The 72,089-nt window shown below is 44.3% G+C and overlaps 1 long non-coding RNA gene across 1 annotated transcript; it reads left to right on the top strand.

Moving 5' to 3' along the window:
* The first annotated feature begins 26,573 nt into the window (after window positions 1–26,573).
* LOC128351344 (uncharacterized) lies at window positions 26,574–48,235 on the top strand. Its single transcript, XR_008319723.1, has 4 exons — window positions 26,574–26,879; window positions 36,308–36,526; window positions 44,525–44,801; window positions 47,822–48,235. It is a non-coding gene; the product is annotated as an uncharacterized LOC128351344 (long non-coding RNA).
* Window positions 48,236–72,089: the final 23,854 nt, after the last annotated feature.

Genomic DNA, 72,089 nt, shown 5'->3' with positions numbered 1-72,089 from the left:
GGTATGTGCACAAAACCAGATAGGGATGTGGACAAAACCAGAAAAGCCAGTTTGGCTCAAATCCGAACTGGATTCGTGGTGACCCAAGCCAGTCTGGTTCCATGCACACTCGAGCTGGGGGCAGGGGGGCTTCCATAAAAGTAGAGTGGGTGGAAGAGAAGTAAAAATGTACCTTAGAAATGCTGGTGACAGCCACAGGGGAGGGGGTGGCGGGCAGTGGCAGAGGCTCCCCTTTACCCCACCCCCGTGTAGCTCAGGCTCGTTCAGGCCTGCTTCAGGACTCTGCACAGGCTTGGAGGCCACTAAAATGGCCTCCATGCATGTCCAGAGGCCATTTAGTGACCTCCATGCCTGTGCAGAGGCCCAAAATGGACCCATACTGGCCTAGGCTACTGGGGAATCCCCCAGTGCATTGTGCTTGAGAGACCCAGAGAGTGGGATAACGAATCCTAGCCTCAGAGCGATCTGTCCTGCTCCATGCCTCATGGAGCAGCGGGGGTCATGTGGGAACGCGGAACCCACTTCCACTAGGCTCAGAATGCTTGTCTGGGGAGAAGACCATTTGGCAAAGCCTTTGCCCCATCTGTCTGATAGTTGTGTAAATAAGGTAAAGTGTGCTCTCGAGTCGGTGTCAACTCCTAGTGACCACAGAGCCCTGTGGTTGTCTTTGTTGGAATACAGGAGGGATTTACCATTGCCTCCTCCTGCACAGTGTGAGATGAAGCCTTTCAGCATCTTCCTATATCACTGCTGCCTGATATAAGTGTTTCCCATAATAATCCATAACCCATAACCCATAATAACCCATAATCTGGGAAACATACCAGCGGGGATTTGAACCGGCAACCTCTGGCTTGCTACTCAAGTCATTTCCCATGGCTCCATTAGGTGGCTTAGTTGTGTGAATAGCCCCATATTATTTTTATCCTCACAACAATCCTGAGAAGTAGGTTACTATACTTCTGGGTGGTATATACTTTAAATATGCTAAATAAATAAATAAAAATAATAAATATAAATAATAAATATAAAGGCCAGTTGGGAAGGTACCTGGGACATCTCAGCAGGCTCAGTAATTACTTGGTCAAGCCATGATTTCAAAAAAACTGGGGCTAACATCATCCTGGAATGTTGATTAAGATACGTTGCTTCTGGATTAAAACAGGTTAATAAATTGGAGCTCTTGGAGAACTGTGAGCATCTGATGCAACTTGTCAACATCTCAACATTCAGCTTGTTGAGATGATGGCTGCATCAAAACTGACTCCGCTTCAGTTATTAAACATGCCTCACAACAGTTTTGGTTATAGACATAGACTGAAAAATTTGTTGTAGTTGACACCTTTACCTAAACATATGATGGATATTAGAACATTGTGGAATGTCAAATCATTCAGATTGTGCAAACAAATAATATTTTGTGATTTGAAGCAAATTAATGGACACCCCCTCAGTGGGTGAGTATTTTTTTCATGAACATATTCCCCTCCCCTTTACCTTTATGCAAATCCATTTCCTTCTTCTTGCTAACAGGAATGATCCTTTCTTGGGCCATTCCTCTTTCATGTGCTCATACTTCTAAGGTGAAAAGATGTTAGCTAAGGAGAACAAATTCACTGCTTCCAGACAAGCTTTAGAAATGTGTTGTGGTTTCCTAAAAATCAATTAAATGGTGAACATTAGCTAAACTTATGAAGAGAAACATCCATTTCACCTTTCTCTTGCAATCAACACAGTTTAGAACCAGTGTAGTGCAGTGATAATGTGCAGACTAGGATTGGGGAACTTGCATTCCCCAATCAGTCATGAAACCCGCTGCGGGACTTTAGGTCTCTCTCCTCCAGACCTGCCTCACAGGATTGCTGTGAGGTTAAAAGTGGGGAGGAAGAAAGTGTACATTACCCTGAACTCTTTGGAGGAAGAACAGGATATATATCATAATAAAATATATGTGTCTGTAACATATAAATAGTTATGTTGACTTTTAGCCACAGGCACTGTTATCCTCAACATGTAAACTCAGAAGCAAATTCAAATAGCATTTTTACACCTTTCATAGTAGCAAGCAGCCCAGTTTGATCTACAGGTATGAACCACATTTCATTTAAGAAAAAAATGTATGAAACTATAGTGTATGTCCACACACTACAGTGTATATAAAAGGTATAGTGTGTATCTATACACTACCAAAGGAAAAGCCACCAATTTGATTTCAAACAGGACAGCAGAATATCATATATGGAGTTACGCCATTTTTTTAGGATTTAAAGACAACCAAGAATTTCATGGGCAAAATGAATTTTTTCAAAATGAATTTATTGTGATCTGATTTGCAAAGCCCGATTTTGAAACAAGGAAGATTAAAATAGACCTTTTGTGGGGGAGGGGAAATGCTTAATTTTCATTTTATCACTTTGTGAAGCTGTACTTTCAAGAAGTTGGGGTATTTTAGTCCCTTACAAGCTTATTAAAAAGACAATATGTCAGTTATTTTTATATGAGCTACTGTTACGAATACAAAGCAAAATAAAATAGTTATTATTATAAGGGGAAACATATTTAGAAAGAACAATTTCTCATATTTTTCTTTTTAAGCCATTTTGAGAACTTTGTTGCTAAAAAAGCAGCATATAAATATTTATAATGGGGAGGGGGGGAGGGCTGGATAGAGAGAGAAACCCCCACACAAAGACCAGATTAGAGCTATAAGCAATTTAATATCTTCAGGGGGGAAAGGCAGGAAGAAGAGCAAAACCAAAAACAGATCCATTTTGTTAGAGCATTTCTTCTCATTCTTTTAAAAGCTTTTAATACTTTTTAACTGACTAATTTCCTAATTTCCTGTCTAAGGTATATTGTTGGGATGGAAAAGGTTTTTCCTACAAGTTTGTATTAGAACAGTTTTGGCTTATAATTTGAAAATGATTTTTTTTTTTAATGTAAAATTCTCTGAGGCTATTCTCACGAGCATGCAAAACTGGGCTAAGGGAGCCCAGACCAGTTTTGCATGCTCGTGAGAACCACCAGCCTTGAGGTCAAGCCCTGTAGCTCCACAGCTGCAAACCCACCTAAATAGCTACCCTCTTAAATGGGGATAAGGGAGCGGGTGCTCCCTTACCCTCATTTTTTTGATAATGTGTTTGTCACACTTGGGGGGTGGAGGGGGCTCCAAATAATGACTCATGTGTTGCATTATTGGGGCTCGGGGGTGTGTGAGGTGCCACATGGAAGTGCTTCCTTGAGCCCGAGCCCGGAGCCGCCGAGCAAGATTCGGGTGGCCCACAGGAAGGCTGCCACTCGTCTGGGCGGGTGATCCACCCGCCCTGAGAACCACTTCTAATCATCTCCTTCCCTGCAGATAGCCCACTAGCTCTTCACATGAATTATGTGAAGAGCTCCCCCCAACAAACACACAGGGGAAGAAAAACATGCAGACAAATTGAGGTTACTTATCACACATGTGTGTATATACACATACACATGGTTCATGGGGGTGGGTTTGGAAGAGAAACACAGTGGCTTAAGCAAGGGGAACACATTACACACACACACACACACACACACACACACACACACACACAGATACACACACAGAGGCGTAACTGTAGGGGGGCAGAGGGGCACATGCCCCGGGCGCCATATTTTCTGGTCACATGGGGGGCGCCGCCATGACAAATTTTTTTTTATTATTTTTTTAAAATTTTGTTAATACAAATGTTTCCTGCTCAGTGCAGCAGCGCTGCAGCAGTCAAGGGAGCGCATCGACGCCCCCTCCCCCACGAGCGGTCCCTTCCGCGCTGCCCGCGCGCCCCCCCCCATTGCTTTGCTGGCGCCTGGCAGCCAGTCAGTGGCCTGGCTTGGCGGCGGCGGGCGCTTGTGAGGAAAAACCTAAGTATAATGTAATATGTTGGGGGGGCAGGGGGCGCCATTTCAGTGCTTGCCCCTGGTGCTGTTTTCCCTAGTTACGCCTCTGTACACACACAGAGACACACATGTAAAAGGGTTGGATTTCCCCCCTCTGTTTAAATATTTATTGATTTTAACAATATCTTAACATTCACATCACATTAAACAAATACTGACTTCCCGCTCACACCTCCTCGTGAATCACCAACTATAGAATTAACTCTTGCTATAATAATAATTCAAAACATATATCTTAAACCTTACAAACTCAATTTTGATCTACCCAACCTGCTAATATTACTAAATTTCAAACCCTGTTGTAAAATCAGTATTAGGAAAATAGTTCTTTAAGTATAATAAGAATGGTTTCCAATCTTCTTTAAATAGCAATAGCAATAGCAATAGCACTTAAATTTATATACCGCTCTATAGCCGGAGCTCTCTAAGCAGTTTACAATGATTTAGCATATTGCCCCCAACATTCTGGGTACTCATTCCAAATTTTGGTCTCTTATCAGTACTGTAAGTTTTGCCATCTCCGCATATTCCAAAATTTTTATCAGCCAATCTTCTTTTGAGGGCAGTTCATTACTCTTCCATTTCTGTGCATATATTATTCTGGCCACCGTGGTAGCGTACATAAAAAATGTTAAGTTGGTTGTAGAAAACACTCCTTGCGTTATTCCCGGCAGGAAGGATTCTGGCTTCTTAGGAAATGTCATTTTGAAATTTTTCTTTAACTCATTATATATCATGTCCCAAAAGGCCTTAGCCCTCCTACAAGACCACCACATATGAAAAAAAGTTCCTTCAGAGTGTCCACATTTCCAACATTTGTTTGAAACATTTTTATACATTAATGCCAGTTTTTTAGGTGTCAAATACCACCTATACATCATTTTATAATAATTTTCTTTTAAAACATAACATGCAGTGAACTTTAAGTCAGTTTTCCATAATTTTTCCCAGGCTGCCATTTCTATATTATACCCCACATCTTGAGCCCATTTTACCATAGTCGTTTTAACCACTTCATCTCTTGTCTCCTCCAAAAGCAAGAGCTTATACATTTTAGAAACTAATTTTTCATCATTTTCACACAGCTCCTTCTCAAATCTCGACATCTGATCCTCAAATTCAACTTTAAGATCCTTCTTATAAAATTCATTTAACTGATGGTACTGAAACCAATTACTAACCAAATTTTGTACTTCAATTAAACTTTTTAACTTACAGTCCTTTTCTTGAAAACATAACAAATCCCTATAGGTACCCCGTTGCAATTGCATATTTACCTCTTTACATACTAGAGCTTCAATCGGGGATAACCATAGCGGAGTTTTAGGTTCCAACCATTTTTTATATTTTACCCACACTCTCATTAAACTCCTTCTTATATAGTGGTTAAGAAAATCTTTATGTACTTTACTTTTGTCATACCACAAATAAGAGTGCCAACCGAACCTTCTGTCAAATCCCTCCAGATCAAGTATTCTAGAATTTCTTAATATTATCCATTCTTTTAGCCACGTCAAACAAACAGCATTAAAATACAACCTTAAGTCTGGTAGGGTAAGACCACCTCTTTCTTTTGCATCTGTTAAATTTTTTAAATTAATTCTTGGTCTTTTCCCTTGCCAAACAAATTTGGTTATGTCCTTCTGCCATTGCTTAAAACAAGTTAAAGTATTAATTATAGGAATAGTCTGAAAAAGAAACAACATTTTGGGTAAGACATTCATTTTCACCACTGAAATTCTTCCCATTAAAGATAAGTTCATATTAGACCATCTTTGTAAGTCAGTTTTTACTGTATTCCATATTTTAATATAATTATTTGAAAACAACAAAGAATTGTTATTTGTCAGCCAAACACCCAGATATTTAATTTTCTTCTCCACTTTCAGTTCACTTATTTCAAAAAATCTATCCTTAGATTTCTGATCCATATTTTTAGTCAACACCTTCATTTTAGTCTTGTTTATATAAAACCCAGCCAATTGGCCAAATTGTTGCATTTTTTCCAAGAGTCTTCCAATCTTGTCCAATGGATTTTCTAAAAAACACACGACATCATCCACAAAGGCTCTTAGTTTATACTCTTGTTTCCCAATTTTCGGGCCATGTATTTGATCATCTTCTCTAATATTTCTACAGACCACTTCTAATACTAATATAAAAAGTAATGGGGAATGTGGACATCCTTGTCTAGTTCCTTTTTGTATTTTACAATTATCTGATAATTCCCCATTTACAATAATATTAGCATATTGCTCCAAATAAATTGTCTTGATAGCCCTAGTAAAATTATTACCAATGCCCATTGCATCTAATAACCTCCACATGAACTGCCAGGAAAGATTATCAAAAGCTTTCTCTGCGTCCAGAAAAATCATAGCCATCTGTTTGTCATTGCGTTTTTCATAATACTCCAGTACATTCAAAACTGTTCTCACATTATCTCTTAATTGTCTCTTTGGCAAGAAGCCAGCTTGATCCTCATGAATAAAGAGTCTTGGTATAGCCTTCATTCTTCTTGTCAAAATGGCGGCAAAAAGTTTATAACCATTATTTAAAAGTGAGATTGGCCTGTAGTTTTTGATTTGGGATTACTGCAATATTAGCATACTTCCATAATCCCTCTTTGCAAAAAAAGGGTTGGATTTTTAAAAAAAATTTTTTTTTACTTTTTTAATTATTATTTTTTAAAGGGTTGGATTTTTTTAAAAAATATTTTACTTTCCTGAGGGGTAGACAAGCCCAACAGCGACTCCATCATCCTCGTGGCAAATTGCAGTCATTCAAAGGCCGGCCAGAGCAGGGGAAAGAGCACAAAACCCTAGGAGAACAAATCTGGCTGCTACTGCTGCTACTGCTCCTGCTGGAAGAGGGCAGGATTAACCCCCTTTTTTGACTCTGCTGCTGCTGAGGTATTGCCAATCTGGATCCAAATTCACAGGGGGTGCTACTGCGACCTTGCACCCCCTTCTGGATCCACCCCTGACACGGTTCATCACAGAGAAGGTGCTCTGTTAAGTACTCTGGGCCCAAGCCATTAAGGATTTTATAGGTAATAACCAGCACTTTGTTTTTTTGCTCAGAAACATAGCAGTAGCCAGTGCCATTCTTTGGCACAGATTGGTGTTACATGGTCTTTGCAGTCTGCCTGCTGCACTCTGCACCAGTTGCCATTTCCAGACTATGTTCAAAGCAGAGGCGTAACTAGGGAAAACGGCGCCCGGGGCAAGCACTGAAATGGCGCCCCCCCCACGTGCCCCCCGCCACCCCCCCCCAACATACTACATTATACTTAGGTTTTTCCTCACAAGCGCCCGCCGCCGCCGCTGCCAAGCCAGGCCACTGACTGGCTGCCAGGCGCCAGCAAAGCAATGGGGGGGGGGCGGAGGCAGTGCGGAAGGGACCGCTCGTGGGGAAGGGGGCACTGACGCGCTCCCTTGACTGCTGCAGCGCTGCTGCACTGAGCAGGAAACATTTGTATTAACAAAAATTTTTTAAAAAAATTTAAAAAATTGGTCATTGCGGCGCCCCCCACGTGACCAGAAAAGATGGCGCCCGGGGCATGTGCCCCCCCTGCCCCCCCTATAGTTACGCCTCTGGTTCAAAGGCAGCCTCACGTATAGTAGATTGCAGAAGTCTGACCTGGAGGTTGCCACCATATGTTCTACTGTTTTAAGGTGTTTACTTCTAGAAATGGCCATAGCTGATGTATCAGCAGAAGCTGATAGAAAGCACTCATGGGCATTGCCTCCGTATGAGAAACCAGTGAGAGCTTGGGGTGCAAGAGTACTCCTAAGCGATGTACTTGTTCTTTCTGGGGGAGTGTAACATATGTAGATTACTTCTGGCTAGAATGGATGAGATACAGAATCAAAAGAATGTTTAAGTTGAAAAGTGTTTAAATACAGGCTTGCAAAGAATACAAAGCAAAGGACAAGAAAATGTTTCAAACATTTTCTGTGACTCAGTGGATAAATATCTCAGTGTTGTATAATCCAAATTGAACTGGAATGATTTTGTTTGAAGTTCTACCATTACTACTTAAACCCATTAGCTGTCTCTGAAGTTGTGTCTGTGAAATCACAAGTACAGGGACTCTTTTTATAATTGAAATTATAATACTTCCAAAACATGGATGACTAAAAGAACCTTTCAACACTTGTTAAAAGCAACAGAATAATTGTGTTGCGAGTCAGATGCAAATGAGAAAAATGCATTTGCAAATTTGTGTTCAGTTAATACATAGATTGTTAAGAAGAAATGATTACCCAAAAAAATTATCTCCTCATAAAGTTATCATCCCATAAGGCATCTGAAAGATCACTGAAGCACCCACAGTGGCTAAATACCATTACAAAGTCACTTTGAGTTTAAAAAATATTTGTTAGGTTTCATTGTCAATACTGCAAACAATGATTATGGATAACCTTGAACAATAGCATAACTTTTCAATTTAATGAGTTTTCTAATTGACTGTTTTGTACAGTTAATTTAATAATTAGCTAGAGTTATAGGGCATATTGACAGGAGCCAACATGATAAATCACTTCATGTGTATTTCAGCCAAATTTCACTTCAGCCACAAATCTCCACAAACCATCAATATCCATAAGTGGCTAAACATGGAACATATATCTCTTACTTAGTTATCCCACACATATTTTTTTGTTATACAATGTTTCTTACAATTAAAATACATATATGATAGTAAATAATACACAAACCCAAATCAGACATTTTTCAACATTATAGACTTAGAAGGAAGTTAACTCCACTGCAACATCATTGTCCTCATCAGAAGTAAAATTGTTTGGGTCAGGTGCGTGGATGTGGGCATTCTGGTATCATATGTGGTGATCCTAAGACATCCTCAATCCTCTCAAAAGCAAGGACAGAATCCCGAGGCAAAAGGAAGTGGGTATGGGTGCCTACATAACGTTTTACAGGCCGGGGGGGGGGCGCACCCAGCAATCCAATACCCTCTGCTGGAGTCCCTGGGATTATGCTCTATTGAATTCAATGGGAACTGGCTCAATCCAGAGACATGGTCTGTCAGACAAACAAGAAACATGGTCTGTCAGGTCAATGTCTTACATACTGTGCCAGTTGCATGATGCACCACCAATTGAAAAGAATGGGTGGTGTGTTGCACAAGTCTGTGCATGGAGCCCATACCACCAAGTACTGCTGCCCTGCAGTACAGCCTCCTTGCAGCTGTTTACATGCACATAGGGGTGTGAGTGGTGCTGAAGTTGCCTGCATACTTTGTGCAGTGTGTCGGACAGTGTTTCCAGGTGCCTGAGAGCAGGCCCACTGTGGCTGCTAAAAGTAATCCAAATGCTGCAAAATCACCCAAGCACATGAAGCAAAAGGAATTTAATGGAATTCAAGAAAAAAAACAGAGAACACCTGTTTACCACCCAGTTACCATTTCTGACTAGGTACAGGTTACTGCCAATTATTAATATTATATTCTATATTAAAGTATGCAGAAAGCATTAATAATTTTCATTACTTTCACTTTGTATTATTTGATCCAGGAAATTATTAACTCTTCCAGCTTCTCTTTAAATATATTTATTTGCCTGCTGTCAATCAATTTCACAGTGCTTATAATTTGAGCCATACCTTGCTTTTCACCACTCAAGATGGCCACTCTTTCATAACTGGAGTGATACCGCCCCCCCGCCCCCCCAGATAAGAACATTTACTGTTTTGGGCAGTTTATACCTGTACATTCATTTGTTTTTCAAGCTTCCTTTGAACTCATTGACCTGATCTATGGAGATATTGGTGCAGCTTCTCATTGTTCCCAGCATGACACTGGGAACACATTTATAAGGAGTCATTTCATGTCAAATATTCAATTTGAGCCAATGGCCAACATCCAGACTAATACTGTGCTTGCACAAACATGTTGCACTAGACCAGGCCTGCTCAACTCCGGCCCTCCTACAGATGTTGGCCTAGAACTCCCATAATCCTGGCTATTGGCTACTGTGTCTGGGGATTATGGGGACTGTAGTCCAAAAACAACTGGGAGGGCCTTACTTTGAGCAGGCCTGCTCTAGACCAAGGATATTGCACTAGCCGGATGTGCTAAGTCAGGCACTTGCATTCCAGACAAGTGTTACACTAGTGCAAACATGTTTGCACATTTGCAACAAGGTGGTATGTCTCTGGCTGGCTGTAAAACCTCTTCCTCATATTTTTGCAGGGAACCTTTCTGCAACTTCAAGCATCCCTGGGACTTGGTGCAACTATGTGATGTTCTTGCACTAGTATGACTTACCAACCATTAGTGTGGATGCTGGCCACTAATTCTTGGATCAAGGGATTCCTATTTGCTTTTTCTTTCTCAGGAACCTTTTGGGAAATGGAGTATAAACTGGATAAATTCATGTTAGCAACCTTTTTGTAAGGCCATGGTTATTAATACATGAGGCCAACTTTACCATTTGCTGTTCTCATTATGTTCCAGATGTTCTAATTTGGAGTCCTTTGGGGAGTATTATATGGAAATTGTGGACTGAATGGGATGAGATTTTTAACTGTGCTGAGTAAACAAAGTGTGCAATGACACGCTTATACTGGCACAGGGATTGTAATGAGATGCAGTATAGGGAAACTGAATTAAAATCTCAAAAGTGCACTTAAGGTTATTCCCATAATGATTTGTGATGTAACAGTGTGGAGTTTTCTCCCCAAATATTATAATTACACCATTAAACTATGATGACATAGTGAGTAGAAAGCAATAGAAGACAAAGCCCCAAGATGCATCAACAGTGCCCACTGAAGCATTTTGTTGAGCTTTTAAATCCTCAAATATGTGTTTTTAAGCTATATTTCTAATGTAAATTTCAGTCTTCTGTTGGTCTTTCTGGGTTTTAGACAGCAGAATAATTTAGTTTTTAAAAACAAAACAAAAAGGCAAATACAGTATTCTTGACTAAGAACAATAAAAGTCAGGGCTAGTTCAAAGAGGCAAAGAGTCTCCAGGCAATCCCTCCCACCTACCACAGAGTACAAGGATCACACAGAGAACTGCATTGTACAAATCATCTTTTTATGGATACAATCCCACTTCAGTTGCTGTGAGTGGGCATGGTCATGTGGGACTATGTAGAAGCTATTGACTTTTCACTTGTGTGAACTGGCCTTCAGAGTTAGCCGAGTTAATATGGAAGCTAAGCAAGTGAAAGCTTAAGGGGATCTAGCCAAAACTAAATATAATCATCAAAGCAATGTTGACCATAAGGAGAGGCCATCACATTCAAAGCCATTATGACTAAATGTATAGAGGAAACATGGCATTTTGCACTGTGGTGTTGTTAGGGCATTGCATCCACAGGTCCCAATGAACACAGGGCACAATTAGTTGGAGAAAATGAGGGCCACTTTATTAGTGCACAGCACATAACAAACTTGCAACAAGGTCCTTAACTAATCAGAGTGTGGGTACTCCTCCCGTGTGATGGCCACCGCTTAGTGAGGGCCCTCCCACACCAGGGCGAAGGACCAGGTACTAATTTGGTCAGGCTCCATGTCCTGACCTCCTCTCACTGTAAGGCTTCACCCCGCTGAGGGGGGGAGGGCCCAACCCACCCCAAACCCAAGCCGCCAAAGCTCTGAGCTGGTGAGTCATGCCACCACCACCACCACCACCACCACCACCACCCCCGAATTCCTAACCCTCTTGGATCATGTCAGGAAGGAATCCAATACATTGCTGTAATATCCTGCAAATATTTCATTTCACCTACCAGGAGAATAAGCCTTCAAAAGGGAGCTCCATGCTAAACATGCAAGGACAGTCAGCTAATTATAGTTATGTTTGAACCAGAAAGAAAAGATTGCAGTTCACAGCTACAAACCTGAATGACCAGAAGGTCTATGTGTGAAAAAAGATTACAATTCGTCATTGATGGGTACTCCTCTAGTTCATTGTGGGGGAGGGGAGGAACTTCCTGATTGTATTCTTCTGTAAAGTTAAATCAGATACCCTCTGCTTGCCTTCACTTTGGAAATTTCTAGTGCTTCCGTGAGATTCAGAGTCTCCTGCAAAGTGCCACATGTGCTTTTTTGCTAATGGCAGTAATCCATAAAGAGTATAAGATGTTTGGGGAAACTGGGAAATTTCACATCGTCAATGCATTTGTGCAGCTATGCATAAAATCATCAATGGATTTTCACATGGAAACAGGATGCACATTTCTAGATGCACATTGAACATTGCCTATAATTCTACACTAGTCAAATATCCATTGACTATGAATATTTATATTTGCTTTTCAATACAATTCTCAAAGCCATTTCTAAATAAATACATAAAACAGAATAAGATGGTTTCCTGTCCCAAAAGCTCACACTCTAAAACGAAACACAAGGTAGACACCAGAAACAACCACTGAAAGGATGGTGATCAGATAGGGACACTTGCTCTCCCCCTGCTAAACATAAAAAACCACCACTTTAAAAGATGCCTCTTTGCTCAATTGGCAGGATTTTTCTGCATTTCCCCTTGGAGAAATTTCACTTACAAATCAGTTGCTCTGATTGTCACATTTTCAAATTCCTGGCACTATCCCTATCCACACAATATGATAAGCATTTCTATTTTGCTAGACAAAGAACAAGAACAAGAAGAGGAGGAGCTGCACTACAAGGCACAATCATTTCTTAGCATTTAAATAATGAGAGTGTCAAAGGCAGACTGCTCTTCACATTCTTTGTATGTTAACTATTTTGTCTACATATACTATGCCATAGGCAGAATACAAATGCACTGTAATAATTTGTTTCCAGGGTGTTTTGTAATGAGAGAGAGAGAGAAAACAGAGGAGGATTTATGAGGCAAAGAGCAACTATTTCATATTATGATGTGTCTAACACGGCCTTGTCATTTAAAAATAGCTTTTAACTCGTTTTACTCCAGTGGCAATGGGAAGATTTTCACTATTCTTCATCCATTCATTTTTAATGTGCTTGTTTTATCCTCTTCTTTTTCAGTCTTTGAATATGACTCTTTGTGACCCTGGTTTCCGAGGACTTTTCTAGGATGAATGGCTTCTTTGGTCAAAACTCAGCTCATTAGTTGCACTTAAGTTATGTTACATGAGAAAAAAGTCATTAATTTTTATAACCTATAGCTCTGTGTTTCTTGGGACAATTGAGAAAAGGAACGTTGTTAGAGAATATAATATTTAACCGTAATTCACATAATTCCCATAGTATTCAAGTGTCAATGGTAATTTTCCTTCTAATAATAACCTAGAGTAATCCTAAACTGAACAGCAATTATGAAGCATGGGGCAACTTTAGCTCTTGAATTTCTTCAGTGGCTTTACATCAGGCATTAAAAAAGGCCTAGGTTATACGTAATTAATATATCTAAAGTGTTCCCTCTAGCCAAAAGGTAGCTTTAATAAAAATGGGGCAGTGCGGGGGTGGGGGAGAAAATACACAAAGTTTAAAATGGAATAACTTGTATAAAATTAAATTAGGGTGTGTAGTATGATAAGGCACTGAACTTAAACAGAAGCAGAACTCCCTGATATGCTGTGCAGTGAGCCACAAATCCAAGAGCAATGCATGCTCGTTGCTTCTGAGACAACCAAGAGCCCAGCCATGCAGCTTCTGGATGTAGAGGCTTCATCACTGCTGCACTGCTACCACTTATGAGGCATGAAGCAGCTTCTGCCTTCAGAAGCTCTGTATGTTGCCTCTTGGCTGGTTTGGAAGCAGCTAGCATGCATTCATCTTGGGTGGGCAGTTCACTGCACAGTATGCTAGTCACTTCATTTTATTTATTCATTCATTCATTCATTCATTCATTCATTCATTCATTTATTATATCAAGTCAGCTTAAGTGGCACAGCAGGGAAATGCTTGACTAGCATGCAGAAGGTTGCCAGTTCGAATCCCCACTGCTACTATATTGGGCAGCAGCGATATAGGAAGATGCTGAAAGGCATCATCTCATCCTGCGCAGGAGGAGGCAATGGTAAACCCCTCCTATATTCCACCAAAGAACCAAAGAAAACTATAGGGCTCTGTGGGCGCCAGGAGTTGAAATCGACTTGACGGCACACTTTACCTTTATAACGCCCCAAACTTCCATTTCTGGGAGATTTACAACAACATAAAATAAATTAAAACAGAAACGAAAACCTTAAAACAATTTAAAACCACAAGTCTAGTTACAAAGCTGGAGTGAATAAATGTGTCTTTAGAGTCTTTTAAAAAGTTGTCAGAGATGAGGAGACTGTAATTTCATCAGGGAGCACATTCCAGCATCTCAGGGAGGCAACAGAGAAGGCCCGTTACTGTGTAGCCACCACATGAGCTAGTGGCAACTGCAGATGAACCTCTCCAGATGAGCTCAGTGGGCAATGGGGCTCATGGCAATGAAGATGTTCTCTTAAATCCATGGGCCTAAGCTGTTTAGGGCTTTATAGGTTATAACCAGCACCTTGTATTTTGCCCAGAAACTTATTGGTAGCCAGTGCTGTTCTTTTAATATAGGAGTAATGTGGTCTCTTCAAGATGACCCGGAGACCAACCTGGCTGCTGCATTCTGTACCAACTGCAGTTTCTGGACTATGTGCAAAGGCAGCCTCACATAGAGTGCACTGCAGTAGTCAAGTTGGAAAGGTTACCAGCATATGTACTATTGTTCTGAGGTCGTTTATCTTAAGAAACGGACATAGCGGGCATATAGCGAAAGCTCATAGAAAGCACCTCTGGCCCCTGCCTCAACCTGAGACACCAGAGGGAGGTTGTGGTCTAAAAACACTCTTAGAATGCATCTTCACTTTTCTGCAGAAGTGTGACCCTATCCAGAACTGACAGGTCAAAATTGTCTCCTGAGTTCCAAACCCCCACAAAAAATACCTTTGTCTTACCTGGATTCAGTCTCAGCTTGTTATTCCTCATCCAGCCCATCACTGCCTCCAGGCAGACATTTAGAGAGGTTATGCCTTCTGATGATGTTGACATGATTGTTGACATGGGGAAATAGATTTGGGTGTCTTCAGCATATTGATATCACCCTGCACTAAATCTCCTGATGATGTCTCCTAGTGGTTTCATGTAGATATTAACAAGCATTGTATCGACAAATCTATTAGGTAAATGCACAAAACTGATTTTGCATTTTGTTTTGGGCTCCAAACAAAAATGCAAGATAGCCAAAACGTTGCATTGAAAGAGTGGTCGAACTGGGACACCAAAGTGGGTTGGTTGGTAGGGAATGATGGGTACTACCTTCCACGCAACCCACAAAAGAATGGGCAAGCAGGAAATTCTCAACACATTTTTAAGCTTTTCTCAAAACTCTCATAGGATACTAATGGGGGTTGGGGGGGTTGGGGGAAAGGTTAAATTTGGTTAAAAATCACTGACTTTCCCATTTCTTTCCGTGGGCTGGGTGGTAGGTAGCACCCATCTTACTCTCTCACACACAGTTATGTCTCCTTACATCACTTCCTAGCATTGCAACAGCTGTCATAGCAGCACCCTTAGCAGCAAGCATAGTCATAAACTCAAATAGAACAACTTCCTCCTTTGAGATCCCCTCCTCTCCCCCCAGCAAATGGGAGCATAGTTGTCCATGACAACACTTGATTTAAGAACCTAAGAACATAAGAACAGCCCTGCTGGATCAGGCCCAAGGCCTATCTAGTCCAGTATCCTGTTTCACACAGTGGCCCACCAGATGTCTCTGGGAAGTCCACAGACAAAAGCTGAGGGCATGCCCTCTCTCCTACTGCTACTCCTCTGCAACTGGTTTTTAGAGGCATCTTGTCTCTGAGGATGGAGGTGGCCTTAAAGCCATCCAGGCTGTTGGCTGTCACCACAACTTGTGGCAGAGAATTCCATAGGTTTTCATTTGTATGATAACATGCCAACCAAGAAGCAAGGCGATATCAAGCCAAGGTTTTGCACATCAGTAATATCTATCCCTGAAGCTTCCAAAACAATGGACATGATACAGCCAGTACTTTTAGTCCCTTTGATTTAAGTGGGATAGTCAACCACGTAAGTCCTTAACTTTAGCTGGATAGCTCTCACTTGCTCCAAATGTTCTAGTGGACATACACCCATCTATAGCTTCTGTGTCATTATTCCTAAATGGACAAAGCAATATATCTACAAAAGAGTGCTGCTTGCACAGTTCTCTCCCCCTGCCCCTTTGCCCAACTGCCTATCAGCAGTTGGATTAGGATGGGAAATGGAGGGTGGGGGGAGCTTGATTTGTCTCTTTACTTCGTCCTCACTTCTTAATACTGCTACTACTACCATTTATACGCTGTGATTCCTACAGCTGGCTGGATCAGGGCCACTTAAAAAAAGTCTATAGAATCTTTTGAGAATACAAATATAAAATCAATATACTGCTATGAGACTGAGTGGGCCTATCACTATGGTTTTGCCTGAAGGCAATTCTTGGTCAGATTCTGGGACTGTACATAAGAGCTAAAGTCCCCTAATGGTTCACTGATGTTTTCTTAATGGGAGAGTTGTGGAGTGTGGAAAACCAGCACAGCATGTAACGTGACTCATTCTTTCCCTCCACAGCTGGGTTTTGTGAGTTAACATTAGCTGGAAGAGATATAAGGCATCTTTAGGGACATAAGGGTAACTCTCTGGGAATTGTCTTTTATCTGTCGCCAGCTTGGAAGAATCAGTATGCCACTTGCCTCCATGTGATGCTCAACTTATATATTTCTAAATAAAGGAAATATCCTCCAAAGGAAGCTAAACCCAGGTGATGCTTCTCCTGGAACTTCTTATCATTCAGGCAAAAGGGGGGCATTCTTAACAATAAGAATGCTTACACTAAGACACTAATTAGTTGCCCATCCAAACAAAATGTGTTTCATTGCTACTAAAGGATCCACAGGTGTCTTTATTGGCAACATTCTAAAGGAAGATGATGGCAAAAGCAGAAAGCATTCAGTTCAGTTTAGACTTTATTGCAGTCATCAACCAGCAAAAGGAAAGGACACTAATACCTGTTTACATAGCTATGACAATTAAGCAGGAAGCATTTATCAGCAATGATTCTCTGCTTTCTCTCTTTCCTCCCAAAATATCCTAGACAGCACAATACCTGGTGGTCTATTGCTTCCCACTACTCCAATTGTTCGGGGCCATTAACGATACTCCAAAGTCTTTTCTTTCAGTCCTCATGCCTTTTTATTAGAAGCATAAGCACCCATGGCAGCTTAAGGAAACTAAATCCAGGTACTGTATTATAGTTAAAAAGAAACAGATTTCATTGAATGGAAACCATAGGTTACATGGTATGTACAAGAAAAGTAGGTAGCTTAAAATATGTCTTAAAAGTGTACTTTCCATGTGTAAAGATGGTAAAAAATAAGGTATGTAATTATCGCATAATTACACGGTCCAACAAATCTAAAGTAAACTGTGTGGGACAGCGAACCATCTTCTTAATACTTTTCTTTTTTGATGTAAAGCACTTTGAAAACTTGTTTATTGAAAAGTGGTATATACATAATAGGAATAAGTAATGGCACAGCGGGGAAATAACTTGCCTAGCAAGCAAGAGGTTGCAGGTTCGAATCCCCGCTGGTATGTTTCCCAGAATATGTTTCCCATACTATAGGAAACACATGGTAAACCCCTCCTGTATTCTACCAAAGAAAACCAAATGGTTCTTTGGTCGCCAGGAGTCGACACCGACTCAATGGCACAACTTTACCTTTAAGTAAGTACATCTGAAAAAAATCACAGCCTTTGCCAAAAGGTCAAAACCCTGCCAGCAACTCTGACCAACTTTGATGTTGGTCCTGCCAGCAACTCTGTTGATGCCCTGGTGGGAACCTGGAATAAGGAACTCACCAGGGCAGTAGACATGATCGCTCCTAAGCGTCCCTTCCGATCTGCTTTAAAAGTGGCCCCATGGTATACAGAGGTGTTACAGGGTCTGAAGCAGCAAGGTAGGGGACTGGAGCGCAAGTGGAGGAGAACTCGACTTGAATGTGACAGGACACTTATGCTGAGGCAGTCCATGCGGCAAAAAAACAATTCTGGTCTGCATGCATTGCTTCTGCGGGTTCGCGTCTGGCAGAGCTGTCCTGGGTTGTGAGGAGTTTAATTTGGGCTCCTTCCAATTCGAACCAATCCCTGGGGAATTTGTTCTGCTGTGATGCTTTCAATGGGCTCTTTGCGGACAAAATCTCCTGTATTCGGGCCAACTTGGACTCCACTGTTTCTGCAGAGTTTATTAAGGTGGTGTCCAGCAATCCCTCTTGCAGTATTAGATTGGATCAGTTTTAATCTGTGATGCCTGATGACGTGGACAAGCTGCTTGGGGCGGTGCGGCCTACCATTTGTTCTCTGGATCCTTGCCTGACTTGGCTGCTTTTATCTAGCATGGAGATTGTTGGGGATGGCTTAGTTAATATCATTAACTCATCGCTGAGGGAGGGTAGGATGCCTCCTTGTTTGAAGGAGGCAATTATTAGACCACTTCTTAAGAAGCCTTCTCTAGATCCCTCAGTGATGGACAGTTATAGGCCAGTCTCCAATCTCCCATAGTTGGGTAAGGTGATTGAGAGAGTGGTGGCTAACCAGCTCCAGGCAGTTTTGGAGGAAACCGATTATCTAGACCCATTTCAAACTGGCTTTAGAGCGGGCTATGGGGTTAAGTCTGCCTTGGTCGGCCTGATGGATGACCTTTACTGGGGAATCGACAGAGGGAGTGTGACTCTGCTGGTTCTTCTGGATCTCTCGGCGGCATTCAATACCATCGACCATGCTATCCTACTGGATTGCCTGGGGGAATTGGGGATAGGAGGCACTGCTTTGCAATGGTTCCACTCCTATCTCTCAGGCAGATGGTGGAGCTTGGTGATGGTGGAGCTTGGTGACAGTTCCTCTTTAAAATGGGAGCTATTATATGGAGTCCCTCAGGGCTCCATTTTGTCACCAATGCTTTTTAATATTTACATGAAACCACTGGGTGAGGTCATCAGGAGATTCGGTGCAGGGTGTTATCAGTATGCTGATGACACCCAAATCTATTTCTCCTTATCATCATCATCATCATCATCATCATCATCATCATCATCATCATCTTCATCATCAGGAAATGGCATTCAATCCCTAAATGCCTGCCTACGGGCAGTAATGGGCTGGATGAGGGATAACAAATTGAAGCTGAATCCAAGCAAGATGGAGGTGCTCATTGTGGGAGATCAGAATTTAAGGGATGAGTTAGATCTTCCTGTACTGGATGGGGTTACACTCCCCAAGAAGGAACAGGTACGCAGCTTGGGAGTGCGCTTGGATCCAGGCCTCACCATGGTATCTCAGGTGGAGGCTATGGCCAGGAGCGCTTTCTATCAGCTTTGGCTGATTCAACAGCTGCGTCCATTCCTTGAAGAGAACGATCTCAGAACAGTGGTGCATCAGCTGGTAACCTCCCGGCTTGACTAATGAAATGCGCTCTACATGGGGCTGCCTTTGTACGTAGTTTGGAAAGTTCAGTTAGTCCAAAATGCGGCAGCCAGATTGGTCTCTGGGGTAACCCGGAGAGACCATATTATGCCTGTCTTAAAACAGCTGCACTGGCTGCCAATATGTTTCCGGGCGAAATACAAAGTGCTGGTTATTACCTTTAAAGCCCTGAACGGCTTGGGTCCGGGTTACCTTAGAGATCGCCTTCTTTGGTATGATCCCCATCGCTCGTTGAGGTCATCTGGAGAGGTCCATCTCCAGTTGCCACCGGTACGTCTGGTGGTGACTCGGAACCGGGCCTTTCCTGCAGCTGCTCCTGCTCTATGGAATGCACTCCCGGCAGATATCCGCAGTTTAGGCTCACTGTCGGCCTTTAAGAGAGCCCTAAAAACCTATTTATTTGGCCTAGCCTTCCAAAGCGTATAAAGTGTTGTTGTTTTTAAAACTATTTTAATTGGTTTTAAATTGTTTTAATCTTTTTTGAATTGTTTTTATATTGTTTTAGCATTGTTTTAATTGTGGGTATTATGTCTTTTTAAAAGTTATTGTACACCACCCAGAGCCTCTGGATGTGGTGGTTTAGAAATATAATAGATAGATAGATAGATAGATAAAAACCCTACTCCTGGCGTATAGAAGGAAACAAGATTAAACAGGTCCCCTGCTTTAAATACTTGGGTGTGGTCCTGCATGGCACTGGCTCCAGAAAGGCTCATAGCACCCAAATTGCCCACAATGCACAGGGAACCACCTCTGCCATTCCTTTGGACCAGAGGAGGCCATTATAATCCCCACAGGCCTCAAGCTGTTTGAAATCAAGCCGCAGGCACAACTTCTCTATGGTGCTCAACTGGGCCTCTTCTCCAGCTTTGCCCCGCTGGAGCTGGTACATCCCAGATTTGTAAGAGCGGCCCTCTGCATCCCATGTTGTGTCTCCCACGCCACTCTGCTCCTGGAGTCGGGCATAATGAAGGTGGAGGCCAGAGCATGGATGGGCCCATCCTCAACTACTGGCTCAGACTCTTCCTCAACCCATGGGGTCTGGCCCCCCTCACCTTACAGGACAATTTCCAATCTACTTGGAAACAGACTCTAGACTAAAATGTCTGCTCTGGGTCTCTCCGCCTCTCTCCTACTTGCTGTGGGCTGTGGCCAGACAAAATTAACTATAAAGCAGAGGATAATGGACATAGAACAACAAACTGATATAGGCAGGGCCCCAAACTTCCATGTCTCTAAAAGACTCAGATCCTCTGCCTCTTCTGCCACATACCTAACACAGCTGGAAGTCCCAAAACACAGGAGGGTCTTTGTTGTTGCTGCTGCTGCTACTACGACGATGAATCTATATAGTTAATTCCCATAGATGTGCTGCTTGGGATGTGTGTCGGAACTCATGAGAGTGGCGGCACCACTCGCAAGAGTTCCAGGCTTTGGGTGGAGCCGAGGCACAGACGAGGCATTAGGAGGCAGCTGGTGGGCGGGCAAAGCTGCACCGGCCTGAGGATGCTGTGCTGAGGTTGGATAGAGCCAGTTGGTCTCCCCCTGCTAAATATAAGAGCATCACCAGTGTAAAAGGTGTTTCTTTGCTCAGTTAGCAGGGGTCTCATTCAATGCCATGGGCAGGTTGAAACTACAGAGCACGTCGTCCTCTTCTGCCCATTTTATAGAGACAATTGCGCCAATCTCATTCTGCCACTTCTTCTCTTGTTCCCAGGATGCCCAATCAAATTCTATACCTTTCTGCTGCTTTCTGACAATGAACCCGTCATCACACATGATGTTGCCAGATGTGCAGCAGTGTGCAAGATTTTCCAGGTCCTGACATCCAGCAGGTCCTGAACAGGATTACTTTTATGCTCAACTGCACCACTATGCAGAAGTCTTTACACCCCTGCATTTGTACAGTTTCTACATATATTATCCACACCCTGCTTAGATACTTTAAAGGGTTTAAAAAAAATTAAATGAGTTTTTAGTGCACTGCTTATACAGTTCAACAGCTTTTATAGTCTTTTGCATGCTTACAGTTTTATACGTTGTCCTGTGTATTTTGTCCACACCCTGCATAGCATTCTGTGCTTGTACTAATACTAGTCTAAGACTGTCATAAAGATGATTTGATTTGAAACCTGAAAAAAACCAATATCCATGCTATAGATGGCTAACCACTAGCCTCCATTATGGTCTGGCACATGTTATCTAAGAGAAAAAGAAGCAAGAACAAATTGAAAGCTTACTCCATAGCCAGCTAGGTCAACTCTAAATGGAATTGGTATATTACATTTCTGAGGTCTAGCCCTTTAATTATTCAGGGACAGTAGGGCCTGTGGTCAACAGGATGCACAATGTTCCATGACCGGTTAATGGGGAAAACTGCGGTAGCACTCTGTGTGTAATTGTCAGGTCTCAATTAGGGATGTGCACGATATTTATCGGCGCCGGCGGGGGTAGGGCTTTAAGGGCGGGGGAGAGTGTACTCACACCCCCCCGCCGCGTTTCCCCCGCCGGCGCTCTCCGAATTTGAAGCCCCTCGGGATGGCAGCGTTCCTCCTTGCCGCCCCATTCGCCCCCTCGGCCGGAAGTGGCTGGAAGTTCCGAGCGCGCATGCACCCGTCGTGCGCATGCGCGCTCGGAACTTCCAGCCACTTCCGGCCGAGGGGGCGAATGGGGCGGCAAGGAGGAACGCTGCCGCCCCGAGGGGCTTCAAATTCGGAGAGCGCCGGCGGGGGAAACGCGGCGGGGGGGTGAGTACACTCTCCCCCGCCCTTAAAGCCCTACCCCCGCCGGCGCTGAATCACCGAATCTGCCCCGACACCCGAAATGTTTCGGCGGCCTTTTCAATGGCCGCCGAAACGTTTCGGGCACAAGCCTAGTCTCAATAGTATTAGGGTTGCTTACAAGCCCACAGCAGCCCCAGGGTGCAATGGAATGCTGAGCATCCGGTCATCTTGTATATAAAAATTCCATTCTACCATTATAAGCTTTGAATAATGGTACCCATCATAAAATTCAAGTTGACTGTCCAAACTGCCTGGCATTAGGCATGGAACAACTATGTGAAAAATAACAGTAGCTAACATAACAGTAGCTAAAAATAACAGTAGCTTTCCAAATTTCATGCCACTTTGTTAAGGAATGACTAAGACACAACAATTTGAAAATTCACCCCTAAGTCACTGAATTTACTGACTGGCAACCTATCCAGTCAGTACAATCAGGAAATCTTTCTTTTCCTTGTCCTTTCAAATGCTCAAGAAATATAGGTCCCATTTGCTAAGGTCAATACTTCAACCCTAACCCTACTAAGAAACTTTGTGGTGAGGTAAGCCAGCCAACACTAAAGGCATCATACCATTGAATACTAGGTGTTTGTCTCATCCAATATAATGATTTGCAGCTGCACATGCATTAGATGTTTGTCCAACTCTTCCTGATAGCTTTGCCTTAGAGTTTTTCTTCAGCATGTCACTTTAGAAATAAATTCAACTGAAATAAATTCAACTGAAATTCCCCCCTCCCCCACTCTGCAGTACATAAGAACATAAGAACATCCCTGCTGGATCAGGCCCAAGGCCCATCTAGTTCAGCATCCTGTTTCGCACAGTGGCCCACCAGATGCCATACTAAATTTAAGGCTGGGGTGTGTTGACCACTGTTCTCTAAAGCTGAAGGGTAAGTAAGTAAAGTGTGCGGTCAAATCGATTTCAACTCCTGGTGCCCACAAAGCCCTGTGGTTTTCTTTGGTAGAATACAGGAGGGGTTTACCATTGCCTCCTCCATTGCAGTATGAGATGATGCCTTTCAGCATCTTCCTATATCACTGATGCCTGATATAGTAGCAGCGGGAATTCGAACCGGCAGCCTTCTGCTTATTAAGCAGCCTTCTGCTTTATTATTAAAGCTTCTGCTTTAATAAGCAGAAGGCTGCCGGTTCGAATCCTCGCTGCTACTATATCAGGCATCAGTGATATAGGAAGACGCTGAAAGGCATCATCTCATACTGCGATGGAGGAGGCAATGATAAACCCCTTTAATAAGCAGAAGGTTGCCGGTTCGAATCCCCGCTGCTACTATATCAGGCAGCAGTGATATAGGAAGATGCTGAAAGGCATCATTGAAAAGTCAAGCATTTCCCCGCTGCACCACTTAAGGTGGTAAGCTGAGGTGTACTAGTAGTTAATCTTGATAGCTCCAATATAAACCTCTACCTTATATTAATCTTTTCCAATATAAATTTACTTTCATCACAAACTGCTTTCACACATTTCCGACAGCCTGAAAACCTTCATCGCAGATTAAGCCAGACAACATTTTTCCCCCTATGGAAGATCAGGCTTTGTTTCAATTAATGAGATTTTAATTGAATCTATGTATATATATATATTTGGGTGAGTCTAATTAGTTTCATTTTAATGAAGTCAAAGTTCAAATATGATCAGTTCTGATCTCAAAATGCAATTCATACTCTGTGTGGCATATGTTAGTATCAAGTTACAGAAATATACAAATAATTAGTTTTGAAATATCGTTAAAAATATACTGTACACCTTTAATTTAAAAAGTCTGTTGTAAGGTAACAGCTGAAGTTGGTCAGACAAAAACAAATGCTGAAATCATTTGAGGGTAATCATATATTTATTGTGGAATCAAGTCAGTATTTTTTTTAAAAAATAATAAATCTAAAAATCCTGATCAAAACTTAATTTAGTGCATAGATAAATGCCTTCTGTACAAAAGTATGTGCCTGAAAAAGTTAAGTGAGTTTTCAAAAATCTTTGCAAAGTAACATCAAAGGAGGGGGGGGGGGGGAAATCAAGCTGAAATAACACCCTGGCACTAATAGATTGTAGCAGTGCAAGAATATGAAAATCATGCTCTTGAGCACATCAATCTTCAGTATGTCAAGAATGTCAATCTTGTAGCAGCAATAAGACATGTGGGCCCAGCAGCTACAATACAGTACTGTGAGGTGAATGACACATTCACATTAAACAGAAAGCCAGGTGATGAAAGTTTCATTCACCATACACAAAGAAATGAATTATAGCTTTAAACAGGATTTATTTGTGTGTGTTTCAATACTGGCATATGAGTAATACAAGAGGAGTGATATACATGTATGGACATGCTGTAAAGTGCAGTGGGCTTTGAACAAGAGGCCCTACAAACTGAGCACAAATTCTATATGCTCCTTGAAACAGAAAGGCCACTGCCAGAAAGAGGGAGCTACAATGGCATAGTGAGGGAACAGGTAGCCATATTTCTCAGGGGCAGCCCCCGCTGAGGTGACTGAAGCAGGCTCTCTATCCTGTGGGTGACATGCCCCCTCTCGTGGTGATGGCCTCCCTGTCATGGCAATGGTACACTCCTCCTGCCTGCACTCAGCACTCCAGCTGGCTCTGCCACCAATGTGGCTGGGAATGGAGTGTGTTCATGTGTCCTGATGGCACAGGGTGCATGTACAACCTCATTCCCAGCTGCCTCGGGGTCAGAACCCCAAGTGACAGGGAAGTGGTAGCAAGCTGCAGGAGCATGGTGCGCTGCTGGGGATGGACAGTGTGGCATGCCATGCAGGAGGAGAGATCTGGTAGGAGTGTGGAGGCAAGAGTGCAGCGATATGCAGAAGCAACATGAGTGGCTGGCCCCAGTGGCAGGACAACAGGTGTTCTTGAGATGCATTCACTTAAACATAGCTCCGTCCTTGGGGAGCTGCTGGCAATTCAAGCCAAGAAGACACTGGGTAACTTGGAATCTGACAATCAGGTGACATGGGAAAGCCAATCCCATGAAATCCCTCCTATGCCCCTTGAAAGTCTGTTGCTCACCGTTGTGGGTTCTGTTCCCCTTCTTCCATTTAAATCCTAAAGGTCATCAATTGGGAGGGAGGGAGCAGTTTGGTTTCAGTATCCATTTGAGCAAGTTATGCATTTTGGAAAAGGACGAGGAGGCAGAAATGCAGTTCAAACGTTTTACTGAAAGTAAAATAGAGTATATAAAGGGAAAACCTTATTTAGGCAAGGCAATGAAATCTAAGCTAATGTTGTAAGTTAGAATCTTGCTGAAACTGATTTAGCTTAAAGTCCAAATTGAAGATAGATTGGCTTGGCTGAGATGGTTAAACCACAGCCTGGCTTAAGGCTTGCCATGGGAAGTGCTTAAAGGTGGGGAAGGAGGGAAAGAGAAGAGGGGTGAGGAAACCTCAGAGAGGCAAGAGGTTAATTTACCTAACCTTGGTCCAGTAGTCAATTTGTTGCACTTGCAGGTCTCCTTGTGGGAAGGGCAGAGAGGTTGGGGAGAGAAAGAATGAGGAGTGAAAGCTACCACTCACATGGAGAGTCCAAGAATGGTAAATGCAGACAGATTCAGAGGCCATGTGCTTTGATCGGGGGTACATATACCCCAAAACATGCCAGGAGGCAGTTTCCAAACTATGCTGTCTACCCAGAGGGTAGCAAATTCCATGAAAGACAAAGAAGCTTATTGCTTCTTGAACATAATCTGGGTGAGTGGATCTTGACCAACAATGGCAAGGTGAAGTCATGCAAAATGTGTTACTTGGGTTGAATAGAGCTGTGCTGGACTACATATCAGAAGAGCAGGATCCCTTTAGGGATATAAATTATACATCTTCAGTTTTGATGCGCTCGTTGCCCCCACGCCACAGCTGCAAGGAAGAAGCAGACACAAATCAATTTTGGGTAAAAGGGTCACAACTTTATTAATAATCCGAATTAGTGAACTGAATTGTGGAATAAACTCACACCCCAACAGTGCGGGCCTACCAAAGACCAGGTTCAGACACCAAAGTCCTTTCCCATGCCTTGGATGGGTGACACACCCTGACTCCAGGATCGAAACAGTGCAAGCCTGCTTCGTCCCCATCATTGTCAAACCCTAAGGGGTCAGGGCAACTTCTAGGGCTTCAACCTCACCAAAGCCACACAGTCCTTAAGGTTTGTGAAGCCCTGAAGCAGGTGCCATGGCGAATCCAAGTCTCTGAGCTGCAAAGCCTCTAAGACCAATCCACCCTTTCCAACTGCCCAAGGGTGCTCACCGATCTGAAACGTTTCTAACCTCCGTTATAGGCAGAACTGGGGGAGGGGGGCAGGCAGGGCACGTGCCCTAGGCGCCACTGAGGTGGGGGCACCACACCAGTTCCTGACACCCCCACCCCATTGCCCACCTGCCCAGCCCCAGGGCCCCTCAGCCACTTGCCTCCAGCTCCGGCCTAGGATCGGCAGCGAGGCCTAGGATCGGAGCAGCCTGCAAACTGCAGAGCTCTTCTCTCCCCGCCTCTCAGCTGATCGGCGGGTGGGCCGGGCTTCCAGAGAGGCCTCCGAGTAGGCCTCCCTGAAGCCTGAACTCGGCAGGCCCCAGCAAGCCAGGAAGGAGGCTGGCAGAGCTCCCTGCAGCAGACCCTCCCTGCAGCAGACCAGACCATCCAGCACAGCTTTTGCAAGGTAGGCTGTGAATTCCTTTTTGTGGTTACCCCCATATATAGGGATCTGCTTGCCATAGGGCTTTGATATGGGGGCGTGGGGCGAGACTGAGAAGTCTCTGAATATTTAATTTAAAACAGACTGAAAAATGTGCTGGCTTTAAAAACAAAAACTATCTAAGGCCTATAAGTGGCTTGTTTCATGTCAGAAAATTACAAAAACGTCTGGAACAAATATTTATTCATTCATTCTTTCTTTCTTTCATTCATTTATAAATGCACTTATGTTCAAGTTGTTTTGCAACCCAGAAGGTCTGAGTGAGAACTGTGAAGCATGTGTTGTGCTTTTATTTTATTTTTCTTGTGTGTGAACTGCTCTCCAGTAACTTGCAGGGACTTCAGGGTACATCTGGCCAACATGTGAATGCAGCACCTCCATTCCAGAGGAGATGTGTGTTAAAGGGCTTTAAAAGCCTCCTGTGAAAAACCTCCTGGAATCAAACTTTACTGAATTAGTTCAGAATTGTGAGAAAACAAACATAGGCTCACCCTGCATGTTTGAAAGTCTCCTTTGCTAATCTGCAGCGAGGGGGCCATTTTAATAATTAGTGTTGCTAGTGTGTTCTAGGCATTAAAAGTAGCACAAATACATAGTACTCAATGTATATCACTATATACTGTGAAGTGTGCATGTGTGTATTCAGTGAAATGTATTTCCAGGCAGCATACTTATTTTGAAATATCAGACTTAAATCCTTGGGGGCCTGGGATGTGTGGAGGCCCTGGATTTTGCGGGGCTGGGGGCCCATTTTAAAATCTCATCTTGGCCCATTCCAACCTTGCTATGCCCCTGGCAGTCACTACACATGGGTTTCTACACAACACCTGCAGAGAAGAAACTTCCATGTAGAAAAAGTGTCTCTTGTCAATTGACCCTGAATTTTCCATCCATGACTGGGATATTTGAGAGTTAGAGTCAATAATAAAAGAACAGCATACTGCTTGTGACTGGAAGGGGCAAATTGCAATGATTTCTTAGTCTGGCAGGGGCTGGTTTTGGCCCTGGCAGAACTTGGCTGTCTGCTCCTGTTGCAAATGCCTCTGTCTAGTGTGGCAAACTAATGTATCTTCCTCCATCTTGATGATGTCAAAGTAAGCACTGGTGTGGTGAATGCACATATACCCCATCATGAGCCAACAGTCATCACAAGACAAAGGCTGGCAGGAATGATTCACTGGTTTATAGACCCACCACCACCACCTTCTTCTTCCCCTATTTTGCTAGTGGCTATTTGGGCAGGTGATCCTCTAGGACAAAGTCATGTTTTTTAAAAAATGAATGAGATGAGACAGAGAAAATGACACTTGGAATCCTCGCATAACTCCTGACTGTTGTTCTAAGTCTTTTACAGAGATGGCTCATGTTTTCAGGTTTGGATCAACAACCATGTCTAGATGGTACAGTGTTCCTTTTAACAAGGATTTCCAGATATTGTTGACTACAAGTCCCATCATTCCTGTTTGGACAGGTGCGCAATTTCAGTGCTTGCCCTAGATGCTATTTTCCCTAGTTACGCCTCTGACCTCCACCCAGACCACACTGTACCTGCCACAGTGTCAGCCTAGCTTGGCCTTCCTTCCCCATCACCCTCCAAAACTTCAATAAGCCCACACTGCAAATTGGCCAAATACAGGTTGTACCACTTAGTAGATAAACGAACTCCATCCATGAGCCCAATATAGGCAGGGAGAGGAATGCACAATTCCTGGTTGTGGGATGAAAGCACCCCCATGCTTGACAACATGTTTACCCATGGTGCCATTCACTTTCTTTCTGACCCTCTCTACCCCCCCGCAAATCTCGCACCCCCCTCCAAACCTTCCATTGCAGCCAGTCAGCCCAGATGATAACCACTCTGGAATCCACCCACAGATAATAGCAAAGTCAGCCGTAGCTTGTTGAATCAAAGAGAGCTCAGTTCACTTACCCAGATCATTTCCACCCAAATGAACAACCAAAATCTTGGCAGGGGCACTAACAGCTACATATTCCCACAAAGTTGTAAGCAACTGGCTCCACAGCATTCCCTGTCTACCCAACCAGAGCAAGCTGGCTTGCTTCTCCAAACCGAGTTGGGTACTATGAGGTGCTGGCTTGATTGAAGGCCCAGAAAACTATGGAAGGGCCTCATATCAGTACACGCACAAGAGCCGCTGCTCTGTCAGCACCTGCCAAAAAAACAAGGAAGTTGAACACCCAGCAACAGTAACATAAACCTTTAGCGTACATAACACAGAAACTCCTTGGACTTCCATAGTCCTATGCACTTAATCTCAGAATCATAAAAGCCCATCGATCTGATGGGCAGCCATCACAGCTCCAATCCAAAAGGAGTGCACAGTAAAATGGTGAACCAGCTCACCCAGTTTGGTAAGTGCTTTTCACAGCACAGCCCAAAGCTGGTACCATGTCAGAGGCATGCCACTGGCATGCACGAACAAGTATCCCTCTGAAGCTCCCTTCAGAGGACATTATGTGGACATAAGCTCCCTTAAGTCCACATAATGCCTCAAAGCCTGAACTGGGCACAAGATGCCACTGACAGCCACAGCAAGCACATTCTTCTGACCCTTACCTTTCTGATCACTCTTCAATCTGTACAGGAGCAAATGGACCACAGACTCCCCAGAAGAGAGGTCAGAGAGGTCCCACTGTGGGGGAGGACTTCAGCCAGTCTGAAGGCCCCAAAGAATGACACAACCACTGCAGCTTGAAAAAGTGCCACCACCCAAGAGGAGCTACAGATAGATGGCAGCTGCAGGAGAATGGCCTCAAGAGGCTCTATAATAATAGGCCGCCTATGATCGTCTGCCCCAGGGGTCTGCCTAGCCCAACCGTCCAACATACGCCAGATTCCTCCATCTCCAGTATGATACTGCCAAACCCTGGCTTTTGATTTGAAGGACAAGGTGGCCAGATAGCCAGCCAGAGTGGAAACCGCCCTACTTGACACATGCAAGTGCACCATGAACTGCATTAAATGATCAGGAGGAATGGGCCAGATATCTGTCAGGCCAACCTGCTGCCTAACGTTATGGAAAGAAGCTACCTTACTGGAGTAACTGGTCTTTGTACTGGGGGGCAAGGAGGCATCAATGGCCCACCAGGCTTCTATCCGCCAAGCCTCCACAGAGCCTCCGGCATCAGTTCTGGTTCCAGCTTGGCTTCTGGAGCTAATTCCATGAACCTTGCTTCCTAGAAATGAGTCAGGGCATCAGCAATGGCATTTTGCAGTCCAGGTACATGCCATGTCAAGAACAGGTAGTTAAACTGGAGACATTGGAGGACAAAAGGGCGCAAGAGACCTATGACTCTTGCCAAACAGAAGGCTTGAGAGTTCATAGGAACATAGGAAGCTGCCATATACTGAGTCAGACCATTGGTCCATCTCGCTCAGTATTGTCCACACAGACTGGCAGAGGCTTCTCCAAGGTTGCAGGCAGGAATCTCTCTCAGCCCTATCTTGGAGAGGCCAGGGAAGGAACTTGGAGCCTAGATGATCTTCCCAGAGCAGCTCCATCCCCTAAGGGGAATATCTTACAATGCTCACACTTCGAGTCTCCCTTTCATATGCAACCAGGGCAGACCCTGCTTAGCTTAAGAGGACAAGTCATGCTTGCTACCACAAGACCAGCTCTTCAAAACCTGTACTACAGGTGAAACTCGGAAAATTAGAATATCGTGCAAAAGTCCATTAATTTCAGTAATGCAAATTAAAAAGTGAAACTGATATATGAGACAGACGCATTACATGCAAAGCGAGATAAGTCAAGCCTTAATTTGTTATAATTGTGATGATCATGGCGTACAGCTCATGAAAACCCAAAATCCACAATCTCAGAAAATTAGAATATTACATGGAACCAAGAAGACAAGGATTGAAGAATAGAACAATATTGGACCTCTGAAAAGTATACAGTGTACTGTGCTTGATTGGCCAGCAAACTCGCCTGACCTGACCCCATAGAGAATCTATGGGTAATTGCCAAGAGAAGGATGAGAGACATGAGACCAAACAATGCAGAATTGCTGAAGGCCGCTAATGAAGCATCCTGGTCTTCCATAATACCTCATCAGTGCCACAGGCTGATAGCATCCATGCCACGCTGCATTGAGGCAGTAATTGCTGCAAAAGGGGCCCAAACCAAGTACTGAATACATATGCATGCTTATACTTTTCAGAGGTCCGAGCGTCCTCATATTCATAGTAATTGAGAGTGTGAAAAAGTGAAAGTGGGGTCATGAGAGTTGTCTAATTGAAAAAAATCTCATTTGCTATGATAGAATGAGAATTCACACCTCAGAAAAAACTTCTGAGGTGTGAATTCTCATTCTATCATAGCAAATGAGATTTTTTTCAATTAGACAACTCTCATGACCCAACTTTCACTTTTTCACACTTACTATGAATATGAGGAAGTAATCAATTTAGCACACTTCACCTTATGAAGACAAACCTCAGAATTCACCAAAATTTACCCCTCTGCCCAATCACTCTGAAATTGGGGATGGGTGGTAGCCTCCACCCATTAGCCACTATCTACCAGCCCACCCCACTCCTTTGGGACAGATCCACTTTCTGCCCCCAATCTGCCCCAAAGACACCAAAACTTCAAATATTCCCCAAAAATCAGCCCTCTGCCCAATCCCCCTGAAATTGGGGTGGTAGCCTACACCCATTAGGCACTACCACCCCACCCCACTATTCTGCATCAGTCCCCACTTTCTGCCCCAATCTTCCCCAAAGACATGAAAACTTCAGAAATTCCCCAAAAATCAGCCCTTTGCCCGATCCCCCTTAAATTGGGGTGGTAGCCTGCACCCATTAGGCACTACCCCCCACCCCACTCTTTTTGCCCAGATCCCATCCTATGACCCCAAACTGCCCCAAAGTCACTAAAACTTCAAAAAATCCCCCCAAAGCAACCATGAACCGAATCACCCGAATTTTTCATGCCCGAAATTTGGGTGATTCGGCTCGGGCCTGAAAAATATCAGGGGACATCGGGGGTGATTCGGTTCGGCCCCGAATCACCCGAAACTGCTTGTTTCGGGCACAGATCATTCTGTGCCCGAAATTTTTTGCACATCCCTAATAATTAGTTAAGGTGAGAAGTAAAAACATACACTGTTATAATCACTGAACATTCTACTGCTCATAAAGTCTATATTATTAACAACAACAACAACAAGATTTCTATACCGCCCTTCCAAAAATGGCTCAGGGCAGTTTACACAGAGAAATAATAAATAAATAAGATGGATCCCTGTCCCCAAAGGGCTCACAATCTAAAAAGAAACATCAGACAGACACCAGCAACAGTCACTTGGAAGTATTGTGCTGGGGGTGGATAGGGCCATTTACTATCCCCCTGCTAAATAAAGAGAATCACCATGTTAAAAGGTGCCGCTTTGCCAAGTTAGCAGGGGTGCCTCTTTGCCAAGTTAGAATAATATCCATCCAATTCCCCTGAAATGTTGTACACATCAGCAAGCACCACAACCCCCTATAAGTCTGATTCAGATCTGTTGAAAAAATGGCAGAGATAGAGAGTTGAAATATAAACTCCTAAAAAGAGGAGGGTTACATTTTGGCAGCTTTTTTTCACCACATATAATGCCCAACATCCGGAGTAAAACTCTGTGCATACAGTGGGGAGAAGTTCCTGTGCTGCAGAAAACTCAGAAAACCTGAGCCATTTTGGAAGGGTGGTATATAAACTGAATAAATACATAATAAACAATAAACTTCCTGGTTGCCACAGTTCATGTATGTGTGTGGAGGTGTGTTTGTGATCGTCTCTGATCTCCTCTTCTCCTGGAAATAGCCTGGCCCATCCCTAAATATGTCCCTGAGGACTGTGCAGACCCCAGGGACACATTTTTGGGTGGCCCAGGGCCCTTTCACAAATTCAGGTCTATTCTGGACAGTGCCTTTTGTTTGTTTGAAGTTAAGTACTTTTTATTTCTTAGTGTTCAGAATCCCCATAATTATAGAATAATCATCCAAGGGCACAGATCACAGCTACTGACTACTGAGAGATATGAAGCCAGAGCTGGAGGAGGCAAATCCTGGCAAATTCTTGGGAATGACTTCCTGGCTGTGCTTGATATGGAGAATATATGAGCACTTTGACACTTGGATAATTCAACAACTCTTCACTGGGACTTACCACACAAAATTGTGGTGGCCTTCTTTTTGTGGAGGTCATTTGTGGTGATGCAAATGGCCTCCATGCATGTACAGAGGTGAGAACTGGGCCCCTGCCAGCCTTTGCTACTGCAGGGCCTAGGGGATCTGCCACCACTGCCACTTAAGAGCCACTGCAGATAAAGTATCCCCCCCCCCTTTCCACTCCCTTTTAGGGATCAAGCTTTGCTTTTAAAGGGGTTAGGGATCAAGCTTTGCTTTTAAAGGGGAATCCTTACCGGATTCTGGTAGTGACCCGCTGCCAATGCATTACAGCTGTGATCCACTTGATCAGAATGATGGGCCTCTGTGCATTCAGGGTTGGAAGCCTTGTAGGGATGCATCAGGCAGGGATCCTCACGCATCCCAAACCAGGCCAAACCAGGCTGATAAAGTTTAATCCAAACTGTGCCCAGTTCTGCTCAAACTTGGACCCTCCCCCTCCTTTTTGGCCAGTCCAGTTCAAGCTCAAACCAGTTGAACTGGGCCAGTTTGGATTAAACCGGGTTCAATTCAAATTGGTTCTGCACTCCCCTAATAAACATGCATAGGGTTGGAACCAAAAACCTCAGGATAGGAAGAGTCAAAGTGGAAGCATGAAAACACCACACACTGTTCCCACATTCTGCCAATAAACCAGTATTCTGGCGTGGAACATGAACATTCTACATCAGAGCCAAACTGACCGTGCATATGGAGGCTTTACTTTCTCAGTATGGGTAAGTGCAGGTGCGGTTGCTTTAGTATACTTCTTTGCAGTGTCCTAGAAGCATCTGGCAGTGTACTTTGGAAATGAAGATGCTGAGCTGGAGTCCAGGCAGGAGTTCAACAGGTGCTGATCCTGTAATCACTTGCTAGAGTGATTTCTGTCTGATGCAACTCTACAAGCCTTCCAACCCTGAATGCACAGAGGCCCATCATTCTGATCAAGTGGATCATAGCCATAATGCATTGGCAGCTGGTCACTACCAGAAGAACTGTACTTCAAAATCTATGATAGGTTCCATGAAAATTCACTGGGCAAGCTGAAATCAACATACTGTAATAAGCCAAGGAAATAGATAGAAATGGCAGTTGCTTCACACACATCCTGTGTGAAAATTAAAAAGATGTGAACACCACAGTCTATGATTAATGTTTCTGTGATTTTGAAGTTTAGGAAGGTTGTTTCTGATTACCATTTAGGAAGTCTGTCTCTGATTGCCTCTTTTTTTTAAGCCACATTCTTTTATATGCAAATTAATAGGTTACAACATACAAACTCTATATTTGGATTTATTCCAAAATGCAGGTGGTATGCCTTATCTTGATTGCCCTATTTAGTCCACTAAATGCTTGTGAATCAGCTGTGAAAGGTGATCATGTACATAAAATGAAGAATAAAATACTTTTTCCAGGCACCACTGCAGATGCTGGGCATCATTTAGCCAAAGCTAAGTCCCATTGATTTCAGCGGAAGACTTTAAGTCCATACTTAACTCTCTCCTGCGCAGATCAATATGACTTAATAGCACTTCACTTTGGCTGGATTGTGCCCTTTGTGTTTTATCTCAGGTATATCACTGTGAGTTGTTAGATCCTAGGTCTTTATGAGCCATGATCAGTGCAGTGTCAGCTAAAAGATCATATGATCTTGCCAGCTGCTTGCTGGGAGATTGTTCTAGGTGGCAAGACTGGGGTAAATATCTAGAAGCAAAGTGCAAATATGTGTGTCGTGAGAGCTGATTTTATTAGTAAGGCAGAGGAAGTATGTGAGATGAGACATGACTACAAAGAAGCAGAGAAGTCATTTTTCAAAAACAGCATAATAATGATGGTTACAATGGGAATGAAATTAGTCACTTGGAGGAAGCTTGGTAACCAATACTGGCATGCAAGTGAGTTGCTTGGTAGAACTGTTAAAGCTGGATCAGTGGGAGGAGTTGCCTAAAGGAATGAACTAAGGTGGCAACTCTTCTGGTTAGAGAGGGCATCCATTGCAATAAGTACTGCTGGGATGGAAGAATCTCCTCATTTGAGCCTCTTGATACAGCTAACAGATGTGTTGGCATTCAGAAGAGGAACCTTCTAAAAATAAATAAGGGACTAGTAAAAAGAAAACTGAAAAGGAAAGCCAGCGTGGTGTAGTGGCTAGAGTGCCGGACTAGGACCGGGGAGACCCGAGTTCAAATCCCCATTCAGCCATGAAACTAGCTGGGTGACTCTGGGCCAGTCACTTCTCTCTCAGCCTAACCGACTGCACAGGGTTGTTGTTGTGAGGAAAAACCTAAGTATGTAGTACACCGCTCTGGGCTCCTTGGAGGAAGAGCGGGATATAAAATGTTAATAAATAAATAAATAAATAAATAAATAAATAAGGAGGATCGAATCTCTCCACAAAGCATGAAACTTCTTTAAAACCACAATAATAGTAGCTCAGTTGGAATGTATACCAAGAAGGAGGTAGGGCACCACCAAGTTCAGCATGGCTAACAAGGAGAGTCAGGAAAGCTATAAAAGGGAAAAAGACTTCTTTCAAAAAATTGAAGGCATGGTGTTGAAGGCATGTATGAACAGCACCAAAGATATAGAAACAACTTCCAGAAATCTTGACTTACTATAATAAATTTGAGGGTAAGGACTGTTCCATCTGTGAGAAGGATGAGGGGGAGTAGAATATGTGGAATGTGCTGCATTTTATATAGGGGAAACAGGAAGACTTTTAATGAAACACTATGAAGAGCACCTGGTTGATATGCAGCACAATAAAAATCAAACCCAACCCCCAGTGATGCATATGAAGAGAAAACATCAAGGAGAAGTAACACAAACAAGTGTCAATACTGGCAGTTGAAGGGAATTCAATTATAGAGCAGTTGCAAACCAATAATAATGTAAAGGAAGAGATGAAAGAAACCATGAGATATATTGGTCACTGAAAGAGTTAAAAGGTTTGCTTGTTTGCTTCTCTTCCCCTTGTCATTTGTTTCTACTTTTGGTTTGGCTATCATATTTATTTAAAGCTTGAAAGTGATACCAGTTGGTATGCGAAAAAGAGTGCTGATAATGGGGTTTTACACCAGAGCATTTGCTTTGCTTACATGTCTGGTGGTAAGTTTATTTTAACATCCTGTTTTTGTGCATTAAAGAGCTCATTTTGTAACTCTTATATTTATTTATTTATTTATTTATTTATTTGCTTGCTTGCCTTCTTCTTTAGGAAATAAAAGAAAAGTTTGCTGCCTCCCCTGGTCTGAGCTTTGTCTTCTCAAGAACAGCTTCCAAACCTAATCCTGCCTGTAAAGTAGGCGTATATAATTTTCCAGAAATTGTAGATCAGGGGGCTGAGAGATTATAGTTTTCCAAAGGCCAACTGGTAACTTCATGACAAGATCTGAACCAAGGATTTCCTGTTTCATAGTTCGAGGGATGCAGCTAGGTAATTTCAGGATCTGGACCTAATGGTATTATGCCCCCCGCCCCTGTTACTGAGCCTGGGATGGACTTGAGGGTGTGCATGTTTTCTTTGGGGAAGAAGTCTTTGCACATGCTCAGCTACCCTCTCATCCTTGGTATTTGCTCATGTTCTCCCTGTTAGTGACTTCAAGATGAAGAAAACTTAATCTGATTACCTTCACCTGATTAACACTCCCCCTCAATAGTAATGTGCATGACGTCGATTGTGAAGCGCACAATGAGTGTGTGTGTGTGTGTGTGTGAGAGAGAGAGAGTGCTTCACGGCTCCTGAAACCTATTCTCACGACTACGCGAAATGGAGATAAGGGAGCCTATCCTGGTTTCGTGTGGTTGTGTGCTGCAAGTGTCCTCCCTAAATTCTCCTCCTTACAATAGGTTAGCAGAATACGCGCTCCACTAACACCGTTCTTCTGATTGTGAGTTGCCACAGCATGGCTCTGCACCATGGCGACTTATGAGAAGACCCCCAACTGGTAGGCTACAACAATGCTACTTGAGTGGGGCCAGTAGACTGGTAGGCTACTTGCGCAGGGCATTCTGGGACTTCTGGGGGTCAGGCGGCTTCCGATACCCACCACCCCTACTGGCTAGATGACAGAGCCAGTATTCGTGTGGGCAGCCCAGCTGCTCGTGTGTGGGAAGAGTGGGCCAAGTCCACACTCCCCGCCAAACCCTCCTCAGTTCTCCACACTGCTCATGTAGAGAGCCTGAATGTGTGACTTGCAGAGGTGCACCTAGGCAATTTTGGAGGCTGGACCTAAAGGCCTTTGAAGCCCTCCCTCCAGCTGGAGCCCCACCTGTAAATTTATTTATTTATCTATCTATCATCTATTTATTAAAACATTTTTATACCGCCCAAAACTTACGTCTCTGGGCGGTTTACAACAGAATAAAAACAAAGTAAAACATTCGTTAAGACAAAAATGGGGTGGGGGACACACATTACAACAATTTAAAAATTTAAAAATAATATTTTAAAACAGCATTAAAACCATTAAAACCACGTTAATTAAAAGCCTGGGTGAAGAAATGTGTTTTTAAAGACTTTTAAAAAGCTGTCAGAGATGGGGCTCTTATTTCACTAGGGAGAGCATTCCAAAGCCTCGGGGCAGCAGCGGAGAAGGCCCGTCCCTGAGTAACCACTAGACGAGCCGGTGGCAGCTGCAGATGGACCTCTCCAGCAGATCTCAGTGGGCGGTGGGGTTCATGCAGAAGAAGGTGTTCCCTTAAATACTCAGGGCCCAAACTGTTTAGGGCTTTATAGGTGATAACCAGCACCTTGTATTTTGCCCGGAAACATATCGGCAGCCAGTGTAGCTCCTTCAATACAGGAGTTATATGGTCTCTCCGAGATCATCCATCAGGCCGACCAAAGCAGTCTTCACCCCATAGCCAGCCCAAAAGCCACTTTGAAATGGTTCAAGATAATCAGTTTCATCCAAGACTTTCTGGAGCTGGGAGGCCACCACCTTCTCAATTACCTTGTCCAGCCACGGAAGGTTGGAGACAGGCCTGTAGTTGTTCAAGTCCGAAGGATCCAGGATAGGCTTCTTCAGAAGCGGTCTAATAATTGCCTCCTTAAGACAAGGAGGTATCCTACCTTCCCTCAGAGACACATTTGTAATCTCTACCAGGCCTTCTACATCAACCCCCTTGCAAGATAATATAAGCCATGTCGGACAAGGGTCAAGAGAACAGGTGGTGGCCGCACCATTCCAATCATTCCAATCAGCTTGTCCACATCCTCAGCGGTCACAAACTGGAACCGATCCAACCTAATCACACAAGAGGAGTCGCTGAACACCACCACATCAGACACTGAGGTAACTGTGGAGACGGAGTCTAAGTCGGCCCGAATATGAGAGATTTTCCCCACAAAGAATTCATTAAACACATCACAGCGGGTAATTGATGGTTCCAGATTCTGAACAAGGGAGGAGGGACATTCACTAACCCTCTCACAACCCTGAACAACTCCACCGGACATGAACTTGCAGATGCAATATGGGCAGAAAAGAATCGCTTCTTTGCCACATGTATCACCTGAGCATAGGTCTTCAAATGAGCTCTATGTTGCAATCTGTCGGATTCAAGCAGAGTCTTTTTCCACTTGTGCTCCAGTCGTTTACCTCGCCACTTCAGCCCCTGTAGTTCTTCCGTATACCAAGGGGCCAATTTTGAAGCAGGTCGGAGAGGACGCTTAGGAGCAATCATGTCTACTGCCTGGGTGAGTTTGCTGTTCCAGTTCTCCACCAGGGCATCAACAGGATCGCCAGCAGAGCCAACACTAAATCCCTCCAAGGCTTCTTGAAATCATATTGGATCCAATAACCTTCTCGGGCAGACCATCCTAATAGGTCTCGCGCCCCTGCAAAGGTGGGGTGTGACTGTGAGTCCAACCTTAACCAGATGGTCGTCTGTCCATGACAATGGGGAAATCACAGGAGTCCCCACCCACGGAACACCACCCTGATCAGAGTGAAAGACTAAATCAAGCGTGTGACCTCCAATGTGCGTCGGTCCCGACACCACTTGAGATAGGACCATAGTCGTCATGGCCGCTATGAACTCCTGAGCTGCCCCGGACAAATTGGTCCCAAAGTGACCATTGAAGTCCCCCAGCACCACAAGCCTGGGGGATTCAACACCAAGTCTGAGACCAAGTCCGTCAGCTCGGTTAGGGACCCTGTTGAGCAGCGGGGCGATCGGTACACCAACAGAAGTCCCAGTCTATCTCTGGTCCCCAGACTTAAGTACACACATTCGATATGGTCCGACACTCTAACTGGGATCCTGGTAAGGGAAAGGTTATTCTTATAGACCACAGCCACTCCACCTCCCCGTCCACAGTCCCTCACCCGCTCCTCAACAGAGTAGCCTGGAGGAAGAAGCCGGGACCACACTGGGTCCCCAGCCTCCCCCAGCCAGGTCTCTGTAATACATACCAGGTTGGCTTCTTCATCCAGAATCAAATCATGGATGGTTTCTGATTTGTTCTGGACCAACCTGGCATTACATTACAACCTGCCAGTATCTCCGAGGGTTGGGGTGCCAGATGCATTTTGCCCTGCCCCTGGAGCTCCCATTATGCACTGCATAAGTGCAAGAATCCCCCTCCTGTTCCCAAAGCCAGCCAGGAGCCCCACAGTCTGTCAGCCCCAACTGGAACTGGCAGATGATCAGTAAAATGGGATTAAGAGAGCACTTGCTCTCCTATCCTTGTTTTGGAGGGTGGTTCTGTCGGTGGATTTGCTACCGCAGTGGCGCCAGATTCAGGCCTGATCCTGGTGGTACGCATGTGCATGCAAAACCGGGCTGGGCTTCCTTAGCCCAGTTTTGTATGTCTGTGTGAATAGCTTCTTTAAGTTTCCTTGGTATGTGCAACATCGATATGGAGCAAATATGTGTATACAGAAAGGATGTGCACAAAATCAGCTTGGCTTGTTCGGTTCGAATTTGAACCAGGGTGGGTAGGTTTGGTTTTGGTTTTGCTCAAAACACCCCCCTCCCCCCCATTTGGTTTGAGTTTTAACCAGTTCTTAAAGTTTCTACCTCCCTAGGTATAATGGGAACACTAACTGGCCCATTATTCCCTATGTGGAGCACATAGGGGCACAAAACCAGGGTGAGTGGTAGGCACCCAGGTGTGCCTACCACCCAGCAAACTCCAAAGCAATCGGACAATTCTGTGATTATTAATGAATTTTTGAAGATATTTTCAGTTTTTGCATTTCTCCCATAGAGAATAATGGGAATTTGAGGATGTCCCATTACCCCTTTTGGGAGTGCCTGAGCATGGCAGGTTGTTCCAGAACTCCTCCTAGGCAGCCCTAAGTCGGTGGGGTTTACAGGGCATTTAATTCCAGGAATTTTTTAGTTCAGACCTCTCTTAACAGTCTAGCTCAGAGTGGATTCTCTGGTTTGTATATAAGATAATGAAAAGCTCTTCAGAAGGGCTGTCTGGGGGGAGTTCTAGCACAACCTGCTGTGCCACCAGACCCACTTTGAGGTGCCTAGGCACACGCCAAAGTGTAAAAATGGGCAAGATGGGCCACCTCAAACTCCCATTGTTCCCTATGGGAGAAATGAAAAAAATGCAATCACATAAGATCCCCATTGCTTGGGGGTTCAGTGGGTAGTGGGAACCCATGGGTTCCCACTCACCCCAGGTTTGTGCCCGTAGCAGGCTACACTACCAACACACAGTGACACAACTAAAAAGACACCCATTTAAGAACCAAAAAACCACCACAGAAACTGACCTGCTGCTGCTTTGCCTGCACAACTAAAAAGCCAAGGGAACCAAACCAAACAGCACAGACTACACAACAGCCACACAAACCAACCAGAGAGCCATCAAAACAGCAGCGCAAGGCAGTAAAACCAACCCGGCATCATGCAAACTGCAAAGAAAGAGGGGCAAGGCAAAAACACACCACAGTGAAGGAGGAGCACTTAAAGTAACACACACAAACCATTTTTCCTGCCCTTCTCTTTGGGCATGCATCTTGCAAAAAAGGTCTGCCAAGCAGACTCTCACCACTACCACCACCAGGCCAGAAGGAAGCCAAGGAAGACTGCAACTACAGTGATTTTGCTAGGCCAGAGGCTTGGCTTTAAAGAGGATTTGAAACTCCCTCCTTTGGAAGCCCCACCCTTGCCCTCCACCCTGGCCAATAGGGTGCCAATTCTCGAGGACTGACACCACTCCAGAGCCTACCAGAGAGCTAGACTAATCTGGCCAATCAGGAAAGCATGAGCTCTTTTTTTTTGCTTTTTAAAATTTTTATTTTTACAATGTCTTAACAATCCCATTACATCTAATTAAGTAAATATTGACTTCCCGCTCACCAATCAGCATGATTCATTAACTATACAAGTCAACCATTGCTATAGTAATTCAAAACATATATCCTACACATTGCAAACTCGATTTTACTCTACCCAACCTGCTATTATTACTAAATTTCAAACCCTGCTGAAAAGTCGATATTAGAAAAATAGTTCTTTAAGTATAGTAAGAATGGTTTCCAATCTTCTTTAAAACATTCCAAGTTTTCATCCCTTATCAATACTGTAAGTTTTGCCATCTCCGCATATTCCAAAATTTTTATCAACCAATCTTCTTTTGAGGGCAAATCATTGTCCTTCCATTTCTGCGCATAAACTATTCTGGCCGCCGTGGTTGCATACATAAAAAATGTTAAGTTTCTTCTGGAAAACTCTCCTTGCGTTATTCCCAGCAGGAAGGATTCTGGCCTCTTAGGAAATGTCATTTAAAAAATTTTCTTCAACTCATTATATATCATATCCCAAAAGGCCTTTGCCTTCCCGCAAGACCACCACATATGAAAAAAAGTTCTTTCACAATGTCCACATTTCCAACATTTGTTTGGAACATTTTTATACATTAATGCTAGTTTTTTGGGTGTCAAATACCACCTATACATCATCTTGTAATAATTTTCTTTTAAAGTTTAACATGCAGTGAACTTTAAATCCATTTTCCATAATTTTTCCCAAGCTACCATATCTATATTATGACCCAGATCTTGAGCCCATTTTATCATAGTCGTTTTAACCACTTCATGAGCTCAGCAAAGGAATATCAAGCAGAACAAGTGAACGAAATGGAGCATAGGAGCTAAAACAGCCTCTAGAACAGGCCTACACAACATAAGACCCGGGGGCTCAATTTGACCCTCAGGCACTATTTTACTGGCCCCCAGGTATCCTGCAGCAACACAAGAGCTGGAAAGCTGCCTTATAGCACCATCCTGTGCCTGCTTTCTTAGAAATATGCTTCATGGTGTGCCCAGTGAGGCTTACAATCAAGTAAGCATGCCCAGCATTGCAGCCTGAAAGCAACAATAATTTAGGGAGAGGAGATGACTTGGCATTTGTTTGGGGCTGCCAAGCACTCCAGGGCCCCACTGACTGAGCAGGGACATGACCTATTCTCTGGCCAATATCCTTGGTTAAAACTATGGGTCCATTGACTGGGGGAATAGATCCACAAGTAATTAATAATATTTTTAATTTTAATGTAATAATGTGCTAAAAAATTGACCTCGGCCCCTGCATGCCAAGTTGTGGATGTTTCTGGCCCACCAGAGCATTTGAGTTGTGCAGCCCTGCTCTAGAACCTTCAAATTGGCTCAAACAGGTTCAAATTTGAACTGGCTCTAAAAGGTTCTAATTAGGGTATAGTGGGCACTTGAACCAGCCCATTATTCCTTATGTGGAGTACCTAGGGGCACAAAACTGAGGTGGCTGGTAGGCATCCAGGGCTGCCTACCACCCACCGAATGCCAAAGCAATCGGACACTCTTGTGGTTATTAATGATTTAGTGAAGATTTTTTCAATTTTTGCATTTCTCCCATAGGTAATAATGGGGATTTGAGGATGCCACATTCCCCACCTTTGGAGGGTGCCAGGGCACCACAAAGTGGGTCTGGGGGCATGGCAGGTATGGCCTTAACTCCCCCCAGGCAGACCCAAGTTTGTAGGATTTATTTTTTAAAAAATAAATAAAATAAAAGCCTTAACTCCCCCCAGGCAGCCCCAAGCTTGTAGGCTTTGTTATTTTTATTATTTTTTGTTTTAAAAATAAAATTTAAAATATTTTTTTCCTTCCATTGCAATGCATAAGAGTATCTCCCCATTCATAAGTAGAACTGTGTATGACCTTAAATGCTGTGAACTCTGAGTTCAGAGTTCACAACAATTAGGGTCATTCTCACTGTTCTACTTATAAGAATAACAATTAACAATTGTTAACAATTGTGGTTAAACAAAATTCCCCAAAGAGCCACAAAATGGCTCCATTTGACAAAATCGTGGCTGGAAATGTCCTCGGAGGTCATTTCTGGCCACCCCAAAACAATGGATACACAAATATTAACCCCTTTTAAAAAAAGAACCCCAGCATATGACGAGGTCAGGTGTCAATTGCCCAACTGTGGATATGAAGAACAGCAAATGTCAGGGCTGCGTATGGCAAGGTTTGCCTGTATAACATAAAATATGGTGTAGTTGTTTGTGTGACTAACAGATGTTCCTTAAAATGAACCAAACTACGTAATGGATCAAGAGGAGCAGAAAGTGGTGATGATTTCATGTAACCAGATTAAAACTGATTATATCAGATTATAAAGGAAGGAAATAGTTCACACCAGGGTTCCCTGTAATGGGGATTCCCAGATCTTGTTGACTATAATTCCCAGCATTCCAGTAGTAATGGGGGATTAATCAGATGGAGATTATGAGAGCTGTAGTCAGCAACATCTGGAAATCCCTGCTACAGGGAACACTGGTCCACACCACTAGTGATTGAGTGGAAAGAACAAAAAGTATTATCTCCTTGAGGCGGGTCTCACGATCAGTGAGACCCGCCTCCAGAGGGTTTGCGGGGAGCAGCGCTGGGTGGCCGCAGCGGCCGCCCACACAACTGCCAATTCCATTATGGAGCCGGCGGGGGCTGCAGGGATCGGGGGCCAAATGCCCCCCAGAAGCTCCAGCATGCTGTTTTTTAGACCCCAGTCGGGGGTCTACTCGTAAGTTGCCACGGCACGGAGCTGCAGTGCAGCAACACACGAGCACAAAGATGGGGTTCGTGGAGCACTCGCTCCGCTAACCTTGGCTAAGGGCAGGGACAATTAAGCGGGTTAGCTGCTTGTAAACCACTGGGCTCGCCTGTGAACCCGGTGGTTTGCACAACCAGCAAAAATCGGGCTAGGCTCTCCTAGCCCGATTTTTGCTGGCCATGAAAATAGCCTCCTTGTCTGAAATTGCTTAGTCAATTGTGAGGGCATCTATGCAACAAAACTAAACTTAGAAGCTTGGATCACTCTAGTCACTGTCCCAAAAATTCTTAATGCTGAAGACATCTGAAATTTAGAATGTGATTCTCGCAGCATCATGTGATTAGTAACTACAGAAGGTCTTTCCATTTGTCAGGTCCTGAACAAGCTCTGAGACAGGCTTCTACTGGGTGGTTGATTTCCGGCATGAGCCAGCACACAGTGGAGGAGGGCCAGGAGCAGGTGTGTTCATAGATAGGCTGGGGTTGGTACCAGAAGAGCACAGAAAGCCAGAGAAAAGTGTTGAAGTCATGGACAGACCAGGGTTGGATGACTTCAGGCGAAAGAGATGACATCAGACCAAAGAGATGACATCAGGCGAAAGGCAGGAGGTGTGATCAAGGACAGGCTGAGGTCAGAGATCAGAGTGAGAGGTAAGGAGAGTGGGTAGAGAATGTGTTGCTGCTTAATGAAACTAGTTGATGAAACCTCGACTCACTGAGCTTAACCTCTCTGGCACATTGAGGGACCAGAGTGCTGGTGGTGCAGGGAGTGTGGTGCTGGATACTGGCTGTTGGAAGTCCTGGTTTGAGACACTCTCGACTATCTTACACAGTTGTCTGTACACACATTCAATGAGTGTGTGTAGCGTGGCCAACATCCACACATTCATTTGAATGCCTGCATAGAGTCTATGAGGTTGTTCTTACGATCAGCCAAAACAGGGCTAAGGAAGCCAAGCCCGGTCTTGGCTGCTTGTAAGAACCACTGGCAGCTGCATGACAGCCAGAGGTACTGTGGGGGCAAATTTGCCTGCACAGCCACCCTCTTAAATGAGGTTTAGGGCATGCTCATTCCCTTGACCCCTTTTCTCTGCTCTTGTGCAGTGCTGGCTGCTTTTAGCCGGGCTGCTGGGATACCCATTATGCACCGCACACTCACATGGTGCATTATGGGAGTTACAAGGGCCGGGAGCACGTGGCCCTCTGTGCTGCAAGGGACTGCTGGCAATCATCCAAGCGGGCAGTCTGCCTGCCCAGGGATAAAAAAGGGATCACCTGTGGGGAGATAAGCATTTGCAGCCTTCCTCCCCATGCATCATCTGTATGTGTATAGCTCGGGTGATGGGGTGGGTTCTGTTCAGGAATTCAATGAACATGTACTGGGTTTGTGGGAAGGGGCATAGATCACCGCTCTGATGCCCTCCTCCCATGTGTTCTTGAGCACTGAACAACTGAAGAGGGCTAGAGAGCACTTTCGCATCCACTCAAACACACATCTTTTCAATGTACTCAGCTCACACATTCAGAAGCAAAACATCAAGCAATTAGAAACAAGGTGTTGTACATACATGAGAGTACCGCTTAAATGATACAAAACTGATTACGGGTGTTTCTATGAAGAGCTAATGTATCTGATGCTAATGTGTCAAGTTCCATCACAGTTGGGATAATATAGCACTTAAAAAGTGCTATAGACAAACTATAAAAAAGTTTGATGGGGTGGGGAATACCCATTCTAATGGTACTGTAATATAAGCGTCAAAAGGCACTTTATAAAGCTTCCTAATGATTCTCAGCTTGAGCACAAAATATATTTTGCACTGTCAGGCCTATGCTGTGCTTTCATCCATCTGCTGTTTGAAGTATTGCAAGCTAGCACTAACTCACCAAGTAGATGCTCCATCTGCAATTAGTTCTGAGTTGGATTTTTTTTCTTAAAAAAACAACCAAAAAACCAGGATCCCACCCACGTTCTCCATTTGAGTGAGATTTGACATTGAATAAGATACAAACAATATTTGTCTCAGAACTATAGGAACAATGTAATCATGTTTCTGCATTAATCATTTCACAGTCAAGCCCATGAGAAACCAAACATAGCATACACAAAAAGACTCACAAAAGCTCCTCATATTTCACAAGGTCCTCTCTTGCCATGTGCTGTGCTTTGATTTAACTATTGCTGAGCATGAATTGTAAGCAGATAAGAAGATGGGGAGTGCATACTCGTTGAGGTTATATTCATTTTTCTGATTCAGCCTTTTCTCTGTAACCTTTGGCATTGTTCACTTATCTCTGTGCTTTGCACTCAATATATTCCTTCTCTGACAGGTCCTCCTGCATCTCTGTTTTTGTTTTCTTTTTTAGAATATGGATGATTTACCTTTAACTTTCCTGGGAGAATTTTGTCTCTCAGGAAAGCTCAGGTTTATAGCTCAGCTCAGCTCAGCTCAGCTTTCTGTGCAGAAGGTCTCAGGTTCAATCCCTGGCATTTCCAGGTAGGGCTGGGAAAGACTCCTGTCTGAAACCTTGGAGAGTTGCTGCCAGTGAATATAGACAATACTCAGTGGCATGGACCAATGGTCTGCTGATAAGGCAGCTTCCTGCGTTCTTATGGAAGTTATTTTTGCCGCAGTTTTGCCAAACTCAACTAAACATGGGGTTACCAACATTTGTCTCCCGTGTGCAAACTGGGGGCAAAGCCTGCAGGAGAGAAACAATTGATGGATACATGCATGTTTATCCCTTCATCCATCTGCTTTTTGGGGGCTCTGCAACCCCTGCCTTAGCAGCTCCCCTGCCGCCCCACTTGATAAGGAAAACCACTTTCAAAAGCCAGACTGGATAAAAGCAGAATGAAATCAGGACTTGCGGAGGAAAAACAGGAGGTGGAGAAAGGGTTAAGTCCCCTCCTTCATGCCATTTTGCCCCTGGAAATATGCCGTGCCCTTGATTAGCACATCAGAGGCAAATGTGGAATGAGGAATCTTATAGAGAAATTCTTCTCCTTCTCACATAACACTAAAACCAGGGGTCATCCCATGAAATTGATTGCCAGGAAATTTAGGACCAACAAACAGAAGTACTTTTTCACACAACACATAATCAACTTGTGGAATTCTCTGCCACGAGATGTGGTGACAGCCAACAAGCTGGATGGCTTTAAGAGGGGTTTGGATAACTTCATGGAGGAGAGGTCTTTCAATGGCTACTAGTTGGAGGGCTATACAGTAGGCCACCTCCAGCCTCAGAGGCAGGATGCCTCTGAGTAGCAGTTGCAGGGCATGCCCTCAACTCCTGCCTGTGGACTCCCAGTGGCATCTGGTGGGCCACTGTGTGAAACAGGATGCTGGACTAGATGGGCCTTGGGCCTGATCTAGCAGGGCTGTTCTTATATTCTTATGAATCCTGTGTGTGTTGCTGAACATCTGGTTTTATTCCTAGAGTAGCTTGTCTCTTAGAACATATATGCATGAAGATGGAGGCTAGGGGATCTCCCTCACAAGAGAAAGGGTATGTTAATTCAAAACTGTTTTTGTATAAGATGATGAAAATTATGCTAAGGACCAACTTTTCAAATCACTTACTGACTGTAGGGGTCCTACTGGCGTATTCATTCTACATAATACAGAGAAATCTAATTTGTACAAGGGAATCTCTTTATTTTTCAGGTTTCCACATCTAAGAAGTTCTGTCAAGTACTTCTTGAATAATCCTATTTGGAAATACTGGTTCATGTTCTCAGGACTGAAGCTAGAGGATTCATTGCTGATTTATGCCTGCTGAAGATGTGTCCCTTTGCTTCCAAGCACAGCAGCAGTAGATGGGCACAATTTAATTTCAAACTGTTAACCCAGGTGGATTGAAAATTGGCGTTATCTCCCATGGCTTATCTCCAGGGACTTGGAAGGTTTTACTTAATCTGAGCATTGGCTTTTACAGATGGCCTCACACAAGCACCAAAGCCAGCGCTTTATCTGAAAGCAAGGCTTGGCTCTATAAAGAAACGATGTGGCTTCAGCAGCAACTGACACTCCACAATATACAACAAAGAGATCACATTGATTCAATTATTAAATTAAGGAGTGCTCAGTATTTAAAACCTTCAGATTCATTTGCATTTGTTTCACCTAATTTCCTTAACATTGATTCTGGGTTAACTGTAATGAGTAAGATCAACTTTCCGAGAGACAGAGCACAAGAAGAAAAATTTGAGGGTTTCTGCACATCTTGAAAAAAGGGAGACTCATGCAGATGAACAGAAGGATCACTGAGTGACTCCTGGGGAGAATATTAGAAATATTATCCTGCTTACTGTGCAGCACTCCACTAAAGGAAGAGCAGGGTGCATGCTGACTCCATGAACCTGGAAAGCTCGCTGACACTGCTAGCACATGTGCAGAGCCTCAGTGGCTCTTAAGGATTGTATCTGCATTGCAGGATGTTTCTCCCATTAGGAATGATGGGAGAAATGTCCTACATGGATGATGCAACTTTTGGGACCCATGGAAGCTTTGCACATTTTATGAACATATGAGCAGGTGCCCAGTCCCCAACATGGCCGCGGGGTGAAGGCCGAAAACCGGCTGAAAAGCACCTGAACGGAGCAAGGGGGTGATTTAGAAGGCTGGTGGTGGGGGGGAACCTCCACGGACACCCCCGCCACCTCCAGGAATTTTTTAAAAAAAAAAAAAACACACACACAACAATTTTTGGTCTGCGAAACCCCCTGAACTGAATCAAACGGGGGGGGGGGGATGCAGTGCTGGACCAAACTGGCCCAGTTGGGTTCAGTTTTGTGCCAATTTTGTGCACATCCCTAAGATGGTCTTCCCTTCTTACCAGCATTTGTTTTCCCGAGCAGTGTATTATGTGTAAAATTATCCTGGAAGCATGTTTCTGACTGGTCAGCAATTAAATTTGAGGTTCTAAGTGAGTAGAAGATAAGGGTAATATCAGCCCCCTCACTCACTCAATATGACCCAGTAACAAGCTCTACTTGTTCCTCTGCCTTGTGAGCCTCCTGCTCTTCAGCCACCCACTCCTTCTCCATAATTTCTTGCTCTACTTTCACTCCCCTTGCTAGAAATGAAACAATGAGGCAATTCTCACAATCAGCTGAAACCAGGCTAAGGCAGCACAGCCCAGTTTTGCCGGGATGTGTGCTGCAACAGGAGCCATGTGGTTCCCGGCAGTAAGCCTGCTTAAATGCCCCCCCCCCTAAAAAGATTTAAATGAGTGCGCACTCAGCTAAGCCAATTTTTCTGATCGTGTGTCTACCATGGCTGCTTGCAGCCCTGGTGGGCACACTTGGGGAAGGGGTACCCCAGGAATACACCATGTACTTGTGCAGTGCATTACTGGGGTTCCAGTGGGTGGGGCATCATGTGGCAGTGCTTCCCTGTACCCGACCCCCAGAGCTGCCAGACGAGTCACAGCCGGGTGCAGGAGCACCCAAGCGAATTCACTGCTCATCTAGGCAGGCAATCTGCTTGCCCAGGGAGTTTTGTGTGAGCTCGTCTGTGGGGAAGGAAGCACTTTCGGGCTCCCCCCCTCACATAACAGGGTAGCCCTTCCCTCTTGATTGTGGGAAGATCTCCAATGTCTGACAAGAGGAAGGAAAACTGCAGTTGTGGAGGTGTTGACTAATTACATTTCTACTGCTTCCAAATAACCCAGCACACTTTGAGAGAACAAGAGACTATTGTCTAGCAATGTCTCCATTGGGATGGAACATAGAGAAAAAGAGAGGAACAAAGAGGCATGGTGAGATAATGTTACTTGGCAAGAGGAAAGTTGTGAAATACCTCTCTGGGATTTGGCTTTGGCTCGGGGTCCAGTAGCTGCCGACACATGCAACAAAAGCCATGCATCCATGTAAATAGTAAGCATTCTTCTTCAAATGGTCCTCTTGGTACATAAGAATTTTCCTTCCTGAAACAAAATACCTCTCCAGACTTTGATACATTTGAAATACATTTCATAACTTTTATGCAGACCTTTATACATTTGAAATACCAAAAAAGTTTAGTTTAAGATGCATTACACACAATTATAATAAGAATTGTTACACTGTCCAGTTCCTTTGTGTCTGTTCCTGACAACTACCTCAAAATATGGTGGGTGTGGGGGGAGATAAAACATCTGTTTAGAAGTTCCAGTACTGGGAATCATTTACTATTTTTCTTCCCAGTTTTGAACTGAGCACACACTACACTAATTTCATACTGAGACAACCCGGTTACCCAGTCACACTAAAGATTTGCCATTAGGTATGATGAAAAGAATATTATTATTTCTATCATGTACGCTTTGATTACACAATATTGTTTTACCACTACTTAAATGATTTGGTAGAGAAAGATCACCCTTGGAGGATGGGTGAAGGAGGAGCTGCAATTCCTGTATTCATCATTTGCCAAGGAGCTCAGGCACCCTGGGACATAACAAGGTTCGAGTGGGCCCTGGGACAAAAAGTGAAGATGGGCCCCTGCCCCCCCCCCACCTCCACCTTGTTGGGATTTTCCCATTAACATTGTCTTAGTTATTTGTATGGGGCATGCTTGTGTCTTGAATGTGTTTGTGTACTGGCTTGTGGGTGGAGTCATTGCATTTGTTTGGTTCCTCCTTGCTTGCAGTGCTGAATTCAAACTGAAAGGCTCTCTCTCTCTCTCTCTCTCTCTCTCTCTCTCTCTCTCTCTGCATGAGAGACTGTTAGAGGTTATTCACACGATGGGAGAACCACCGGGCTCGGCTGTGAGTGTTACCGTCCAGGCCTGATTTATATACCAAATTTGCTCATTAGCTAGCATACAAAATTAGGCCTGTCCCATAGTGTCACCAAGTGACCAAGTTCTTTTATATGGTGACCATGTAGGATCTAGGCACAAGGAAGAAAGGAGATCAAGCCACTCCTAAAAGGATTCAATGGGCTTTATTGAGTATAAAAGAATAACAACAACAATTCTAGTTGAGCAGAAAGGAGAACACTCTATCAGTATTACCAACAGTATTTAAACAGAACATTCTAGCCAGCACCAATATTCAACGTGTTCCTAACTAACATATGTGTGTGCATTAAATCTTCCTAGAGCCTAATACAATTCAGATACAGACGGAAAAGGGGGGTAAGGAAGGTTGAGGGCTGGCATGGTTTGGAGAGGTCAGGAATTAGTAGAGGAAAAGTGGGGGGGGGGAAGGAGAAGGAGGGGACAAGATGGAGGGACCCAAGGCTTGTAAGGAGCAGCATATTACCAGGACCAGAGACTTGAGAGCGGTGGATCTCTTCCGCTGAAGGAGCGAGGTTCTTGGCTGGAGACAGGAGTCTTTTGCAGTTGCTCAGATCACGGCTGAGAGTCAGAGCGCCATGGCTGGGGAAGTCTTGGCTTCTCACTGTGCAGTAGAAGTCACAGACAGCCCCTGTCCATGGACAGAGTTCCTGCTTGTTGCCCCACGGTTTAGCAGCAAACTCTGGGATGGCGTGGAGCAGATCTTGCTTGGAGGCACAAGATTGCCCGTAGGCACAAGACTGCGCCTCTGCCATGTCCAGAGACTCCTTCTTATAGTGGTTCCATCCTTTGATGTCCATTTGAGTCTTCTGGATCACAAAAGGCATCTATTCCTGCTATCCTCTGAATATTGTCTTTCAATTACCAAAATTAGCTCAGGATATTTGGTCAGTCCAGAGAGATCTCAATCGCATCTTCTGTTAGCTGCTAACTTGAGGAGGGGACATTGCTCAAAGCAAATCTGCATCTCTGAGTTGCTAGCCTGGTCCCAAAAGGTGTTAAAAGTCAGGAGTTAGTGAGAGAGTTAGTTCTATTTGTACGAGACAGCAATTACATTATTTCTTGTGTACCTCTATCTAGTGTGTATTTATAACAAAAGAAAATTCAAAGTAACATCAAAAGGGGGCACATGTGTGAGGTGAGTTAATCAACACATTTGACTAAGGCAGAAACATCCTGTCAGTGAGGTAAGGGGATTACTGGACAGCAAGTTAATTTCAGCAGTGTGAGACTGGTAATTAAGCTTGACCCGTTGTGTCTCTTGTGAGTTCCACAAACACTGATAAACAATGCTAGATTACCCCTGCCTCTACAAATCATTTACCAGGTGTTACCCAGGCAGATCTGGGTGTCATGTTCACCTCAATTTCAGGCCTTTAATTGAACTCTTAATATAAAATGAAATCAGACACAGGCCTATATTCCATATACTTCTGGGCTGGTACCTCTGGTTCTAATATGTTGGGGTGGGCCGTCCTCAACACGAGCCCAGTGGTTCTTAAGCGGGTAACCCACTAACTACCCCTGCCCTTAAACCAGGTTTGCAGAATGACTGCTCTGCAAGCCCAGTTTTTTAAATTGTGTGTTGCCATGGCGCAGCTCCACGCCACGGCAACTCATGAGGAGACCCCTGACCGGGAGGCCGAAAAGCAGCCTTCTGGCTCGGGCTCACGCAGGGCATGCTGGAGCTTCTGGGGGCTGCGCGGCCCCTGAACTCCCAAGCCCCCACCCGCTCCATGACAGAGCCGGCAGTCATGTGGGTGGCCACTGCGGCTGCCTGGAGCAGACTGCTTGGTCATCTGCAGGGAGAGTGGGCTAAGCCCGCTCTCCCTGCTCATCCTCTCCGGGTGGCTCCCACTGATCGTGGGAACTGTCTCTTAGTCTTTTTATTGTTTTTGAGCCTATGTTTTAGTTAGTAATAAATATTAAACTCTTGTTTCTCAATTAAAGTTGTCTTCCTGTTCAATTACTTATAGAGGATAAAAAAATTCTCTACAACCTTGGGTTATGGGTCCAGTTGGGAAGCAACACATTGAGGTCATTCACACAATCAAAAATTGTGTTGTACCTGGGTTTGGGAGCTGGGTGTGCTCACAATTCTTGGTTGTGTGGGAGCAAAGTTGGAGGAATCCCTGGGTAGAAGGGACTGCGTGGAAGCAAGGTTGGAGGCAAATCTGGGTAATTTTTCCTCCTACCTTCCTTCCACACAATCACTTCTACCCAGGTTTTCCTCTAACCTTGCTTCCACACAACCAAAAACTGAGAGCACACACAGCTCCCAAACCTAAACAGAACACAGGTTTTGATTGTGTGGATGACCTCATTGAGGCTATTCCCACAATCCACTGAAAGTGGGCTAAGGGAGCTAAGCCTGCTTTCCGTGTATCATGGGAACCACTGGGCTCACAGGCAAGTTTGGTGCTCCCAAGGCAGCTAGCCTGCTTAAAACACCCTCCCCTTAAATAGGTTTAATGGAGTGAGTGCTCCATTAACCTCATTTCATTGCTCTGTGTTGCTGTGTTGCAAAGCGACATACGAGTAGACCCTTGACTGGGAGGTTGCAAGCAGCCTCACAGGCTCTGGGGTCTCTCCAGGATGCCCCACACACTCACGTGGGGCATCCTAGTCCTTCTGGGTGCCTCACGGCCCCTGATACCCGCAGCCTCCACCGGCTCTATGATGGAGCCAGTAGCTATGTGTGTGGCCGATCTGGATGCCCAGCTATGAGTGGCTGCTCATCTGCTGGCAGTACAGGCTAAGAGAGCTAAGCCTGCTCTCCCTGCAGACCTGGAAGAAGCTCTTCTCACGGATCGTGAGTAGAGCTTCATTGGGGCTATTCTCACAATCAGCAAACATTGGGCTAGCCTCCGCTAGCCCAATTTTTGCTGATCGTGAGAACCACCGGGCTCGACTGCAAGCTTAGCTTGGGTTCTAGAGCAGGTAACCTTAGCCGGGGTTTGCGGAGCGAGCACTCCGCAAACCCAGGCAATCTGATTGTGAGTAGCCCCCCAGAGGGGAGGCGAAAAGCTGCCTCCCGACTCCGGAGGTGTTCCCAGTATGCCCTGCGTGCTCACGCATGGCATACTGGGGCTTCCGGGGGCCACATGGCCCCCAAGCTGCCCAGCCCCCGCCGGCTCTGTCATAGAGCCAGAAATTGTATGGGCGGCCAATCCAGCCACCCAGGGCTCACCACCCCAAACCGGGTCTCATGGAGCGTGAGACCCAGCTCATTGTGTAATAATAAAGAGTTAGTAGGCAAGAAAACAACACAATATGAGTAATTCTGCATCTGCAGAGAGGCACCCGACTGCTGAACTGCTCAATGAAACCAACTCCAGAAAATGGTCATTCAGAGTTAAGATGTTGTTGAATACACTTAGACTATCTTATGTTCTGGAGGAAAAGAGACCAACAGAGAATGAAGAGAAATGGCGACAGTGGGATTCTGCAAAGAAGCAAGCCATGGGACACATATATTTGACTGTAAGTGATCAGTTAATTTATCATATAGATGATAAAAAGTACAGCAAAAGAGATGTGGGAAACATTAATGGTCTTTCAACAAAGTTGTGTAATAAAAGATTCAATGAGGGAGAGAGTCTGCAGGAGCACAAATGCTCTTTTTTGGGAACATTGAGAGAGTTGGAACTTCAGGAGATAAAAATGTCAGAAACAGAAAAAATGTGATTTGCCTAAAGAATATGAGAATATTGTCAATTTTCTGCAAATTAAAGAATATTTGACTTTGAGTTTTGTGCAGGAATGTTTGCAAGAATAAAATTTGAAAGGGCAAACAGTGGGGTTGTGCACAAAACCAGAAAACCTAATAAGATTAAATTCCAGAAAAAATGACTTTCGCACCCAAAAACTTGCCTATGCAAAATAATGCTGAGAGCAATTAAAATAATGCTGAGAAACATGAAAAAAGTGTGCTCTGCAAAAGAAATTATCTGCAGGATTGATGCAAGTCAAAGTAGAAGCAAAACATATTTGGATAGTGATTTCACATTTCTTGAATAATTTGCAAGATTTCTCAGAAATAAGCATGGAATATAAAAGTCTTATATAGTTTGCTAATGTGCAGCAAAAAAAAATTCAATACACATCATTTTCTAAATACACAGAACTTTGAGGGGTTTTTTCTTGGCACACAGCTTGGGTTGTTGTTGTTTTGCACAAAGGAACACCCATCCCTTGCAAATCAATTATGCCATATCCTAAAGTAAATGTGAAAAGCCCCCAGAGACTACAATCTTGGACCAGCCTAAGATGGTCAACACACAAATAATGAAAAAAAATATGTCTGTGTTAGTAAGCAAAATGGCACTTTTTAATAGTAGGTTTTTATGACAATAAAGATGCTGCCCCTGAATTTGTTCAGAAAACATCCCTCTCCCACAACTACCCCCTGAGCAGAAGAAAGAAAGAAACCCCTCTTTTATTGCTTCTCAACATAACAGATTGATTAGGCATCTAGATACCATATTTGCTATGAAATATCATGACGGGCTGCTTATTTTCTGACAGGATAATGGCTCGTGACCATGATATAGCCACAGCAAGATCTCACTTCACGAATTACATTCCGTGTGGTGTCTCCTTTATAGATGTTGCTGATCCAACCATTTTTATCAAGGCATCATAAATGCCTTGTGGATTGTAAAACACATGACAGGGGATGAATCAAATCATTTAGTTTACCTTGGTTCATAAAGATCCTACCTTTTTTTTTTTATGAAGCAGTCAGATGTGCTGAATATTTTCATTCCAGATGCCTAGCTTACTTTTTAAAAAATCAGCTTGAGACTCAGGGGAAATGTTAACTTTTAGGTGTTGACATTTATATTTGGATGTCAGTGGGGCTTTAACTTCTGATGCCAAAATACAATGTGTAAGGGGAAAGTTGCAGGTCTGGCAATGTTGCAGATTGCAAAAGAAAGAAAGAAAGAAAGAAAGAAAGAAAGAAAGAAAGAAAGAAAGAAAGAAAGAAAGAAAGAAAGAGATTCCTTTCCTCTGACTCTCTGTTACAGACCTCTGGACTTTGCTGCTCTCCAAAATAATTATGCTTTGCAAGGAACCCATAGGCTGGCATTCATCTCTTCTTGTGACTGCATTAGCATTTTAAAATACTTTCAGGATACATGCTGCTTTCTGCCTTTTGTCACATTATCTCCCTTTGGAGCTGAAGAAAACCTGCACTGTGAAAGATCTGTGTATGATAGAACAGACATTTTAACTCCTTCTAATCCATTAAATTCCTAGCCATATTGAAGTCCTGCTCTCTGACTCACATATATACACCTTTTTTTAAAAAACAAAACTATTTGGTTTAAAGTGAGAGTTAAAAGTGCTTAAAATTTTTTATTTATCCTTTGAAAAGAATAGAAATTACAAGTTAATGTGGCTTCTTTCATTTTTGTGCCATGTTGCAGGAAACACTTTGTACAGTTTTGTGTATTTACAGATTGAGCTCAGTGCACCCATAATTTGCTTAAGTCTTTCAGCTCCACATTGGACTGGACTGGGATGTGTCTACAAAAAAAATTCAACAGGTTCAGCATCCCCACTCACTTGCAGAGATGCCCATAATGTATTTCTGCCCAATGTGTCCGTACAAGGCACAGTGCTTTCTCAAAACGCCACCTACTATAATACATGTCCAGGCTGAAATTCTACAGATCCACAATCTACCCATAGTCATTTGCTCTAGATGAACCTGTTGGATTTTTGCAAGATGACATCATAAATTGCATCCCACAAATTGTTACCAAGAGAATACGGCATCAATCTCATACAGCCAAAGCGGTATCAGCAACAAAGAACTGATGAAAGCTGGATTCCTAGGCATTTCACTGGAACTCCCTTCAAAACAGAAAAAAATATATCTTAAGAGCATGTCTGTGCATGGAAGAAATTTCATAGCTATTTGTAGCTATAACCATTTAGTTTGCCAATTGACCTTTGGAACTCAATTATAATGGATACAGTAATAACACATCTTTTGATTATGTTCAAGAACAAAGCAAGTTCATCTGGGGTCTCTGAAAGTGGAGGAATAGAATGGATCATTGAGCAACAGGACCAGCAAAAGCCAACTATCCCAATTAGAACTAATTAAAATAAGGAAGGGAGAAAGGGAGGGGGAGAGAGAAGTAGGGGTGTGCATTTTGTTTTTGTTTTTTCTGTTTCAATTTGGATCAAATCCATTTTTTGTTCGAAATCAACCCATTTGCAACACACCAATTTCATTTTTGGGCTGAATTTTCGTGATTGGAAATGTTTCAGATCAAAAAAAGGACCCTGGGGCAAAATGAGTGGGTGGGGTGGTAGTGCCCAGTACCTAACTACCACCCAAATTTCAGAAGAATTAGGCAAAGGGCTGATTTTCGGTGTATTTTTGAAGTTTGCACATCTTTATGATTTTTCCCATAGGGAATAATGGAGGTTTCAGCAGCCCCATAACTCCACTTGGGGGGCACTGGGGTGGCCCAGAGTGAGTGGTGGTGAGGTGCACATAAAGTGCTGCCACCCCCATACCCACAAGGCCATAGGGTACTGGGTTTTGCTGTTTCTGAGTTGTTCAGTGCAGATTCTCTGCTGGCATATGAGATTTTCAGTGACAAACAAGAATCCACTCTCATCTGCTACCTCTGCCTTTTCAATGAGGGTGAATTTAAACATTGAAAATTCTTAAAAGGAATTAGGAGGCAATTGCCAGCAGATCAACCCCTCCTTCGAAGGCCAATCTACAGGCTTTAAGGGCGGGAAATTCAAACAGACATCAGAACTCAAAATGGAGACTGAGGAGAAAGACTTCTAGTGATCTCAAAATGGAGATCCGAAACATTTTCCGAAATACAAAACTTTCGGATCTGAAATAGGGTCGTTTAGTTTTGGATACAAAAATCTTCAGAATTGGATTCTGTGTTTCGTTTTGTATACAAAACCCCCGAAAATGCCATTTCCAAGTACAAAATGTTTTGTACCCATAACGAAATGCACATCCCTAGAAAGAAGTATAGTTCACAAATTTGTTCAAGTCCACTCCAAATTAATACCATGAAAGTCTGGTATTTTGTGGAAGGAAATGTTTTAGTATGTGCTGTGGCAACCAGGCAATGTTCCCATCTTCTTGTTCTGCAGTAGCAGGAAAGGAAATTCAATAAGAAACTGGGAACAAAGCCAGAAAGAGTTGCAACCTGATGATCCTTCCTCAATCCTGTACTGGTGGAATATCTTCCTGGAGGCCTCTGTCATCAGCCCAAGACTATGCTGAAACATCATACTAAAATATGAGTACTTGGAGTCTTATTTGCAAATTCAGCATAATATATGAGACGGTACAAAGTCTTTACAGTTTACATGGCAGTGATCCACATGTTCCACAGATTTAGGAACGTAGAAGAAGGGCTGTGTCCTCACTAGGAGGCTACAGCATAGCTGCTGAGAAGTCTTCTTCCTCAACTGAGCATGTGCAAAGTGGGAGAGTGGAGCAACTTTCATTTTTCTCCCTTCCCTCCAAAGGCTTTTTGGCTTCCAGAAATATGCTCCTGAGAGCCGTGCATCCCTCAGGGACATATATCTGTACATATTTCTGGAGGGAGGGGAGAGAAGTTAAAATCACTCCCTCCTCCCTCATATGCTCACTTGTGGAAGAAGACTTCTTGGCAGCTATGCAAAGTGGTATCATTTTCAGTTCAATTCCTTTATTACAATTACAGACCAGCACAGAGTGGTATCATTTTACAGTCTCCTGGTGTCAGAAAATGAGGAGGAGAAGGAGGAAAGGCAGGGTGAGTTCTCCGCTGCCCCAGAAATGGTGTACCTATCCTTTGTAGCAGGGGTGAGTAATAAGTATCCCATGCCCACGAAACCACTGTAGAGTTCTTCTTCTTTTTTTAAAAAGTGAAAACCTAGGGAACAATCCAGACCCGACATCCTTTTTTCTCCCTTCCATGAAAATGAGATTCCCCTACTTCAATATCCCTGCTTTGCATATGGGGCTATATTTGTGCATTGCCATGAGCAGAGCAAGGATTGTGCTCGTTTTTTTGTTAAGCAAAATTAAGCATGTAGTCCTCAAGGTTGTTGTGAAAAGCCTGAAAAAGGGAATCAAATTGCCTGGAAGGCTGAAAACCAGAAGGGAAATAAAACAATTCAGAAAGTGAATATATGTTTTTATGCCTCATTTCTTCTCCCTTTATCTCAATGATTCTGTAAAGTGGCCTTTCGGTTGTGAACATTTGACCTTATCCCAGGTGGCTACAATTGCATTCTCAGGAGCTAATTCTTGAAAAGGATCAAAACACCACACAAGGCACATTGCATGAGCTATAGCAGAGCCATAACATCTGCACCACCATCAGCCAGGCAGCCAACAAATATGGACTGCAAATTGTCTGAAGTATAGCTATGAGCTGCACATTTTAGCTGTGGCACTTCCACTTCATATTAACTTGGGGGGGGGGGGGAATAAAAATAGGCGGCCTTTGCTGCAGAACAAATTGCCCACTGTGGCTTTGCGTAAAAGTCAGGGCTTATTCTCTTGCTTAGTTGCCATTCCCTTTTGAGAGCAGACAACAGATATTGTAAATGCTAGGCCTGTCTATCAAATCAGCCAAAGGATTCCTTTAGATTGCATGCTAAGTGCTCTTTGCACTTGTTCCTGCCAGTCTCATTTCCCCATTTCAGAACTGTCCTCTGCAGTGCATTTCCTGATTTGATTTTACATTTCTCCAGACCCAGATAGTCTGCTAGCTCTTTTCCAAAACTATTTCATGATCTTATCTATTACATAACTACTTTTACTTGGGCTTGATGTTTGTTGTTCAATTATGGCTCCAGTTGTACTGCCTCAAACCATCCACAGCGATCTCTTTTCAGCTGATGTCTGCCCAGTGAGTATGGCAGATATTTTATTACAAGCTTGGTGGTTTTCTAATTAAACTCTGCAGGGTGACTATTCAGCAGAATATGCAGGGCACTAACCATGCAGTCCCGCATTAATGTTAATGGAAGCTATATGGTTAATTGAATCTCTGAACTTCCCCTTGAATATTTACCACTGTACATCCTAGCAGCAAACATTACATAATCAAAATCATCAGTCTTGCACCTTTTGGAAAAATTCAGTGCTTTCCTTAAATTATTTAAGATCATAATACCTGCTGCCTAAAAGCTTTTTATGAGCCTGACCTCCAGTGACTTGCAGCTTCAAGGAATCATTTTAATTGGACTGGTTAATTTTCTATAATGAGTCAAACCCTTCATCTGCTCTTTTCTAATAAGCGATGCAGCATCTGAAATGATTGCTTCAACTGACGGGTGTAGGCAGAAGCCTAACCAAATCAAACTGTCATTAAATTACCATACATTTCCATCTATAAACCCCGGGCTAGTAACTCTCCATTTGTTGTAGCAAAGCAAAAATTAATCAGGTCTGTACATTAAAGACGGTTGCAAGATAATGCGGGCGGAGCGGGGGGGGGCGTCAGTAAAAAACATGCTGAAAACAAGTCAATGTAATGAGCATTCAAGGAGATTTCTAAATGAACTGGTACTACAAGTATAAAAGGTCATATATCCATTTATCTTCCCTCAAAAGACCCCTAGACCAATTTCTATGAAATTATTAAAACGGAAACTTTGAGGCTATTCTTATGAGCGCAGAAAAGCAGACTAAGGGAGCCCAGCCCACTTTCCTGTGGTTGTGGTTAGCCCACGTAAGACCCCCGCCCAAATAAGGTTAATGGAGTGAGTTGGCACGGTGTGGCAACTCGTGAGGAGACCCCAGCCAGGAGGCTAAAACAAGCCTCCCATTCTCGGGGGTCTCCCCAGGATGCCCCATGCACTCTCATGGGGCATCTTGGGACTTCTGGGGGGCAGGCATCCCCCGATCCCCACAGGCCCTACTGGCTCTGTGACAGAGACGGTAATCATGTGGGCGGCCGATCCAGCTGCCCAGGGCTCTGTGGGTGCTCGTGTGTGGGGAGAGTGGGCTTGGCCTGCTTTCCCCGCCTAACCCCATCTGGCTCTTTATTTTATTTGTTGTTGGTCAGTACCCTACATATCCGGTATATATGAGAACAGAGGTGCACCACCACCTAGGTAATTTTGGAGGCTGGACCTACAGGCCTTTGGAGCACACACACACACACACACACCCCGCCCCGCTGCAAGTTAAGTATCATTTTTTTAACATGTAGGTTCTCGAGGGCACAAACCACACCACCCAGGACAGAGTAAAGAGGATTTGGAGGCCCCCAAGGGGTGTGGAGGCCCTGGGCTTTGACCCCGGTTCAGGGATAAGAGTGCCTCTGTATGAGAAGTAACCAATATGTTCTGAAATTGCATAATCACTTAGATTGCTCTCTCTTTCTCTCTCCAAATGCATTTTGGCATGTCTGTTAAAAATATGGATAATCCAAACCTGTTACTGTCCCACATATTTCAGAAGTACAAACACCTCAAAGTAAAAATATCCACATTTTGCAACTGATGTGGCACACACATGTTTTGTAGTCAGAGATTGAACCAAAGTACAAAAATACTTCATAGGAAACACACTGTAGACTATCTCTCTGTGTGTGTGTGTGTGTGTGTGTGTGTGTGTGTGTACACACACACGCACGCACACACACACATATACATATATGAAATTATTGTGGTACTGTAATTTTTAATGCCCTGACACATAGAGGAATCAAAATAGGTTACTTCCAGAAGGCTAGCGCTCAGTAGTTTGGTATATATGTGATCCAAAGTACCACATACTAGAAAAACAGGATATGTGTTCATCTCTCTCTCAAAAAAAGAGGTTTTCAGCATATACACCAAATGATTAAGGTACTCACAGTCCAGTAACGACAAAGTTTGAAAACTGGCACATGTGCCACACAACTTTTAGAAAAGCCTTAAAATTGAACATTTTTATACCAGTCCAAACTTGGGGCATGAAATTTACCTCATATAAGTTCGTATGAACTAGAGGAGAAATTTGTGGATGGAGAAGACTCAGTATCACGGTCCCTTTTTGAATGTGAATTTTTTTATTTCAAATTTAAAATCTAAATTCTGTAAATGCACTTGCTTTTCCTAATAATTGTGGTTTTTGTAGTTTTCAAATAGGTACCTTGTAAGATGTTTGTTTTTTAAAAATTACATGTCACACACCAACTAGTGTCAAATATTCAGTACTATTACATGCCAACAATTAAACACTATCAAATATGACACACAAGGGCACAGTGAGGTTGAAGGTGGCCTCTCTTACTGCCTACATTCATGGTCCTGCTACTGCTACCCACCTGTGTGTTGACACCTGTATGTTGCCACCGTGCGTACCCACCACTACCAGTCTCCCTTTTCCAGGCAGCACCTATCTGCTGGGGCTGCTTGGCCTTACTGTTCTGCCTCATTCTAACCTGAGAAGAGGTCTGCCTTAAAGGGGCCGCCTGTTCTTGATAGGATACAGCAGCAAGCTGGTGCCAGAAATAGAAGTTTGGGGCAGTGTACAAATATAATAAACAAACAAACAGTAGTGTTGGTAAATTGTTAAATTTTATATATGTTCTCTGGGTGAACTGGTGCAGATACATTGTAAATTAGTGAAATATCTCTTTACTTGGCTGGCTATTCTAGTTCTGTTCATACAGAGACTTTAGTTCCATTAAAATCTTAAGGGTTTAGGTGACATCCTGTACATAGAAGAGCTCCAGAGGAGGCAACACTGGCCAATCAGTATCAAGACTGATAATCGGACTATGATTGGATAACTCTGGTTGGAGTTTCCAAGGACAGGAAGTGGTCCTTGGGGACAGTGCCCCAGGAGAGAATCTGGGGGAGCTCAGAGGAGAATCTGAGAAAAGTTGAGGGGTAAAAAGTTGGCTCAGAGAGGAGAGTGTTATGAGGACAGATGCTTTGGAGCTTATCTCCAGGAAAGGCTGACGGGGAAGAGGTTGTATGGTTCCATTCAAGAAGCCTTCAGGTAGCTGTGTGTCAGGCCAAAGCAAAATCTGGATGACAAGGAGGTCCTGATAAATAAAATGTTAAAAGACGACCAGAGACCAGATCAGCAGCCTGTTTTTACCATGGAATATATCACTAATCAGTGCTTAATCACAGAACATACGATATAAATATTTGAATATCTTAGTAATATAAATACATTTATAACACCATTTGAAAATTTAATTTGGGAGTATTTGGAAAAGTCAGGCTTTGTAACTAATCTTCAAAGCTCCATCCTAAGGAAGCAGCTGGTTTAGACAGTGTGATCAGCTGGCTGTGACCTTGGCCAACAAATAGCTGGAGTGAAAAGGGACAGTATTGAAAATTGTAATCAGACTCTCCAATTAAATCAAGTTATGCTCTATGTTTGTCTGAATTATACAATAGAGGCTGGCAGTCTCACAGATAAATTATTAACTTGTTGATTCAGCTTCTGCATTGCAAGACAAAATGTGTTGATTTGGTTTCTACCCTTGGTTACCCAGTTTGCCAGCAACAAAGAGGATTTTATTAACTTTTCATCAACCTACTACCACTGACGTTGCTAAAAATAAAACCATGAGGCTCTGCACATGAGCAGTGTGGAGAGCCTTACTGGGTTTAGCCTGTTCTCCCAACAGATGAGCAGTTGCTTGTTGCTGGCCGGCTGGATCTGCCACCCACATGACTACCGGCTCTGTCACGGAACTGGTAGGGGCTGCAGGGATCGGGGGCCACCTGGCCCCTGGAAATCCCAGGATGCCCCACATAAGTGTGTGGGGCATTCTGGGCAGACCCCCAAGACTGGGAGGCTTGTTTTAGCATCCCAGCAGGGGTCTCCTCACAAGTCACCATGGCGCGGAGCCATGGCGACTCATGATTGGGAAAACGGGGTTAGCCGAGCTCTCACTCTGCTAACCCCATTTAAAAGGAGGGCTTCTTTGATGGGCTAGCTGCCAGAGAACCATCGGGATCACCTCCAAGCCCGGTGGTTCTCACAATGGGGAAAAACCAGGCTGGGCTCTTTTAGTCCAGTTTTCCCTCATCATGAGAATAGCCTCCATTTCTGCACAAATTTCATATTATAATACTTGTTTGAGTCTTATGTGATATAACTGTAAAGCCGTCCCTCCCCCACAAAACTAGCCTGGACCTGGCATCTCTGCACAAAAACAAATTGTCTGGCAGAGATTCAGATACTGCTGCCACCAGAGATACGGCAGGGGCTGGTGTTAATGAGGAAAAACACAGAAAGAAATTAACCCCTGTTGATAGTTTAAAGAAGGAGCTGAATGATGTTTCCTCCAAGCTATATTCTCAACGTCTTTAAAATGAGCTGGAGGATTAGGAGGAATCGATAAAGAAATTTTGAACTTTTTCAATCGAGCTAGTTTTCATTGTGCTACCCTGAAGGCCCTAATTCAGAAATAAACCAATGGTCAAAAAACCCACTCTGTGTTGCGTATATTGACCTTACATCAGCTTTTGATTTGATTGATAGACCTAGATTGTGGGAGAAGCTTGAAGAGGACACATATTGATAGGCGATTTCTTAGGTTATTGATTGATTTACATTCTAATATCAAGGCTAGGGTATGAGCCAACTGTCATGGCTCTCTATCTGACACTATTTGAAGAGAGGTGTTAAACAGGGTTGCTTATTGGCTCCTTGCTTATTCAGTTTTTATACCAATGATATTGTACTGGCTATGGAATAAAAATTTTCCCCCTCCCTCACTCAGTGGACACAAAGAGGCTATTCACACAATTGCAGAAAATTGGGCTAGCCTCCACTAGCCCAATTTCCTGCAATCGAGAGAACCACCGGGCTCGGCTGCGAGCCCGGTGGTACTTGAGCGGGTAACCCGCTCAAGTAACCCACCCCTAAAACTGGGTTTGTGGAGCGAGCACTCCGCAAACCCGTTTTTTAAAATCGTGAGTAGCCATGGCGTGGCTCCGTGCCACGGTTACTCATGAAGAGACCTTGGAGGGGAGGAGAAAAGCTGCCTTCTGGCTCTGGGGGTCCCGCCAGCATGCCTCGTGTGCTCGTGCAGGGCATGCTGGAGCTTCTGGGTGCCAAACGGCCCCTGCTCCCCCCAGCCCCCGCTGGCTCTGTCACGGAGTCGGCAATCGTGTGGGTGGCTCATCCGGCCACCCAGGGCTCCCGCCTTGTTCGTGTGTGGGGAGAGCGGACTTAGCCCGCTCTCCCTGCTGAGCTCCTGAAACTGGGTCTCACTGATGGTGAGACCTGGCTCAAAGTCTCAATCCGAATGTATGCCGATGATATGTCACATATTTCTTGTGCTCAGATCGCACTTAGAAGAATGTTGGTTAGACTAGCCAATTATTGTGAAAAGGAGAAACTGAGGATTAATTATGACAAAGCAACAGTGGTGGTCTTCGGCAGCAGAAGCATTAAGCACAAGTCAATCAATGCTCAACAAATAGAATAATCTGCTTCTTTTAAGTATTTGGGTGTTTCCTTCCATATGTCTCTTGTATGGAAGGTGTACTTTAATGTTACTCTAACAACTATGTGACAATCTGTGAGGGCTATTTAAAAAAAAAAATTCCCAATGGAGGCAGTTAATAGCTCCTGCACTTGAAATATTCCAGTGCAAGTTGATATAACAGATGCTATATGGTGTTGAGATCAGGGGGTGGGTTGAGAAAGTTACTACCTAGCTGGAAATAGTTCAGAACATTTTCTTAAAGGAAATACTGGGCCTCTCCCAAGGCACTCCAGCTGCTTATCTAAGAATTGAGGTAGGGCTGTCCTCAATATCTGTTATAATACATCTGGCATTGCTAAAGTATTTTAAGAAATTAAACAGCCTCCTGGAACATCATTTAGTTAAATTCAGTAATCCAAAACCCTTCCGTTTAAAATGAGAGTTAAGCTGCGTTACATTTTAACATGTGCTCTAAAGGGAATGGAAAGGGCAAGTTAAGATGCCCATATTAACATCCACATCATATAAGCTGTAACGACTTTGTACTGTCTAATATATGATGATGGCTTTAGAAATGAGGCTCCATGCACCCACACTTTGCCTTGGTCTTTCAGTTGGACATTGGACTGGGGAGGGATGCATCCAGGCAGACATTTAACAGGTCCAGTTTCCCTAATCACTCCCTAGAGATGACCCAGATAAATATTTGCCTGATGCACCTATGATCAATGCAGACTGTGAACCTGTCTGTGCACACTCCTACTCTCCTCCAGGAACAGTCTCTCTCTTTCTCTTTCTTTCTAGGTCAGACATATAGTTTCCAGTAAGAACCCTTGGAAAAAGTATTCCCTAGGTCCAGCATTCCCATTACAATATGTTCATATTATTGTTATAACATATCTGAAGGGTAAGAATGGGAGTTCAGTTCCCAAATAGCAAAGCAAAACTAGTTTGGTGAGAAAGCAGCAAAGCAAGAGCTCTTGAAACAGTTCTTTAGTACTGAAGAACTACAAGGATTTATTTAAAGAAAAGGTTACAAACAAATGTGAAAAAGCCTTCAGCTTAAATTCAGCTGTAGCTCATGGCTGAAGAGAGAGACCAAAACAAACAGCCCTCTTGGGAGAGACAAAATGGAGACTAACACTGGAAGAAGAAAGAGGGGAGGAGTCCAGCATTTTTATCCATGTCCTTAAACACACACACCCAGTGGTCACTATGAGACATTGCAGCTGAAAGCTGATGCTGCCAGGTTCCTAGCTCCAACAATATCATCAAAATCTGGTAATGCAACCAAATTGTGACAGAAATTGATTTGAAGTCTTCAATACTGAAAAAAGTAAAGGTGAATATAAACCCAGAAGATAAGCAAAGAAAAAGAAGAAGAATAAATATCAAGTAACAGAAAAAAGTACATTCTCTGTTATATAATAAAGAATTATAATATTGGCACATCGCAGTAATGGAATTGACAGTTCCATCCTCATAAATCTTTTGCTTTAAAGAGTCTAAACAGAACTAGTGAAGTAAATGACCTAGGCATTTTGGAGACCAGATAAGTTTAAAAACACATTGTGTGGCATTTTCTACAGAAAGCATTTCAAACCACACACTAAATACATCAGGCTTGGTTACAGATGAATTGTACTTGAAGTCCTTCAGTCAGCTGTTAGGAGTTAAAAACAGCAATTTAATAACGTGATTTATAACCTGCTCAGCCTCCTCCTTTATTCAGCAATTTTTTTAAAAAAATGCTTGAATAAGCAGTGAAGCTATTTCTCTGAAAAAAATAGGTTGGAAACTTGAAACCACTTACTTATAATCTCAGGAACCTAACATTAATTTGTCTTAAAATCCACATCTGTCTGGTGGATTTAAGTATTAGATGCAGCTATTGGTTTTAATGCAAAGTAAACATGAATTGCAGTGTATACCAGTCCAGAAGCTATTCAGTGCCTATCTAACCTAAAAGCATCTAATTTTGGAAAGTTAAAAAACCACAAGACAAAATACAAAATATACTGAGTACCTTTCCACACACTTGTTGAATCACTTCAGATCAGAAAAAGGCAGATTTTCACTGGCAGCCAGGACTGTATATGGTATTTACATCAAATTTCAGAATAGGAGAGCATGGACTAGTGCACTGAAGAGTTCACCCTCCTGAAACTTTTCTGAACTGAATCCAGACCATTCAAATGTTCAAGCCTGATTCTGAAAGGGGTTTGATTCAACAACACATTACAAAACCCCTCCCCAACTTGTCCTTACAAGGGGCAGTGGTGGCAGCTTAGGACTTCTGTCTGGGCCAGGGTGCTTTAATGCCACTCCTTTTGCATGCACCCTCTTGACCCCCTTTCTCTTTTCTAAAGCGGTGGGGGTAGAGAAGAGCATCTTGCTGCCTCACTGGTGCCCCAATTATCTGCTGCCTCAGACACTTGCCTCAGCCTGCCTCATGGAAGGGCTGCTTGCTTGTGGCAGGGATGGTACTTGGCAGTGGGGAGCCATTCTGGCAGCAGACTATTTAGGTTCAATCTGTTAATATCCATCATCATTGGGAAGAATGGAAAAGGAAGTTTCCAATGTTTCTTTACAAGTGATCAATCAAGACTGTCAACTGAGGTAGGAATAACTGGGATCTACATATTTCCATACCTTTTGAAGGCAAAGGATGTTCCTGAGAAGCAACCAGGCTTCATGCCTGAAGCCTACACTATCACTAGCCTTCCTCAGCACTCCTCATCTTGGATATTTGAAGTAGGAGCCCAGTCCAAATGAAATGTAAAGAAGTTCACTCACCACTAAATTTATCTGTGCTTTCAGGATATTAACTCTATTTACTAGCAACACAAAGACATTTTAATTAGGAGTCTTTCATAGAATAGGTAGCTACAAAAGGAAAGCGTAATGTGGGAGAAATTACGCTGCTCGCTGCTCAAATGAGCAGCGCAGCGCTCTTGCCTGGCCCCCTTTGAGAAGCACGAGGCTTCTCTTGACCTGATTGGTCAGGGGGCCCGTGCAGGGGGCGGGGCTTCAGCTCCGCGTCCTGCTCCGGGCCTGGGAGAGCTCAGTTCGCTCTCGACAGGCATCGGAGCAGGACGCCATTTAAGGCTCCTGCTTAGTCGGCCCGGCGCGAGATCGGGAGCGGGTTTTCGCCACTCGGAGCGGTGGCAGCGGCAACGGGGGTGGCTTTTTAAGGCCTCCCCCGAGGTTTGGAGTGTTTCTGGGGGCGGGGTTGCCCTCTTTGTGTACTGGGGCCCGGCGGTGCTCCTTCTGGGCAGCGGGCCCTGGGCGGCAGCGGAGGCCTGGGCTTCTCTCCCCCCCCCACTACTTGAGCGGGCCTTTGGCGCCCCCCCGGTGACGCTTTGCGGCTTTGGGAGGGACACTTTCAGCTCCCCCCCCCACTGCTGGAGCAAGATTGCGGCGGCGCTTCCCCCCCTCCTCGGCGTTTCTCGGCCCGTGGAGGGCCGCTTTCACAGTGGTTGGGCTAGTCCTGGGCAACGTGGTGGGTTGTTCAACGGCCTGCTAGGTGGCCTAGGCCAGTTTCCGGTCAGTTTAGCAGCAGCCTGGGTTTGCATTGGCCGGTTTCTCCCTTTCTGGGTTCAGTGGGTTGGTTTGGGAGCATCGCTGGTTCCAGACTTTGTTTGGAGCTTTGTTGTTCGCTCACTTCAATTGCCTGTGCCATGGGTCCAAAGAAGGCCAAGGCTAAGTCTGGCGGGAAGCGGGTTCGTCCTCCCCCACGCCCTGCACCGGTTTCTGATTCTTCTGATGAGGATTGTGACATGGGTACCGTGCGGGCACTTATAGCACGCTTGGAAGCACTCGAAAAGAAAAAGCAAGGTGGGGCAGCAGTGGCAGAAAAGGGCGGTCCCTCTGGTATTCCAGCTAGTTCCCGAAGCATTACTAGGGGGGCAAAACGTGCTAAACTCATACAGTCCCTTTCATCCAGACTTGACGCTTTGGAATCGCGTGAACCATGCCCTACAGCGCCAGCAGTGGACCTGACCTCGGATGGGGATGGTGCCCAGGCCACCTCTGAAACGTGCAGCAGAGACACACGTCCTTCGGCTCCGCTTGGCCCTGGTGAGTCCTCGCACCACACCTGGCCCTGGGGGTTTTCCCCCTGGGCTCAGCCATTTCACATGTATGGGTGGCACCCGGCCGCCGTTGCCTCCCCACCTCCTTACGGGGCATGCACACAGGTTTGGCAGGGAGCAGCACCTGCTGTGGGTACCATGTCGCCCGCTGCCTCGGGTGCTGTGTTAGATGCTTCGGGGACACAGATTCCTTACCCGCCATGCGACACCTCTCTGCCGCTGGGTGATCACCTGTTGCCCGCGGTTAAAGAGCGCATTTGGCGTGGAGAATTTGTAGATATCTTTCACCTGCTCTTTCGAGAGCCTGAGCCGGCCCAAAAGGAGGGAGAGCACAAGAAGGATGAAGGGAAGTCCAAACGCAAGCCTGTGGAACATAACTGGGCTAACTGGTTGTCGGGTTACACGGTCTATATGGGGGTCGTGCTTCAGGTGCACACATCCAGAGGACCTGCCATGTTTAAGTACATGGACATCATCCATAGGGGGTACATGGATTTTATGGGCAACGCCTGGGAGCGCTATGATCGCTCTTTTCGTTTGCGGGCCTCCCTTAACCTGGCTATTCCGTGGGACAGGCAGCACCAGGAACTCTGGCTCCTAATTATGACCCCCTCGAGGCCCATTCTGGGCGAACGGGCTGACAGTGGTCATCTGATTTCTAGAACTCCCGCAGCGCAGTCCTCAGGGCCTGCAGCTGCGCAGGGTGTTCAAAGTACCCTGCCGTGCTGGGCTTTCAATACTAGTGGCAGCTGCAACAGGTCCCCTTGTAGGTTTAAGCATGAGTGCGGTTTCTGCGGTGGAAAACACGCCAGCGTTCATTGTCAGCGAGTCAGGGGCCCCCGGGCGGGTCCGAGGGAGCAGCAAAGCAGTAGCAGAAGGGGTGGAGGCACTGTACACGGTGCCACCCCTGGAAAAGGGCCCTAGCCCGGTGAAGCTTCCGGTCTTAGAATGGCTCCTGCGGGACTACCCGCTTAGAGAGCAAGCACAGTATTTGAGCCAGGGGTTTACTTTTGGTTTTCACATTCCCTACATTGGTTCGAGAGTTCACAGTATGTCCCCTAACCTTAAGTCCGTGGAGGGGATGGAAGCGGTGGTGCTCCGCAAGATTAACAAGGAGGTAGCTTTGGGGCGGGTTCTAGGCCCTCTCCGGGACTTGCCCCTACCAGATCTGCGCATTTCGCCATTGGGGGTGGTGCCCAAGAAGGCACCAGGCGAATACCGCCTTATTCACCACCTCTCCTTCCCACATGGTTCCTCTGTTAATGATGGGATCCCAGACAGCCTGTGCTCTGTGAAGTACACGTCCTTTGACCAGGCTATCAGAGTAGTTCGTTCTTGTGGGAAGGGTGCCCTCCTTGCAAAATGCGACATTGAGTCTGCTTTCCGCCTCCTCCCGGTTCATCCTGGGGATTTTAATCTCTTATGTTTCGCCTTTCAGGGGCAGTATTATATTGATCGGGCTTTGCCCATGGGCTGCTCGATTTCTTGTGCAGCCTTTGAGGCTTTTAGCTCCTTTCTTGAATGGGCCCTTCGGCGGGAGGCGGGTCTTGTTACCACGTCTCATTATTTAGACGATTTTCTCATGGTTGGCCGGCCTAGAACCAACCAATGCAGGCATCTGTTAGAGGTTTTTCAGCACCTTTGCGCAGACCTAGGTGTCCCATTGGCTCAGGAGAAGACCGAGGGTCCTTCAGCTATTCTCACCTTTTTGGGCATTGAACTTGATACCATTGTGGGCTGTTCCAGACTCCCCCAGACTAAGTTGGACACTTTGCGGGCCTTGTTGGCATTTTGCATCCAGGCACGCAAGGTCACCCTTAAGCAGCTTCAACAGATTATCGGGCATTTAAATTTTGCATGCCGGGTGGTGGTGCCCGGCCGGCCTTTCCTGCGCCGCCTATGCGACGCCGTTAAAGGGGTCAGGTGCGGTCATCATAGGATATGGGTCACTGCCCCCATGCGGGCTGACCTCCGTCTGTGGGCATCCTTTTTGGAATCATACAATGGGGTTTCTTTCTGGCGTGATTCACTCCTCTTGGAAGCAGATCTACAAGTTCAGTCCGACGCTGCTGGAGGTTCAGGCTTTGGCGTTTATTTCCGTGGCCGCTGGTGCGCCGAGCGGTGGCCGGCCGCTTGGGTAGCTAGTGGGGCCACCAGGGACTTGACATTCCTGGAATTTTTCCCCATAGTCGTGGCTATACATCTATGGGCAGATCTCTTTAGGAACCATACGGTGCGCTTTTGGTGTGACAACCAAGCCACTGTACAGGTGATCAATAGGCAGACTTCCAGGTCCCCCAGGGTGATGTCCCTAGTCAGAGCATTTGTCTTGGCCTGCCTGTCTAATAACATCCTTTTTCTGGCTTGCCATGTGCCTGGCGTGCAGAACGGCCTGGCAGACGCACTGTCTCGTTTTCAGGTTCAGCGCTTTCGCCAGCTGGCGCCAGAGGCGGAGAGCTTGCCCGACCAGATGCCGGCGTGGCTTTGGAGCCTTGGCGCCTAGAAGCCCAGAGGGCGGTCTGGGCCTCCTTGGCCCCCAGCACACGGGCAGCTTACTCTAGGCAGTGCAGGGCCTTTCAGGATTTTAGGACTCAGGTAGGATTGGGCCAGGACTGC

This window comes from Hemicordylus capensis, chromosome 3, assembly GCF_027244095.1.
Source record: "Hemicordylus capensis ecotype Gifberg chromosome 3, rHemCap1.1.pri, whole genome shotgun sequence".
NCBI classification, from domain to species: Eukaryota; Metazoa; Chordata; class Lepidosauria; order Squamata; family Cordylidae; genus Hemicordylus; species Hemicordylus capensis.
This window is presented reverse-complemented; position numbering and strand designations above follow the sequence as displayed.